We start from the raw sequence: 72,089 nt of genomic DNA on the forward strand, positions 1-72,089 counted from the left end.
GATGGCCCCCCTACCTACAAAGAACTCAAGGTATCTTAACCGGACATCACGGGCACTCAGGGAGGGCAAGCCAGGACGGCCACTTTCAAGCGCTGTCAGGGTTGGTTCATTGATCATTCCAGCCTCAGGCCCAACTGAGCCAGCATAGTTGGCAGAATGTTTGCGTAAAAAGTTATGGAGAACACAGCACGCCAGGATTAGATGATTAAGTTTATACTCCGCCATATGGGTGGGTGTCAGAAATAGGCGGAACCGGCTGGCCATGATTCCAAACGTGTTCTCCACCACTCTTCTGGCTCTGGCCAGCCGGTAATTAAAAACCCTCTGTTCCAGGGTGAGGGTCCTCATCGGGAATGGCCGCATAAGATGGTCCCCCAGCGCAAAGGCTTCATCCACAACGAAGACGAATGGGAGTCCTTCCACATTGTCTTCTGGAGGTGGCAAGTCCAAGCTGCCATTCTGGAGACGCCTGTAAAACTCCGTCTGGGCGATGACTCCACCATCGGACATCCGGCCATTCTTCCCCACGTCCACATACAGGAACTCATAAGTAGCCGACACCACCGCCAACATCACAATACTATTGAACCCCTTGTAATTGTAATAGTACGACCCCGAGTTGGGTGGTGGGACGATGTGGATGTGTTTCCCATCAATTGCCCCTCCGCAGTTAGGAAAGTCCCACCGCTGGGCAAAGTGGGAGGCCACAGTCTGCCATTCCTGTGGCGTGGAAGGAAACTGTTGAGGAAAAAAAAAAACATTATTATTTTTGCACATAACCATGGAAAGCAGATTACAGACACAAAACATTCTTGCCCAACATCCAGATCACATTTATTAAGGGGAATTTTACAACACCAAAGTATAAGGTACACCTATCATATTCCCCCTCCCACCCCCTCTCATGGGCCATTTCTAACATTATAGGGGGGGGGAATCTTGGACAGGTAACCCTCTTCACTTCATTGAGAGATGAATGCCTAAATATAGGGTATTACTTGGAACAGCCCCTCCTTAGTTACACTATTGGCAGCCCACTGGACAGGTAAAAGAAGTGTCATAATACAAAGATATAAATACACATTGTACACATTAGAGCACATTTTGACATTCTGCTATTACCTATCAAGATAATAATAGGATAGAAAAACTTCAAACAGTACCATTTGAAAGTATACAGGCAGGCCCTACTACATGCTTTGGGGAATTCAGCCATAAATCTGACCAGTAAAGAGATGGGTATAGTGTGTATGGGTTTGGCAAAGTCAGCAGATAGATGATTGAGGATAGATAGAGAATTGGGATCAGCTGACTTAGCAGTTGGGGGGAGGGAGGGTTAATAAAAATGATTTGGGGACACTAAAAAACAAAGCCTCTGCCACTCTGCCTGAATTTAAAGCACAAATCACATTTGTAAAAAAATTAGGGGGTGTTTGGGGTAAAGCACTACTATGGAGCTGATAAAATACATTGTTAAGTGACTACATGAGGTGAATATAGGGCCTGTAGACCATGCTGGGGAGGTTAGTGAAGGCAAATATGTATGAAGGACAAAAAAAAGATTACATAAAAATCCAGCATGCATGAGGAGAAAGGGGACATTCACAGCATATTCCAATCATGGTAATTATTAGGGAATGAGGAAAGAAATACAATATATTAGCAAACATTACATACAATAAAATGTGAGATTAAAGGATAAAAATCTTACCTTAATATACTCCTTCTGTAGGACCTGGATGATGGCAGAACAGGTCTCTGGGATAATGATACCCAGAGCCTGGGGGGAGATGCCTGTCAAGAACTTCAAGTCCTGCAGGCTTCTCCCTGTCGCCAAGTACCGCAGGGTAGCGACGAGCCTCTGCTCCGGAGTGATGGCTTGCCTCATGCAGGTATCCTGCCTGCTGATATAGGGGGTCAACGGTCGGATGCTCAGAACGAAGTAACAGAACGCACTGAAGAACAGCAAGGCCTGTGAAGAGCGACCTGAAAAACAGCAACGAATGAACAAGAACACAATGACTACTTAAAGTCACGCGGAACTTGCTTGCACGCACTGAAGAGCAGATACAAACCCACAAGCACAAATTGAACCGCAGAAAACGATCTGAAAGCCACGAGCCTGAAAAAGCGCGAATGGTCTCTCACCAAACTTTTACTAACACGAGATTAGCAAAAGGAGCCCAAAGGGTGCTGCGCTTGGTTCTGAACTGGCCTTTTCTAGTCTCGTCGTACGTGCTTGATGTCACCGCGTTGTTGGCGATCGGAAATTCCGACAACTTTGTGCGACCGTGTGTACACAAAACAAGTTTGAGCCAACATCCGTCGGAAAAAGTCCTAGGATTTTGTTGTCAGAATGTCCGAACAAAGTCTGACCGTGTGTACGGGGCATAAGACTTACCATACCTGCAAAGCAAATACAAAAATAATAGTAAAAAATAAAACATTTTTTAACGCAACCTGTGCCTAAAAGATATATATGCCGAAGCATGGGGGCATCCACCCACAAAAGGTAGGAGCAAATCGCTCCTCCGCCTCTGCTGCCCCCATGCTTCGGCATATATGCTCTTTTTTTTTTAACTGTGGTGGTGAAATCACCTCCGACAGTGCTGGAGTCATGACTTTATGTATCGTGGGAGCAAATGCTGTTGCTGTCAAGATAAATAAATCCACTCTGCAGCTGAATGGCGTACCTGAAAACAAAAAAATGGTTAACAATAAAACACAGTAAACAGTAAAGTATAAAAAAATTGCATACCTATAAAGCAAACATGATAAAACATAATAACAATAAAACATTGCAGAATAGAATACAGTAAAAAAGAGCAGAACAATAGAGAGAGAACAATAAAATGATAACTATTTTTGTTTTTTTTATTTTATACATTTTTTTGTGTTTTTTTTCTTACACTTTTTTTTGTAACTAACTTTTGTAACTGTAACCGGTTCCAGGTTTGGGTCTCTCAAAATGCAATGGCATCTTGGGAGATCCTGTGAAAGTGTGCCTAGTCTGTGCAGTGCTGTACCCTATGCTAATACTCAACTAGTTAATGGTAGCGTTCAAAACATTCACCAATGCAAAGACCAGGATTGTCAGGACAGGAGGGACAATAATAGCGGGTGTCACGCCTATATCCGCACTTGCTGCAGACACGACATCTTTTTTGGGGGGCTCTTTGGGTAGGGGTACTCAGGAGGACATAAATAAAATGCCTCTCATGCAGCCGGCTTACTGCATTTGGTTGGGGAAGGTGAGGTGGAGCAGTCTGGAAACAGAAGGGGTCTGACGATCTCTTCCTGGAATTTAAGGAAGGATCCAGTCTGTCCTGAAGCTCTGTATAGCACATGAGCATTCAGCAAAGCCAATTTAAATAAATAAACAGACACTTTCTTGTACCAGCGTCTGGCCTTACGGGCAATTAAGTACGGCGCCAACAACTGGTCGTTGAGGTCCACCCCTCCCATATTTTGGTTATATTCGTGGACACAGAGGGGTTTCTCCACAACACCAGTCGCCGTAGTAATTTGGACCGTCGTGTCTGCATGAAGGTAGGTAAGAACGAAAACATTCTTATTATCCCTCCACTTCATAGCGAGCAAGTTATTACACTTGAAGCAGGCTCTCTCCCCCAGCCTAAGACGGCAATCTACACGCCGCTGGGGAAAGCCCCGGCAATTAGGTCGCACGGTGCCACATGCTCCAATGTGCTGATCAAACAAGTGACTAAAAAGTGGCACGCTCGTGTAATAATTGTCCACATATAAGTGGTACCCCTTTCCGAATAAGGGTGACATCAAGTCCCACACAATCTTGCCAGCGCTTCCTATGTAGTCAGGGCAGTTTGTCGGCTCTACGTGGCTATCTTTTCCCTCGTAAACCATAAAACTACATGTATAGCCTGTGGCCCTGTTACAGAGTTTATACATCTTGACCCCGTATCTGGCACGCTTGCTGGGAAGGTACTGTCTGAATGACAAGCGGCCAGAAAACTTAATCAGAGACTCATCAAAGCAGACAACTTGAGGGGGAGTAAACAAGTCTGCAAAACGTTGGTTGAAGTGGTTTACAAGGGGCCGAATTTTGTAGAGCCGATCGTATCCAGGGTCTCGACGAGGACAACAGAGTTCATTGTCATTGAAGTGCATAAACCGCAAGATCTGCTCGTATGGTGCCCTGGTCATGGAGGCCGAGAACAAGGGAATATGGTGAATTGGGTCAGTGGACCAGTATGACCGCAACTCACTCTTTTTAGTTATGCCCATGTTGAGGCAAAGGCCCAGAAAGAGCTTAAATTCGGAAACCGTAATTGGTCTCCAATCTCTGGCAAGGGAGGACTGGGGAATAGTGGCGATGTGTTGACCAGCGTACAAATTGCTTTGGTCCACAATAGATCTATAGAGATCTTCGGTGAAAAACAGCAAATAAAAATCAAGTGACGTAAAATCAACTGTTTCCACCTGAATGCCGGGTTGGCCAGTGAATGGGAGAGGTATGGGTGCTGCAGAAGTGGTGGGTTCCCAATTAGGATTGGCGAATGCAGCAGGAAGGGCACTATGGGCACGATGGGCCTGTGTTCGTCTTCTTGGTGGCAGTGGGACACTACTTGTGCTTGCCACCTCACTAGCTTGAACTGCACTTATGGGACTCGCCACGTCACCACGTGATACTGCAGTGCTGGATTGACTACGACCAGGGTGTACTAGGTCGCTGGTGCTTGCCAGTTCACCAGAAGGAATAGCGGCGCTAGTACTGCTCTGTTCTATATGAGGGACCTGCGGTTCTTGCACATCAACAACAGAAGAAGAAGATTGGGGTCTGGTACACCCGACCTTGGCAGAGACCACAACTCCGTCGTCAGAGCTATCTGTCATGGAGCCGCTGTCCTCTACAGGATCGTATTCTGAGCCTGAATCTGACAGATGAGTGACTTCCTCTTCACTATCTGTCATGCTCAGAAACGTGTAGGCCTCTTCACTAGTGTACCTTCGATTTGCCATTTTGGGCTCTAAATTTAGTGGTACACTAGTGAGACTCAGGTAAAAAAGCTCCTGACTGTTAGCGACTGGATCAAAACGCTACCAAAAAAACTGTTAGCGATCGCAGGGATCAGGCCTGACTCTGCGAATGCTGCAGTTATGTGTGTTTAGTGTTTTGTAAGTGACAATGATCGATCGATACTGCACTTGGGTGGGCTGGGCGGAGGAGCTAAACTCAGGTGCTAGCAGGTATCTGGGCTGATCCCGCTAACACTGCGTTTTTGGGAACCCTAAACTGCTGGGGACGCTAGTATACATCTGATCGGATCAGATATTGATCCGTTCAGATACTATACCACTAAGGGAGGTGTATGCTGCGTGTGTGGGTGTTAGCGGTACTGGCACTAACCTAACGCTGCCTGGGGCGACGCAGACCCTATCTGACCCTAAAACTTAACTTATATCACCGCCGGGCGATCAGGGGGTTAAACCTTTATTAGGTAATAAACAGCGGGTGCCCTGAAACTATAAAAAAACAAACTAACTAACCAGCGTCACCCGTAACAGTTATATGGTGATCACTGTTTGAAAGGGTTAACTAGGGGGCAATCAGGGGATTAAAACCTTTACTAGGTAGTATATGGGGGTCCCTGACGCTATAAAACGCTGACGGCGAATCTACTTACCTCCCTAACTAGCGTCACCAGTGATACTAATACAGTGATCAGAAAAACGATCGCTTAGTGACACTGACGATGGGGGGTGATCAAGGGGTTAAAACTTTATAAGGGGGGTTAGGGGGGTACCCTAGACCTAAAGGGGCCTAACACTAACTGCCCTACCACTTAAGAACTGTCACAAATGACACCAATGCAATAATCAGAAAAAAAAAACCTGCTATTGGTGTCACTGTGACAGGGGGTGCAGGGGGGTGATCGGGGGGTGACTAGGGGGTGAAATGTGTGCCTAGAATGTTCTACTGTAAGTGTAATGGTTGTGCACTTACTTGGATGTCTTCTCTCCTCGGCGCCGGAACGAAAAGACCGACTCGAGGAGAGATGACATCACTTTCTCTGCTGCTGTTTACATTACAGAGGCAGAGGAAGATTGTCATTCGTTGGGAGCGATCGCGAGGGGGTGGCCACGAATGAGTGGCCTTCCCCTCAGCACGGATCGCTCCCCTAACAATGCCGACTGCCTCGGGCACTGGGGGGAGCGCGATGCGGCCCCTGCCCGCGGGAGGCAAATCACGTACCAGGTACATGATTTTGCCTGTCCGTGCCATTCTGCCACAGTATATCTGCGTTAGGCGGTCGGCAAGTGGTTAAGCTACCTAAAACATTTTTTAAAAGATTGAACAAATTTTTATCTCAATTTATCTGGAAAAACATTAAACCTCGAATTAACTGGCAGACACTCTGTCGATCTAAAGATCGCGGAGGTGCAGGCTTGCCAGATTTTGAGTGCTACCATAAAGCAGTGATATTTTCTTGTATTCTAGACTGGTTCCATCACCCTGATAATAAACAATGGGTTGAATTGGAAATAGGTTCTTCTCCATTGAATCCTAAAGCTGCTCTATGGCTTTGTTCCAAGGATATAGGATTACGTTCTTCTTGGCCTTTGCTCACCTATACGGTTTTGGAGTGCTGGCATCACTATTTAAAACTATTTCCTTTGTCTTCTATTCCAGCTCCACTTACTCCTTTAATAGATAATCCCTCTCTTCCTATCTGTATTCATTCAAATGCTATCCTAAACTGGGACAAATCATATTGGCCCCAGATTAGACATACGATTTTGGAAGGTACCTTTATGCAATTTGTAAATTTTCAAACTCTACATGATCAGAGGAAAGGTGTATGGTTTGTTTACATGCAACTGCAAAGTTTTTACTCCTCCTTGACTCCGAAATATTCTATTTATCGACCGCTTACAGATTTTGAACAGTTGTGTACTTCTTTAGACCCACCAAAACACACTATATCTAAGATATATACGTTAATATCCACTCTCAATTCACCAGGTCTACCACGATATACGACCAAATGGGAGCTAGAATTGAACCGGTTAACTCAAAAGGAAGATTGGGATCAAATTTTTATTAACACTCATAAATTCTCAATAGGTTGTGATACCCAAGAGCGCAATTTTAAATTGCTATCCAGATGGTATCGCACTCCAGTTAATTTAAACCGAATTTTCCCTTCGCAATCAGATCAATGTTGGCGTTGTAACGTCTCTATAGGTAACTTATCCCATCTATGGTGGGCTTGCCCTTCCATTTACAAACTATGGGACCAAATATTTAATATATATAATATTGCTTTGTATGAACTGATCAACAATTCTGTCGAACTGGCTCTTTTTCTCTTTCTTACCTCAATTATTACCTAAAGCCAAAAAATCTCTTCTTTGCTTTTTTTTATCAGCAATTAGACAACTGATACCTAGATACTGGAAATCCACAATGGTTCCTACAATCCCAGAATGGATTGAGACTCTTAATAGCATTATGAATATGGAGAAACTGGTAGCTGAAAATAACAATACTATACTAAAGTTCAATGGGGTGTGGCAGACCTGGATAACATTTAAAAATTCATTAACTTTTTCGGAAATTTGTTAACTTTCAAATTTACTGCTGTAGGAGCATATATACTTCATTTGTTTAAAACAATTTTAAAGGTTAAAGAGAGATTCTATGATTTCATTAATGTGAGACACCACTATTTATGTTTTTTGTCTATTTTCCCCCTCCCCCCTTTTTTTTTTCCTTGTCAAAAGAAGTTTATTGAGTATACAATATTATAAAGATACATAAAGTAAGTTTACAAGGATCTATAAAGTAAGCTCATTGTTTTACAGTAGGGTTTATATAGGTAAATATCATGAAATTTCAAATATTAAACATTGGGTTCACGTAAACCTAAATTAAAGATATATATCATTTCCTTAGTTACTTTTGTAGGTATTTAAATGATTTATGCCTACTATACATATTGTTTATAGGTAGAGTGTATATAGGTCAAATAAATTCTGATAATGAGCTTTAATCGTAAGGTGGAGAAAAGGAAAGAGAAAGAAGAAAAAGGGTAGAAAGGTAGAGGTATGGTCCACAAGGTTGTCCCGCTCGTCAGTTTATTATTCTTTTTAGTTCTCTTTGAAGCCTTAGAATGGGTGTCTCTGTAAGTCATTTAATCTGTTACCATGGCAACAGGACAGAGTCATTGAAGTTTGACAGGAACTGTTGTTTTATCCAAGGATGCCAAAGTTTTTCAAATTTTGGAATTTGATTTTGATCGATGGCTACCATCTTAGCATGGGACATTGCATTATTAATTCTGTGAATTGTTTCTGCTAGTACCAATGTAGGAGATTTCCATGCCTTGGCCACTGTTTGTTTTGCAGCCGTTATTAGTTGGATCATAAGTTTGAATTGAGAGAGTGTTAACCATTCCGGCTTTAGATTAAGTAAAGTTATATATGGATCTGGTTGTATTATTTTTTAAAATATTTTAGATGCAATCAGGAAGACTTCCTTCCAGAAGGTTTGGATTACTGGGCACGTCCACCATATGTGTAAATGTGTGCCTATTTCTGGGCATCCTCGAAAACAAAAAGCTGAGGTATTAGGTGAATATTTTGCCACTCTAGCGGGTACAAGGTACCAGCGAGTTAGAACTTTATAATTTGTCTCCAGTGCTAAGATGTTGGGTGAAGATGACTTAGATGTGAGCCATATGTTAGACCAGTCCGTGTCTTCTAAAGTTCGTCCCAGGTCCTCCTCCCACCTCTGAACGTAAGAGGGTCTATTAAGATTTGCTACTCCATATAATTGATTATAAAGTGATAAAATTGTACCTTTAGCAAATGGATCTTTTGTACAGATTGATTCAAAAATGGATAATTGGGATAATGGTGTATCCCCCTTTAGGAATGGTGTATAGAAATTTTTGATTTGGAGATATCTAAATATCTCAGAGTTTGGTAGATCATATTTTTCTCTAAGCGATGGGAATGAAAGGAATGATTTAGATGCTATGAAGTCATTTAGTGTCTGAATGCCTGATGTTGTCCAAGCTTTAAAAGAATTTGGGTAGATCCATGCCGCATAAAAGGCTGGATTTTTGATAAAAGAAAGGAGAGGATTGTGTGGAGATTGTAACTGATATTTGGTTTTTAGTTTATCCCAGAGAGATAAGAAGTGTTTAGTTATGGGATTATGAATTTTTAAGCGGTCTTTAGGATCAAGCCATAATAAGTTTGATATTAATAGAGGGTCATTTTCTGAAGCCTCTATAAATACCCATAATGGGATTTCCTGTTTTGCATGGTATTTGGACAGACTGGCCAAATGTGCTGCTCTGTAGTAGTTAGTAAAATTAGGGTATCCCAGGCCTCCTTTATTTTTGGGAAGATGTAGTGTGTGTATAGGTATACGTGGTTTAGAAGAGCCCCATATAAATGAAGTTGCTCTTTTTTGTACTATTCTCAAAAAATAGGAAGGAATTGGAATAGGGAGGACTCTGAATAGATAAAGCAATTTGGGTAGAATAGTCATTTTGATTGCATTAATCTTCCCTATCCAGGATAAAGGAAGTTGCGACCATTGTTTTATTAGATTTGTGATCTGTCTTAATACAGGAGGATAATTGGTTGAGAATAAGTCAGAATGAGATGCTGTTAAATGAATTCCAAGATATGGGATTGATTTTTCTGCCCATGTGAATGGGAGTGCAGCCCTAGCCGGGATCAATTCCATGTTTGTGAGTGAAATATTAAGCACTTGGCATTTCTTAGGATTAATCATAAGGCCGGATAGGGCTGCAAATCCATCAAGAGCTGGTATTAAGTTAGGACCAGAGACCTGTGGTGATGATAGAAAAAGTAATATATCGTCTGCAAATATACATAATTTGTGTGTAATACCTCCTACTTCAATGCCAGTTATAGTTTGGTTTGTTCTGATGTATTGGGCCATGGGTTCGAGTATAAGGGCAAATAATAAGGGAGATAATGGGCAACCCTGTTGGGTACCTCTTTCGATATTAAAGGCCCCCCTTTTTTTTTTAATTATTCTTCTTTCTTTTTTGAAGAAATGTATAATTAAGAAAGTTGAATGATTCAGTAATTACAACTTTAATGAATATCAAAGGTTAAATATGTATTCTGAGTGACTTTATTAAATTTATGTATGTATATGTGTTTTGCTGTTTGTATGAAAATTAAGAAAATTAATAAAAATATGCTGGACCACAAATTTTCAGCCCCTGTTCAACAGGGGCGTATAATTACAATTTTTGATGCAATACTTTGCAGCAGGGCTCATTCCTGCGCTCCAACTATAGCATCTGTGAGGGGTTGCAGTCTTGTGGCACCAGTGCCTAAGGCCCAATTTTTCTGCCCCTGTTCAACAGGGACATGTAATTACAATTCTTGATCTAATATTTCACAGCAGGGCCCATTCCTGCGCCCACCAAGAGTAACTGTGAGGGCTTACAGTGTTGTGGCAACACCACCACCAAAGGCCCAATTTTTCTGCCCCTGTTCAACAATGGCATGTAATTACAATTCTTGATCTAATATTTCACAGCACAGCCTGTTCCTGCGCCCACCAAGAGTAACTGTGAGGGCTTACAGTGTTGTGGCAACACCAACACCTAAGGCCCCAATTTCTGTAGAGTATATAAGGCAGGCCCCTACTTTCACACATCCAACTTACAAATGACTCCTACTTGCAAACGGAAGGAGACAACAGGAAGTGAGATGAAATCTACCCCTAGGAAGGGAAATTCTATCCTGTAAGAGTTAATATGGGAAAAATGTCTCCTTCGCTGATGCTTTATTACCAATCCTTGTTTCACTAAAAACCCCAAATTTTCAAAAAACATTTGTCATTGGGACAGAAAGTGAGGTGAAATCTTCTGAAGAGGTGCACAAACAGCAAAACAAATGTTATAGGGGTGATAACCCTTCCCTATGTTTTCCAAAAAGCTTAAAAATAATTTTTTTTGGCTGGAGCTACACTTCAAAAATGTACCAGTTCAAAATTACAAACAGATTCTACTTAACAACAAACCTACAGTCCCTGTCTTGTTTGCACCGCCTGTATACTGCTGTTCAGAGGGCCTGGGGGCCCCACGCCTTTCCTTTTAATTTGGGTGTGGGGTTCCCCTTAATATCCATACAAGACCCAAAGGGCCTGGTAATGGACTGGGGGGGTACCCATGCCGTTTGTCTCACTGATTTTCATCCATATTGCAGGACCCGACATTACATTAAAGCTGCAAGCAGTTTTAAATGACTTTTATTCCATTAAAAATGTCATTTTGTGCAGGGACTGTTCTAATCACGGGGAACATGCGCCACTTTACAAGCATACTATAGACACCCCCCAGGTACGATATTTAAAGGAATATTTCACTTTTATTTTTTCACTTTTTCACTGCTCCCGAAAAAACGTCCGGTTTTAAAACTTTTTTTGCATTGATACATGTCCCCGGGGCAGGACCCGGGTCCCCAAACCCTTTTAGGACAATAACTTGCATATTAGCCTTTAAAATTAGCACTTTTGATTTTGAACGTTCGAGTCCCATAGACTTTAATGGGGTTCTAAAGTTCGCGCAAACTTTCGGTCCATTCACAGGTTCTGGTGAGAACAGAACCGGGGGGTGTTCGGCTCATCCCTACTCTTGATTGCTGCTTGCCATTGACCTCAGATTTGTACCTTAATCATTCTACTTCTTAGCCCCTTTTGTACTCAGCTGCCAGACTGGAACCGACCCCAGCTTGGATCTCGACCATTGTTCTTCTGATTAACCCTTTTATACTTCCTTGCCAAACTGGACTTGACCTTGGCTCGGATCTCGGACTAGGCTTGCACGGTGCTCCGCACCCCTGGCACCCATGCCACTCGGTGTCCACCAAGTCTCTGCCTCCATCTCCAGAGGCTTCAAGTACCCGAGGTGCAAGGGAGGCCTCCCCACTACTTCAGTCTCACATCAGGTACGTGGCCCTCGTGACAGCCTGCTGTGTGGGCACTCAACAGAAAGGAGGAGCCAGGAGCACCGAAGAGGGACCTGAGAAGAGGAGGATCTGGGCTTCTCTGTGCAAAACCACTGCACAGAGCAGGTAAGTATCACTGAGACTTTAGTATCACTTTAATTCACTGCATGGCCTGTTGAACCATGGAAAGCCAATGCTTTAGTATGAAAGGGATTGGGGGCCACAGAGCAGATAAAGTGTCAGCATATTGGATGCTGAATAGGGGGAGATTAGGGTCAGTTAGGAAATTGTACTTTGTGGTTGCTAGCTCCTGGAACAATCATCTTGGAAAACTGAAGTCCAGGACAATTTTTAGGCCTCATGCACACTGGACATTTGGCCATCTCTCCAAGACACCTTCTGGCAGCAGAGTTGTGGCAGAAAACAATGCTTGATGCTTGTAAACGTGGGAAACATCGTTAAAGCTTTTGTTAACCCGAAAAAAAAAAGATCCTGTTCCCTTAAAGCATGTTATACTACAGCACAGTGCTTGTGCTGTGTCATTTGGACCTCTGTAACACCTAAAAAACCTGACTGATCCTGCCTGGCTATGCCCTCCCCGCTGCAAACTGCCCACGGTGTATCATGGTTGCTGAGCCCTGACACCGTTGTCAGAGTACATGCCTCCGTCATCCACAGCCCTGCTATCTATCTCCTCTGTCTCCTCTGTCCTCCTCCCCCTCCCCTCCCTGCCTGTCTGCTCGTACCAGCTCCCGCCCCCCCTGCTCCTGCTGCTTTCATAACTGCAACTAAATCGTCTGGTCCCCTCTGTACCATAATAACAAGTGTCCCTGTGTCTGTGTTATGTAAAAAAAAATCTAACTAGACATGTGCGCCGTCAATAGTTACATAGTTACTTAGTTGGTAATGTTGAATAAAGACACCAGTCCATCCAGTTCAACCTGAGTGAGTGTCTACAATTGTCCCTATCTCTGTATACATTGTGTCTCAAGATGCTCATCTATTTTTATTATTTATTTAAGGTACCTATATAGCGCCGTCAATTTACGCAGCGCTCCACACATACATCACACACTCACATCAGTCCCTACCCTCAAGGAGCCCACAATCCAAGGTCCCCATCTCACACCCATATACCGGGGCCAATTTTGGACAGAAGCCAATTAACCTACCAGCATGTCTTTGGAGTGTGGGAGGAAACCGGAGTACCCGGGAGGAAACCCACGCAGGCAGAAGGAGAACATGCAAACTCCAGGCAGGTAGTGTCGTGGTTGCGATTCGAACCAGCGACCCTTTATACTGCCAGGCGAGAGTGCTACCCACTATACCACTGTGCTGCCCCTAAATAATAAATTTGTTTTGTTTCGTTCCGTCCCGTTTCGTATTAGGATTAATTCGTATTTCGTAATTTGTGTCCGAAATTCAATTTGGATTTGTACGAAATACGAATTTTCGTTAGGTTCATTAACTTTTCATAACAATTACGAACGTTCGTTATGATGAATTTAAAAAGCAAAAAATACCAAATTCGAAAGCTGCGGAACACCCTTTAAAAGTCTATGGGAGAAATCAAAAGTCCTAACTTTTACGGGCAGGCAAAATCATGTATCTGATCCATGATTTGCCTCCCGCGGGTGGCGGGCGCATCGTGCCCCCCCCAGTGCCCGAGGGGATCGGCTTCGTTCCAGGTGCTATCCATGCTGAGGGGGAGGCCATTGATTCATGGCCACCCCCTCGCGATCGCACCCGGCGAATGAAAATCTTCCTCCCCCCTACCCCACTAACCCCCCCTAATAAAGGTTTAACCCCTTGATCACCCCCCCCCCGTCACCAGTGTCACTAAGCGATCGTTTTTCTGATCGCTGTATTATTTTTACAGGTGACGCTAGTTAGGCAGGTAAGTATTTAGGTTCGCTGTCAGCTTTTTATAGCGTCAGGTACCCCCATATACTGCCTAATAAAGGTTCTAACCCCCTGATTGCCCCCTAGTTAACCCTTTCAACCAGTGATCGCCGTATAACTGTTACGGGCGACGCTGGTTAGTTAGTTTCTTTTTTATAGTGTCAGGGCACCACCGTTTATTACCTATTAAAGGTTTAACCCCCTGATCGCCCGGTGGGTGATATAAATTAGGTTTTAGTGTCAGATAGGGTCTGCGTCACCCCAGGCAGCATCAGGTTAGTGCCAGTACTGCTAACACCCACACACGCAGCATACAACTCCCTTAGTGGTATAGTATCTGAACGGATCAATATCTGATCTGATCAGATCTGTACTAGCGTCCCCAGCAGTTTAGGGTTCCCAAAAACGCAGTGTTAGCGGGATCAGCCCAGATACCTGCTAGCACCTGCGTTTTGCCCCTCAGCCCAGCCCAGCCCAGCCCACCCAAGTGCAGTATCGACCGATCACTGTCACTTACAAAACACTAAACACACATAACTGCAGCATTCGCAGAGTCAGGCCTGATCCCTGCGATCGCTAACAGTTTTTTTGGTAGCATTTTGATACAGTCGCTAACATACTTCCCCCATTCACTGGCCACGCGGCATTCAGGTTTAAACAGTTGATTTTACATCACTTGATTTTTATTTGCTATTTTTCACCGAAGATCTCTATAGATCTATTGTGGACCAAAGCAATTTGTACGCTGGTCAACACATCACCACTATTCCCCAGTCCTCCCTTGCCAGAGATTGGAGACCAATTACGGTTTCTGAATTTAAGCTCTTTCTGGGCCTATCCCTCAATATGGGCATAACTAAAAAGAGTGAGTTGCGGTCATATTGGTCCACTGACCCAATTCACCATATACCTTGTTCTCTGCCCCCATGACCAGTGCACGATACGAGCAGATCTTGCGGTTCATGCATTTCAACAACAATGAACTCGTGGAGACCCTGGATACGATCGGCTCTACAAAATTCGGCCCCTCGTAAACCACTTCAACCAACATTTTGCAGACTTGTTTACTCCCCATCAAGTTGTCTGCATTGATGAGTCCCTGATTAAGTTTTCTGGCCGCTTGTCATTCAGACAGTACCTTCCCAGCAGAAGAAGAAGACATTAATAAAGGAATTGTCAAAAACTGTCTCTTGTCTTTTTTGACACTTTTTTGTGAAATGGTAGGGGTACATTTGTACTCCATTACCATTTTACACAGGGGGCGGGATCTGGGGGTCCCCTTGTTAAAGGGGGCTTCCAGATTCCGATAAACCCCCCGCCCGCAGACCCCCACAACCACCGGGCAAGGGTTGTAGGGATGAGGCCCTTGTCCCCATCAACATGGGGACATCCTCCCCATGTTGAGGGCATGTGGCCTGATACAGTTCATGAGGGGGGGCACTCTCTCATCCCCCCTCTTTTCCTGCGACCTGCCAGGTTGCATGCTTGGATAAGGGTCTGGTATGGATTTTAAAGGGGGACCCCCACGCCATTTTTTTTTACATTTTGTTGCGGGGTTCCCCTCAATATCCATACCAGACCTGAAGGGCCTAGTATGGAATTTGGGGGGACCCCCACGCATTTTTTATTTTGGTTTGGGGTTCCCCTGTGGTGGAATCCCATGCCGTTTTTATCAATGAACTTTTATCTGTATTGCCGGGACCGACAATTCAGTATAGCCGCGAGTAGTTTTAAATGACTTTTTTTTTAGAAATGTCATTTTGCTCTCGGACTGCTGTAAACACGGGAAACGTGCGCTACTTTACAGGCATACTATAGACACACCCCAGGTACGAAATTTAAAGGAATATTTCACTTTTATTGTTTCACTTTAGGCATTATTAAAATCACTGCTCCCGTTTTTAAAACCTTTTTTTGCATTGATACATGTCCCCTGGGGCAGGACCCAGGTCCCCAAACACTTTTTATGACAATAACTTGCATATTAACCTTTAAAATTAGCACTTTTGATTTCTCCCTTAGACTTTTAAAGGGTGTTCCGCGGGTTTCCGTTGTAACGGAATTTGGACCCGAAATTCGTCAACAAAATTTCGTATTTCGTATAAAATTCGGAAGCATAGCAATTCGTATTTCAGATGCTTCCGAATGTACGAATTTTCCGAAATTCGTATGAATTTTCGTTTTGTATGAAACTAATCGCACATGTCTAAATCTAACGATCTGTACCTATATGAGCTCCACTCCTGGCGCTCAGCTGACTGTCGGCTCTCTCTCTGTCAATGAGAGTACTCGGCCTCACCCGCTGGAGCTGTGAGAGAGAGCTGAGAAATCAGCTGAGCGCCGGGAGTGGCGCTCATATAGGTACAGATCGGAAGATTTTTTACATAACACAGGAACACTTGTTATTATGGTACAGAGGGAATACGACAATTTAGTTGCAGTGGGATAACAACCACTTTAAGCGTGCCAAGCATTTGGGCATTAATTAATTTCATTGGCCAGTATCATAATTTATTCTGGTCATTGAAATAAATTAATGCTCAAGGGCTAAACATGGTTTGCATCAATGCGCATTTAGACGCATTAGCTGTTTTTTCTGCTAAAACACTGTGGCTTCTGGAAGCGCAGGCAATCTGTTTTTTTCCTCACTCTAAACGTGTGCATGAACGCATAGGTTCTCATGCGGTGGCGTTTAGAGGCAGAAAAAAAAAAAAGCCAGACGCCCCTAACAGTGGCATTAAAAACGTCCAGTGTGCATGAGGCCTTAAATTTTTTTTTTATAGGTATCACCATCCCTGAAGGAGCCACTTGAATATGTTTGGTTCTGTACTCTACCTCTCAACCCCAAGAACAGTCCCAACCCCTCTGGCACACCTAGTAAACAGTGTTAATGCAAGCACGGTGAACCAGAAAGTTTGTTTACTGGGAGACTTTCCAACATCAACAAACAGTAATAGGGTAACTCAGTAGTCAGAAATAACAACAAGACTCTGATTTATAACAATATAGCACAGAGTTACGTGCAAATTTCAAATAGCACAGTTAAAACAACTTTAATGGCTCTAAAGTGGCCTATGTGCTCAAGCATGAAGAGAAACAGACTTGCTTGTTTACGGTCAGTCTATTTCCCTAAGATCCTGAAATCAGAGGCCCAAGTGGTAAACACTTGATGCTACAGGCAATAATATGAATTATCAACTTTAGGTGTAACGTTAGAGTTCCTCCTTATTGAGTATAACTATAACCACTGCTAAATAAAGAAGAAACAGGAAAGTCCTTGCAATGGAAATATCCGGTGTCTTCAGCTAGCTCTGTGTTGGTGCACTTGGTGTCCTGTTTGGCAGGATGAGCAAAGTTACTTAGAGACAAAGGATGGGCAAATGGTTCGGCCTGAGCATGAGTTGAACATTGGCTGCTCCAAAGTTTTCTGAACAAGCGAATGATAGGGTCATTAGAGCGTTTGTTCGGCCCACCGAACGACCACAATGCACTGCGCCGCCACACAGTGCATTGAAAGCCCTGATTGGCTTTAGCAATGAAAGCTTCGACCAATCAGGGCACAGAGCACTGTCAGAGCAATGATTGGATGCTGTCATGATATGACTGTATCCAATCATGGCTCATTGCTTTTAATCCCGCCCCACACTATAAAAGTATTCTTTCCATAGTGGCCATTTGTAGTGTGATAGCGGAATGGTGCAAGAGAGAACAGGGCTCTGTTCAGTGCTATTGGGCAGTTAGTGTGCTATAGTGTTCTATTCCGATTCTATTGTCAGTGTAGAATATCAGTTTAGTGTGCATCTAGGGATAGTTCAGTGTGAGTGTAGTGCGACTATTCATCTTTACATTAGTGTGAATGTAGGGATAGTTCAGTTAGTGTGAGTGTAGTAAATGTTTAACACAGTTTATTTTATTGCATTACTGCAAAGTTGAATGCCATATTGTTCTGTGCGTTACTGCAAGTTTAATGCCGTATTTTTCATTGCATTACTGCAAGTTTAACGCCATATAGTTCTGTGCATTTCTGCAAGTTTAACGCCATATAGTTCTGAGCACCTACTGCAAGTTTAACGCCATTAAGTTCTGTGCTTTACTGCAAGTTTAATGCCATATTGTTCCGTGCGTTACTGCAAGTTTAATGCCATATAGCTCTGTGCGTTACTGCATGTTTGACGCGGTATATTATAGTGTATCTGTAGAGTGTGTCTGTGTCGTGAATACTCAAATAAAGTGCACCAAACACCACTTTCCGTTGATAAAAGTGCATCCAAGTACACATTTACACATTTACACAGCAAGGAGAGGCAGACGTTCCAATGGCACTGTAAGGGGGCCAGCAGCATATGTGTCCACAGGCAAAGGTGGATGTTGTCAGTCCCCAGGCAGGGCATAATTTCCTCTGTTTAGTGATGTTGCCCGTGCTATCCAGCCACAGCATGCAGAGGAGGTGGTGGACTGGCTTACTAAACCATCCTCATCCTCCTCATCCTCCATCCTTCAAGCAGAGAATGCAGAGTCCCCTGCAGCTGCCAGAGTGGCAAAATTTGCCTCCTTGTCCACAGCTATTCCTGCCATAGCCCCAGCATCAGGCATTGAGTAGTCAGACGATTTATTTTAACACAGCGTCAGCCACTTGTTCCTTGATGATGCACAGCCATTACTCGATTCAGATGTTGATTCTGACTCTGAGGTTGATGAAGGCAGAAACATGAGCCTACAGAGAGGGGAGAACAGTGGTAGACAAATTGGCAGTCATGTTCCCCCAGCCGCAGCATATTGCCAAGTTGTGTCCAGTGGTAATGAGGATGGAGGAGGATGATGATGAGGTCACTGATTCGACTTGGGTGCTGGATAGAGCAGAGGAGGAAAGTGAGGGTGAGGCACAACCCCAATGAGGCAGCCATCATGGAAGAATAGAGAACAGCCACCCTATTCCATCACATTGTGGAGCTGTTATCTCCTGGCCCACTTCCCACAGCTCAGCTGTCTGGGCCTTTTTAGTACATGTGCAGCCGATTGCACTGTTGCAAACTTTGTCTCAAGTGCATCAAGCATGGCAAAAACACCAACCGTTTGGGTACCACATGCTTGACAAGGCATTTAACCTCCCACCACTCAGTCCATTGGCAAGAGCACCTAAAAGCCACACAAAATGGGCACAAATCTGTCCCTCCTCCTTACTCACCTCAGTCTGTCCCCGCTCTTGACCTCTCAGCAGCCTCCACTGACAGGGAAGATGGTATAGCGCAGGGTGTCCCAGATCCTTGCAGCACACCACCAGCTGTAGACTATAGCCAGAAAATTTCTCTGCTGCAGCGGAAAAATAATACAGTCACTGCCACCCACATGCCCAGTGTCTAAATGCAAGCTTGTCAAAGCTGCTGTCTCTACAACTTCTGCCTTTCCGCCTGGTGGATTCTGCCCCTTCCGTGAATTTGCAGCATGTGCTATACAACAATGGAAGGTTCCCAGTCGCCATTTCTTTTCACGTAAGGCCATTCCATCTCTCTACCATCACATGGAAGGCAATGTTGTGGCATCGTTGGGCAAAGCAGTCAGCTGCAAAGTCCACGTTACTGCTGACACCTGGTCCAGCAAGTATGGGCAGAGACGATATATTTAGTTCACAGCACACTGGGTAACTCTGCATGCAACTTGAAAGGATGCAGGACAGGGCTCATTGCTGTTGTTGTTGTGCCCACATGTCTCCATACAGCTTTTGATGATGCCAGATATGTCAGCTCTACCCCCTCCTCCTCCTCCATGCCCTCCTCTGCGGAATTGTCTTATAAACCTCAAGTACCCCCTAAGTTTTCAAAGGTCTGTTCAATGAGTCAGGCTAAAAAGTGCCATGCAGTGCTTCAGCTGGTGTGTCTACGGGAGAGGAAACACAACAGAGCAGAGATTCTTGCAGCTCTGCAGGGACAGGCCCAGAGGTGGTTCATGCCACACCAGCTAGAGCTAGGAATGGTGGTGTGTGATAATGGCACAAACCTCTTGTCCATCCTTAGACAGGGAAAGTTCACACATGTGCCATGCCTGCCTGCAGTGTGGTGCAGCATTTTTCTAAATAGGTACCCAGGGTTGGAAGATCTACTAAAGCAGGTCAGAAGAGTGTGTAGCCATTTTAGGCGGTCATACACAGCCAGTGCTTGATTAGCTGAAATTCAGCGGAAATTCCACCTCTAAACTGCCTGATTTGTGACATGCGCACCAGGTGGAACTCAGGGGCGGATCCAGAGTCTAGTTTCGGGAGGGGCACTGCCATAAAATACGTTTTTTTGGGGGCAATTTATCGGGTAAATGGCATGTGTTGGCGCTTCAATTATCACGGCACCATGGTTGTTATGGTGTCAGGAGGATTGAAGCGCATTATTTCTATTATTACATTAGTTACATAGTTACATAGTTACATAGTTAGTAAGGTTGAATAAAGACACCAGTCCATCCAGTTCAACCTGAGTGAGTGTGGGTCTACAACCCTGACCCTTGTCCCTAACCCTGAACATCGCACACTCACATCAATCCCTACCCTCAATCCAAGGTCCCCATTCATATACTAGGGCCAATTTTGGACAGAAGCCAATTAACCTACCAGCATGTCTTTGGAGTGTGGGAGGAAACCGGAGTACCCGGAGGAAACCCACGCAGGCACAGGGAGAACATGCAAACTCCAGGCAGGTAGTGTCGTGGTTGAGAATCGAACCAGCGACCCTTTTTTACTGCTAGGTGAGAGTGCTAACCATAATGCAGAATCAGTGGGAGCCCTGAGATTGTCACCTGCCACACGTTGCGGATTGTCACTTGCCACGTCACCTGCCACACATTGTGGTTTGTCACCTGTCACACGTTGTGGATTGTCACTTGCCACGTCACCTGCCACACGTTGCGGATTGTCACTTGGCACATCACCTGCCACACGTTGCGGATTGTCACTTGCCATGTCACCTGCCACACGTTGTGGATTGTCATTTGCCTGCTACAATTGTCACTTGCTGTGTCACTTTCCTGCTAAGGTGGTCTCTTGCTGTGTCCCAGAGTCAGGCAGCAGATTACCGGTCAGGGCTGTAAGGCAGCAGAGAGGATGTAATCTCTCTGCTGCCCGCGACTGCCTGCACAGTGAGGGCAGAACTGCAGGGATGCATGGTGGGCAACGGGCGGTGAGAGATGATGTCCTCTCTCTGCTCCCCCCACCCACCGACTGCCTGATTGGCCAGCAGCCCACTCACACACTGAGCTGCCCAGCTGCTCGTTCGTTTTCTCACCCGCCCGCTCACCGACCAAGCAGCCTGGCCCGCCCGCAGAGCTGCCTGCGCTCTCACCCGTGGAGCTGCCCACCCACTCTCTTACTCACGGAGCCACCCGCCCACTCACTCACCCGCATTCTCGGAGAGGGCAATTTCCCCATTGCCCCCTGGATCCGCCCCTGGTGGAAGTCGACTTTGGCAATGCTGCAGTGGCTGCACATGCAGCAGAGGGCCATCAACGATTACCTGTGTGAGTATGGCTCAACGACAGGCTCAGGCCAGCTCAGCTTTTTTTCCCCACACCAATGGCTGCTCATAAAGGATGCATGCGCTGTACTGTCACCATTTGAGGAGTCCACAAGGATGGTGAGCCATGACAATGCATGCATCAGTGACACAATCCCTGTTGTGTTCTTGCTGAAGCAGACTCTGCGTGGCATTATGAACAGGGCACTTGAGGCAGAGCAGCGGGACAAAGAGGAAGACTTCCTTTGCTCTCAAGGCCCACTTTATGCAGACACCATTGTTCCTATTTCACAGAACACACAAGATGAGAGAGAGGAGGAGGAGGATGCTGGCAGTTTCAGAGATATTAAAGCAGAGGAAGACATACGCCAAACAGTAAGATGGTTTTCCATCCGCAGAACCCTTGGGAGTAGTACATGGCTGAGAGGAGGCAGTTCCAGATACTATAAACCTCAGTGACCCTGAGGAGTCTGCTACTCATGCCTCCGCAAATTTGCGGTGCATGGGATCCCTCATGCTTCAAAGCCCAAAGGACCCAAGAATACGTGCCATAAAGGAAAATGATTACTATTGGTTGGTAACCCTCCTTGACCACCATTATAAGGGGAGAGTCTCAGAACTCATCCAGTCCCCACAGAGAGTGCAGAAGATGAAATCTCTTGAGGACACCTTAAAGAGAAGTTTATCGAATGCTTTTCCCGACTCGACTAGTAGGTTACAGTGTTATAGAAAACATAGTTTTGAGCCTTCTGTTGGTCAAGAGAAGAGCGGTGGAGAAGGCGGCCGCCTAAGTGATGCATTTCTGAATTTTTTTTAGTCCTTGCTGCCCAGGGCTGTCGGCTTCCCCATCCCAGCGTCTACATCACATGTTGGATGATTATACAGGGGCGAAAACAGAGATTGAGAGCTTTCCAGTCGACAATCCACTGGCTTACTGGGTCATGAGAATAGACCACTGGCCAGAACTTGCCCAGTATGCTTTTGAGCTGCTGGGCTACCCTGCATCCAGCGTGCTTTCCGAACGAGCATTCAGTGCTGCTGGAGGTTTTGTTACTGATCATAGAACGTATCTGTCCACAGACTCCGTGGACCATGTGACTTTTCTCAAAATGAATCAGTCCTGGATTACCAGCAGCTATGAAGCCCCTGATGCCGATGGTGCCGATTAAGTGTTTTTGGGATGTGGAATCTCTGCAGGACTTCTAGGCTGCCTAGTGTTGTGGGTGTTGATTTCATCTGGAAGAATGTTTTTGGTGTAGGTTTCATGGGCACAATTAACACATTCAAAGACCAATTTTTCTGTACCTGTTTGACAGGTGCATATCATTCCAATTTTTGACAGCAAGGCCAATTCTTGCTTTTATCAAGAGTCCCTTTATAGGGTTATGATGTGAAGGCGCCACCGACACCCAAAGAACAATTTTTTTACACCCGTTAAGAAAGTAGGAATCCAAAGTCTGTGGTTGAGACACCAGACCCGGACCCCCATAACCATTGTATGCCCAATTACTTGCATATAAACCTTGAAAATGGGCACTTTTGCCTCCTCATTCCTGTCCAGTCTTCTCCCCGCCTTATGGTGAGATCCCGCAGCTCCCAGGCAGCCTTCTGGGTTCTGAGTCCTCCACAAGTCCCTGGGCATGCTGGGCTGTGAAGTTTCTGCCCTCAGGGATTAGAATGGGGCCGCCTTTGCTAGGTACTACATGTCCCAGGATCCTTTGTGCAGCAGCTCTGCCCAGTGTTAGGCTCTCTCCTTCTGCCAATGAGGAAGCAGGGGAGGGAATAGAATGGGCAGCTGTGTCCATAGCATGCCAAGCACGCCGCTTGGCATGCTGTGGAGTAGGAGGGGGAAATTCCCCCGCAGCCACTGACAGGCTCCTGTGTCCTATCAGCCTGTCCGTGTGTATACCGGCAGTAGCCGGTGAGAGATGCGGGGCCACGCATGACAGTACGGCACCCGCTACACACTCCCCCCACCAAAGAACCTTTGGTCCTCCAAAGGAAATGGCAGTCCATGACCTGTTACATGCTTTTTTCATACATTAGGAGAGAAACAGGTTAGCGTACACAAGAAAAGAGACAATTTACATTTGCATAAGAACCTGGCATAGGAACCTCCCACCAATTATCATAAGAAGGAAGGTTTTCCCAGCTAGATGTGCCATGGAGTGAGTTAGGATCTTCCACCAAATCTGCGGTGGAAGGATCAGGCACTTCAAGAGTCCTAGAAGTGAGAACGACCTCCTCAGAGCTTTCACCCAAAACATCATAGGTGTCTTAGGTGGGTGAATAACCCTTCGCTCTCTCTGTTCTCTAGGCTCTGGTGTTACAGGCTCAGTGGTCTCTTCCTCATCCACAGCCATTTCTTCCTCCTACACATCACCTTTAGCTTCCAGCACATCAGCTTCAGCCTCTTGCACATCAGCTTCAGCTTCTTCTTCAACAAAGGAATGAAAGTCCTCTGGATCTGCTGCCGGCAGGGAAGATTGAGAGCCTTGACTCTGGGGCACAAATTCAGGAGCCTCTGGCCTGAGAATCCCGGTGTCTCTCAACTTAGAGGAGAAAGGGGAGGGTGGCAAGGAATTTGAGACAGCCACAGCCAATTTATTCCCATCTCTTCATCCTCGCTGTTTTTTATATTCTACATCGAGGGGTACAGGCTGAGATATAGTCACTGGTCAGGATCTCTGGGAGGTCATAGGTGTGGACTGTGAATCTGGCTGTGGTTGCATGCAAACTGCTTCTGAAAGGGGCAACAGATGATTTCAATGCCAAGTCTTCAGCGGGCCTCTGGCCAGATCTGGTACACTGGTACTGTTAGCCCTGGAAGCTGCTCACAGATGACATAGGGCTGAGACTAAGTGGCATTATTAGGGGGGTGTGGGCCGCATCCGGGTGACACCTGTGGGCAGCGGCACCGCTAACACCGCACAATCCGCACCCCTACACTGATCTGCGTCTCGCCTCAGCGGAGCGGACCGAAGCTGCCTCCCCCTCCTGTTCATGAATGGACTTTTGAGGTTTCCTGGGCCCTTCAGCTGATCTGACAGGCTTAGTCAGGTCTGGGTCATCATCTTCATCTTCACTTTTTAGCAGCTCATTGAGTGGACGAGCTATTTTAGTGAATCCATCGATGAAGGAGCAGAATCCCAAAAATTACCTAAGCTTGGTCTCATTGGTAGGCCTCGGCCAGGAGGTGATGGCTTCGAGCTTCTGAGGGTCAGTGGCTACTTCATCGGCAGACACAATGTGGCCAAGGTGACTGAGGTTTGATAGAACTGGCACTTCTCCAGAGACAGTTTCAACCCCCTCATCATGTAGTCTCCTCAGAACCTTTTCTTCATGTTCCTACAGCTTCCTTCTGAAGACAATGATGTTGCCTAGGTACACCAACACCTCAGTCAGGTTCATGACACCTACTGTCTTCTCCATCAGCCTTTGGAAGGTGGCTGGAACACCAGACAGGCCTTGAGGCATCTGGTCTGGCACAGAACCTCACCAGGGTTATTAAAGCGATCTTCTTAGGATCCTCAGGGTGCATGGGAATTTGGTAGTACCCGTGCTTCAAATCCAGCATGCTAAACCACTTTCGCCCCTGACAGGCTCTGTAAGGCATCATCTATTCTTGGGGTGGTATATTGGTCGGGAATATTCCTCCGCTTTAGCGTCCAATAGTCGATAAACAACGTCAGGGATTCTTCTTTGTTGATGAAACAAACAATAGTGCGCTACAATTAACTTCCTAATAAAGTGCACAGACCACTAATAAAGCAGTGATAATTGGTGATAATACAAATTATGATAAGTGATACCGACAATAAAATCAAAATAGTGTACAGGTCAGCAGTGAACACATACAAAATGGATATTTTATATGAAACTGATACTTAATGTGTTAAATCACCAATAATGGAGGCATGCAACATCCCTCCACATGGACAAAAGTTAGCCCAGATAGCAATAGTCCCACAATCCACATAAATAAATGGCTCCAGACCGAGGAAGGCAAACAGTTCCTTAGTGCAGGGTAGCAGGAAAAAATCACTACCCCCAGATTACATAGCATTAGTAGTACTCCGCTAATTAATCCTGCTCCTCCTCTCGGCTCCACCGATTAATTTTCTCATAAAATAAAAGAAACAAATCATTGCGCAATGATCAGCATACACAGCATAGCATCAAACGCACAAGCGGATCCACTTACATGTCCTTATGAAATACCAGCACTTTGAGGACAATCGGACGCTAACAGCGAATTCCTTTCCTCCTACCGCATCCACTGTGCTTCATGCAGACACATCGGATGTCGTCACTGGCTCCTCCCAACGCGTTGCATCACATGTCACCCTTGATAAAGTCACGTGACATGTGACGCAAAGCGTCGGGAGGAGCCAGTGATGACAACCGACGAGTTCATAACACGGCTTGACTTGTAGACTCTGTTCTTCAGGAGGGTTGACTTATAGGGAGGACACTTATAAAATAGAGAGAACAATCAGCGCAAACAATTAACAAATAGATGGATATTGCAAGCTGAACACTAAAGGATTCACCAACCCAAAAACAATATATTATGGAAGATAAGTGCAGCGCAATAAAAAAGTATGATCAGCATAAAGACAAGAGTCCTTAATAATTCATAGATGGATTAAACTTCAACCCTTGATCATAGAAGGACGTATATATTCTTCTCCAAAGCTCTTGCACACTAAATCTGTAAGAAATGCGCTTACCAAAACTGTTGGACCTCTAAGTTATAGGAGGTCATACGGGCATGATAACCAGACACCATCAACAGAATGACTTCGATCACCTGGATAGTTGTCCTCATCCACCATAGCCTTTTATAAGCTAGAGATCGTGTAAATCGTATTGCAGCGTTCCAATTATCCTCAGTCAGATCCTCAGTAAGTGTATCAAAACACCAAAGGTGAAAAGAGCCACGGAGATAAAAAGAAACAAAGTCCTCTAAGTGTAGACTGATTGCTACTTTATTTCAAAACAAAACGAAAATGTATATCCTTAAAAGCGCTGTGGAGCGCAGTATAAAAGCACATAAAGTTCAAAGATATTTTTCCAATCACACTGGCAGTAGTACCGCTGCGATGCAGGGTCAGAACGGTGACTAGGCTAAGAAGACGCTCAGCTGTTCGCGTCCGAACAGCTGAGAAGGCTGTGGGTGACGTCACAGGTAGACTCCACCCCCCGTGGGTAGACTGCACTCCACAGCGCTTTTAAGGATATACATTTTCATTTTGTTTTATAACTTAGAGGTCCAACAGTTTTGGTAGGCGCATTTCTTACAGATTTAGTGTGCAAGAGCTTTGGAGAAGAATATATACGTCCTTCTATGATCAAGGGTTAAAGTTTAATCCATCTATGAATTATTAAGGACTCTTGTCTTTATGCTGATCATACTTTTTTATTGCGCTGCACTTATCTTCCATAATTTATAGGGAGGACACGACAGGGTGAGCTGTAGTAATCTCTTGTCGGTCTGGGATCCTCTGTGTCTTGTACGTGGGCTGGGCTTCGGGGCGTCTCATTTCGGTGAGGAAGATGTGGTCATCTGCTCGGGCTCTGTTCACTCGTCCAATCAGGCAACAGGAGCACCTCATTATGACATATAGAAAGAATAGAAATAAAAACAACATGAGTATATATATATATATATATATATATATATATATATATATATATATATATCCCTACTTCCTTCAACCATGATCCGAAGGAAAATAAAAAATCCCCAAAGTTTCCTAAACCCTTAAAAGGATTCCAACCTTCACTAGCTATAGCTCTGCAGAGATCTAAACCTTATCCATATGGGCCTGAACTTTGTCACTAGTATCCCCGATCCAGGTACAACAATCCTTACCTATGAATTCACAGAAACCCCCCTTGGATGCCAACAGATAATCATGGGTCATCTTTTAATGTATGGGTCTTGTTCTGCCGTTATTCCTGTGGGAACTTCCTTGTAGCTTCAACAGTTACATTGAACATCCCATCCACAATGGTTGAGAAATTGTTCAATCATTTCACAAACTCAAGCCCCCACCGTGTACAAGCAGGAAACCATGCCCAGACCTGGTCGAGGTTGGTGAAAAATTCCTGTCATGGTTATGCAATAGAGTTTTCTCTGTCATCTTACCTGTCTCCATGTGTTCATCTCTAAAGATCAGCTGCCTCTCACCTGACTGGTTTTATAACCTATCCTCTAAGCATGGCCCCACCCCAGGCCCTATCAGGGAACCCTATATTAACCTGTGCACTGCAAGCCAGCAGTGCTGAACAACCATTGTGTGTTAGCCTCCGTGTGTACTTGCTGTGTTTCCTACGTCTGATTCCTGTTACCGACTTTGGCCTGTTCTCGACTCTCCCTGTCTGCTTGTTACCCTGACCTTTGGCGTGTTATGTTTATCCTTGTCTGCTAGTTCGCCTGACCTTCGGCTTACCCCTTACTTCCCTGTCGTTCCAGCCTGCTGCCTCCTTCCTCTTCTCCTGTAAGTCTACTGTGAGCGTGAGCTGTGAGACCCTGGGGGAAACGACCTGGAGCCAGGCTGCAGCGCAGTCCATCCTCACCACTAGAGGCTCTGGTGAACACCCGCTGGCTCTTAGACTCCGCACCCTGGGGAATCTATGCTCTAGCTCCCACTGGGATCCATGTTAGTTATCCTGTAGACCTGCTTCCTGAACCTTCCAGGGTTTAATCCGCAGCAGTCAGTCCTAGGGTCCACTACCTTAGCGGTGCACTTCCGACTCCTACAGAGTCCATCTGTCACCTGGTCTCAGGTGACCTGACAATTCCCTTCTAGCTGTCCCTGCCATTTTATCTTCTCTCGCGCCATCAGATCCTCATGATCCGCCACGACATAAGATGCTGGGATGAGTTTCACCAGGATGCATGAACCTCTTGCATTAGGAGGAATTACCTTATAAGCTGTAGACCCGCATAAATACCAAACTAAAGTTGAAGCACACTTGTGAGCTACCTAGTTGTCCCGATACCCAAATTGGCAAGAACCAAAGATATTGTTAAAACTATAACTAATTTTACCCTTTAGAAATGTATCATTAAATTCTATTGACAAGTGTCTGTTTGGAGTTTTTAATAGTTTGTCAAAACTCCTCATACCAATATGAACATCATATATAGCATGTACCGCTGTCATTGGTGGGGTACTAAAACTCGGGGGAGATTCAGAGTAGACACAGCAATTGGTCCTGTTCGCTTTCTTAGCTAGTTGGAGAATATACTTTAAACAATAATTTGGGATCATTACCCTTTCATCATTACCCTTGCCGAAATGTACTAAACTAAAAGATTTAAATAAACAAAGATACTCCTCATCCTTTGGTGTAGTTGAGCAGCTTCTTGCAGTGGCTGGCATAGATCCAGTTGTCTCGTCCATCAACTTTCTTTACAACGACCCAGTCACCTGGTTGGAAAGAATGTAAACTGGTTATTGTGTCAGGGTCCAGGAGGGACTCATGAACCCTGTGGTGGACCTTTTGAAGTTCATGTTACAGTGACTGCACCCACCCCATCAGCTGAGAATGTTGACAGCTGCTGAGGAAAGTACAACCCTGTTTTTGGTTGACCTCCAAACAAACCTAACTCAATGACTGGTCACTGCATAACCTGTGCGCGGCTTACCATCTGGGGTGTAATACCTGGAACCATTGACAAAAAGGTTCTTAGCATCTGAGATGGGAGCCTCATTCACCGTACTGCTGCTTGCTGATTCAAATTCCATCAAAGAAAGACAGTCGTGGAACATGTCATCTACTAGGTCACAAACTTGGCTAGAATTAGAGCGGTTAGTATTATTGGTTTGAAAATTGTCATTCTTACCATTATCTCCCCATTTTCTTCCTCATTACAAACTGGAGGAAGACACGCAGGGTTTAGAATGGTGCAGAAAAAAACAACGAAACAGTGAAATAGCCTATGATACTTTTACCTTCTTAGGCGTGTGTATTTATGCATGTGTATAGCTATCCACATACACCTGCTTTCTGTGTAACCTGAAAAGATACTTATAAACAAAATTTATTACTCTATCCTTCATATTTAACCTGCAAAGAATGGTAAACAATACAACATTCGTGTACATTGGTAAATTGTCACTGACATTCCTCAAAACCGACAACAACGAAACCCTCTGCAACCCTTACTTTCACGTTCCTACTAAAATACAACAGCTGTGACACATAAGAGGGCTGTCGCGTTAGTATTCCTGTTACTACATACAATGAGAAGAATAAAACATGTGACAAACATTTAGATACAAATCTGGGGGAGATATTTTTATAGTTCCCAAAACAAAAATAAAAAAAACCAACCAGACGGAATGCTGCCTTCACTCTTTTAGCAATAGAAAAAAATACAATGGGAAAAACATGAGAGCAGCTTGAAATCGTGCATTGGCCATCCACACAAAGTTCAAAAACAGGCATGAAAATTTTAACCACACAAATGTGTACTACACATCCATCAACCCACTCATCATTACAGATTTCTGAAGCCACAGCTGAACTACTTCTAAGGTATTTTTATCCTGGGGTCTGGTACCTCCAGAAGTACCTTCCAAAGGAATACACCTTACTGTACCCTCTGACCATATATGCCAATCTTTAAGGGGTCTCATGTCTGGAGCCCCAAACCCAGACCTCATGTACTATGCAGCTGTCTGACTGGTGTGGTGCCTTATTTTTTTCCTCCAACGCATGGACGGCCAACATTACCCATGACGATTTGAATCGCTTATGACGGTCCCTGCGTCCAGGGCACCCTCGCACTAACTTTCGAAGCAGTACTGCCTAGTGACTATTTTTACAGTACTGGCAGCAGCATATTCCGATTATTATACATGGCCTCCTGGTATTCTAGCGAACTACTCCTCACGTTGCTAATGCTAATACAATCGCGCACCGTAATTCCGACTATTATACACGGCCCGACCGGTCTCACGAAATACAGCCTTCTAAACGCATTCATCAGACAACTACAAAACACCATGAAATCCTCCGCTATGCAAAACAATATTATTGGTTCTATCTGTACCTAAATGTTACAATAATAATGTGGATGTCTCTCGTTTACTCTCTATCCAAAACTGTATTACAGTATAAAACTTCACAGAACAACTGGAATTACATTTAAAAACCAAAAGTGATTTCGTCCTTCCAAACACAAGTCCCTTTGTCCACATGCTTGTTTCAAAAGACCCCAAGCCTCTTCCTTCCAGTGACAGGAATGATGGGTCACTGTTCTTTCCACTGACACCATAGGTGTCAATAGGGAATACTCCTTCCACTAGCACCAATGCTGGTTCACTATTCTTTCCACTGACGCCAACATTTGGATATTACTGCAATGATGGGTCACTATTCCTTTTATTGACATCAATGTTGGCTCACTATTCTTTCCATTGACACCATTGATTAGTCAACATTCCTTTCACTTACACCAATGCTATCTTACTATTCTTTCCACTGACACAAACAATAGGATATTACTCCTCTCACTGACACCAATGGTGGGTCACTATTCCTTCCACTGACTCCAACAATGGGTCACTATTGCTCCCACTGACACAATGCTGGCTCACTATTCATTCCGATGACACCAATAATGGGTCACTATTCCTCCCACTGACACCAATCATGGTTCACTACTCTTCCCACTGACACCAATCATGGTTCACTACTCTTCCCACTGACACCAATTCTGGCTCACTATTCATTTTACTGACACCAATAATAGGGACTATTCTTTCCACTGACACCAATAATAGGGACTATTCCCTCCACTGACACCAACAATGGGGTACTACTCCTCCCTCTGACACCAATGCTGGCTCACTATTCTTTTCAATGACACCACTAATAGGGACTATTCTTTCCACTAACACCAATAATAGAGACTACTCCTTCCACTAGCATGAATGCTGGGTCACTAATCTCTCCAATGACACCAATATTAGGGACTATTTCTTCCACTGACACCAATGATTGCTAAGACATAAAAAGAGAGAGGGGCGCAACGGCCATGTGCATTATCTTTTGTAAAACATTTATTAAATAAAATAATAAAAGAAATTACTCACAAGCAGTAGTACAATCAGGTGCCATAAAACTCGAGCAGCAACAAGCAGCAAATAGTTATAGTGATGAGCGAAGCTTTCCAAAGGTCTTAGAGGAACATACAGGCATCACTACTAGCTAACGCGTTTCGAAGGGCACGTCCCTTCTTCATCATAGCTCAGCAGTGAACCCTCCTTCAGTGGTCCCTGTATATATAGTGTGTGTGCAAAAAAAGCACAGCCAATGGAGTATGGAGAGCACATGGGGCCCCTCCCCCCCTCCGTGGAACCCTCCCTCATAGGCTTCTCACTTGTGCAAGTGGATAGATGATACTGAGTTGATATAATAAAATGATATAGATGAATATATAATAAATAATAAAATAATAAGAATGATGATATCAAATATAGATATGAATAATGTTAATAAAAATATAAAATCTAAATGAGTATCACTGTGGTTGAGTACTACCAAAAAGCCACAACCAAGGCTAACCGTAGGTGTACATAACACACAGTGACAAGGGCAAGATGTGATAGATCACAGAGAGATGCAGAGTGGCACAGGCTAAGGAAAAATATGTTAGTAGGGGGAGGAGCCATATACTTAGCAGGCTAGCGTATGTGAATGGACACTGTACCTTCAGTGTCCGGTCTTGCTCTCTGTGTGAGCCGCTCTGCATATACGAGCGGCTCGCCGATTGTTTCCGCATGTTGTACCTGTGCTGGAACGCACGCCAGTGCGTTTGCGTTCCAGACAGGAGGAAGAGGCGGTGCGCGTCATTTCCTCTGCGCCTGCTGTCGCCTCCCAGTGACGTGAGCGGCATTAGAATGCTCGGCGCCATGTTACTGGAGGCAGACCATCGAAGGGACATGGCCGGCACAGGCGCAGAATCTGCCTGACGCCGGCCCGATCATGGGTCTGCCTGATTGTACTACTGCTTGTGAGTAATTTCTTTTATTATTTTATTTAATAAATGTTTTACAAAAGATAATGCACATGGCCGGTGCGCCCCTCTCTCTTTTTATGTCTTTGTTTGCTAGGATTCCCCATCCTTGAGGGCAGCAAGGCCTGTGACTTTTTTCCATATATCTGGTTGACCACTTGTGCGCAGGAGTCATTTTCTTTTTTCTATATCAGTTGACTGTGTTGGGGTCTCCAGCTGCAGAGTGGTTCTTAACCAATCCTTTAGACTCTGACTCACTGACAATGGTTAAATCAATCGACGAAAGGCAGCTAAGAAGATCTTCATTGGCTAAAGGTTTCACCACAAGTATTGACTCATTTGAAGTTGAGAACCCTAACAATGAAGGAAATGTAATATGTGCCGCTGATGAGCCGACCCCATTGAGAGAGGACAAAATGATATCTTTATTTTATGAGCTAAAAGATCTATTGGAGAAGGAGATGTTACAATGGTGGGACATTCTGCTCCTACAGAAATATGTAGAATTTAAACGAGTCCCTAGGGGCTTAAGAATCACTAAACTGTGTTCTTTTCTTGATGATGATCTCAAAGTCAAATGGATCTCTTGCTTGCGTGATTGCAATCAATTATGGTTGCAATATATTATTGTTCAGAGGGAACGTAATTTAGCTAAAATTCGTGCTGATATCAACACTTTGCAAGAGAACCTGTCTACATTTCTGGATGTGACCGCTTTTGAGAGTTGGGGTCTCAAAATTAATGAACAGATGATGGCCTATGAAACTAACCTTATCAGCAAAAAGTCAGGGAAGTTTGAGCGAGACAGGTTGGACTACCTCAACAATAGGGAGTTCAACTGGAAGAAACCCAGGCTTCCTGCTGATAAGGTCAAAGGTCTAACAAACTCCAAGAACATGCCCTTTAATAGTAACAATACTAATAATAACAAAAATAAAAATAAAAATAACAAAAAATATAACTCCACCATTTCATCTCAGGCTGTACATCAGCCTCAGCGTACTAGGTACACTGATGACCCTAGTCACACCAAGAATGGTAAATCACACAGTAAGAATATTAAACATTCGCTCCAAAAGAGCAACCTAAATGCACACAACAGACGTCGACCGTCTACTAGGGATTGCATGAATGGGAATAGAGACTCCCATTCAGCTTCATCTTCCAATATAGCTGGCCCTTCGACGGCGGAGGGTCCAGACACTAGAATCACCAGCCCCTCACTTCTTGGGAAAGAGTATCCTGCCACTTGTGCAGTTGCACCACCGTCTTCTACTATTAGGCCTGGGGTCACCCCTTTAGCTATCGATTGTGGGATAGCGTTTGATCCGTCCCTAACTACTCATAATCCCTTTACTATTCTAGAAAATCTAGAATCTGATCTCAGCAATGGTAGTATAGCAAATGTCACACCCCCATTGACTTTTTTAGAAATGGAAGTTGCAAGAATGGAGGGGCCTGCAACGGTGAACGGGACCTTGTACCCTCCGCCACATACTCTGTCAACAACAAAAAAGTCAAGGAAACGGGAGGAGGAACGAGAAGAGGTAGAAGAGGAGGAAAGGGGCACAAAAAGAGGCAGAGTGTAAATCGCACTCATGCCACTATTAAAATCTACAATTTGTCTAGTTCTGTGTTCACTGATGCTGAACTAGATCTGCTTAGAAAAGGTCTCAATTATGCCCCTCCTAGCGCTCCCAGTTTGTTTGAACTATTTGTCGATCTCAATAAGTATATACGTAAACTTACCCTCCAACGGTACTACTTATTGAAGGACAATGGCAAGACCTCTGCAATTAATAATATCATTGAGCCATCACCCTGTTCTCCTGCAAACAGGAACACAGAAGATGACTCTGCTCTAAATATTTTAGAGGAACTATATGCAGAGGCTGAGCATAATGAGCTACCATCATCATCCCTCTATGAGTATCCTAGTGATAGTGCCATAGTCCACACTTCCTTTGCACCTAAATCTTCTTTTTTTCCACATTGGGCCAAAGGCAAATATATATCGACTTTCTACGATGTGGTCTTTGAATCCTTTAAAACGAGATTCCATCACACCAATACTAAAGGTAACAAATTTAACAAACATCTCGATCCGCTGGGGCTATCCGTCAATAGTCTCAAGCAGAATCAGGATGTCATCATTCGGAAAGCCGATAAGGGAGGTAGTTTGGTCATCCAAAATAGAGAGGACTACATTGCCGAAGCAATGAGACTACTGGGGGACACAGATACCTATGTCAGACTCAACAGAGATCCCATTATAGAATACACAAAAGATTTAAAACTACTCCTAGATAAAGCCCTACTGGATGGGGTCCTCACTAAAAGCGAATACCACTTTCTCTACAATAGACATGCTTTAACCCCACATTTTTATCATATACCGAAGGTGCATAAGAGTGAGGTTAATCCTCCGGGTAGGCCTATTATTGCAGGTATTGATAGTATCACAAGCAATGTGGGCTGTTATATTGATTACTTTTTGCAGGGAATAGTGACCAGCCTTCCATCTTTTGTCAGGGACTCGAGCCACATGCTGGAAATACTGTCCCATTATGTTTGGCAGCCTAGGTACAAATGGCTTTCCCTAGATGTAGCCTCGCTCTATACATCAATTGACCATATTTATGGCCTAAGGGCGGCCAATCATTATCTGTCTAAAGGGGGCGCACTCAATTCAGTGCAGGCTAAATTTGTACTTGACTGTGTTAAATACTCCCTCACACACAATCACTTTTCTTTTCTTGGAGAACACTATCTGCAGAAGAAGGGCACGGCTATGGGGGCCAGGTTCGCCCCAAGCTATGCCAACATTTTCATGGGATACTGGGAAGAACAGTCTATTTGGAACAATAACCCGTATGGAGCGAACCTGCTCCTCTACGCCAGATATATTGACGACATTCTTATCATCTGGGATGGGACTGACCAGGAATTGCATCTCTTCCTTGACCACTGCAGAGAGAACCCCTTTGGGATTAGTTTCACTCATGTCATCAGTAGTGAGAGTCTTGTCTTTTTGGATCTTGAACTTAGGAGTGACCTTGATGGTAATATTCTTTCTAGAACACATTTTAAACCCAGCGGTGGCAACTCCTTCTTGCATGCTGATAGCAATCACCATCCTAGATGGATCAGAAATGTCCCGTTTGGACAGTTCTGCCGTCTGAAGCGTACTTGCACCCAAAAAAAGTGACTACCTGGAACAGAGCAAGGTCCTTCGTAACAAGTTTTTGGACAAGGGATATGATCCCACCCTTATTGAGACTGCCTTCATTAGATATGCCCTCTTGTATGATGAAACTCCGATATATGATCTACCGTCCGTTCCCACCATTAACCAGGACACCATACAAACAAGGTTTTCCACACAATATACTAACAAAGCCTTTGAAATACAAAGCGTTCTACGGAAAAACTGGAGTATTTTGAAGCGCGATCCAGTGTTAAGTGAGTACCTCTCTGATGGACCAAATATAGTGTATAGAAAACCACGAGACCTGAGAGGTCTTATAGCCCCCAGTATGGTGAGGGAACCCCTAAATAGGTCCATAAATGCATGGTCAACCGTCTTTGACCAAAAAGGTAGTTACAAATGTAGTGTCAGGAACTGTGGCACTTGTCAATACATGTGGCACAGAAAAAAGACAGTTACTGGCAGTGACGGTAGGGTCCACCATCTGAAGCAGTTCATCAACTGTGGGACGGACTATGTGGTCTACGGCATTCTTTGCCCATGCGGACGCCTCTATGTGGGCCGCACCTCCCGTCCCATGAGAGTACGTATTGGCGAACACAAATGCGACATCACGAATACACGGGTCAAATATCCGGTCCCTCGACATTTTCAGGAAGTCCATCACGGTGATCCATCAGGCATGAAAGTATTCGGGATCGAGTCTATTGGAGGCGGCCTCGATAGGGGCAGAAGACACCAAAGGCTCTGCAAATGCGAAGCCTATTGGATCTTCACCCTCGGAGTATGACCCCCGGAGGCTTGAATGAGGACCCTGAGGTTCACAAAATCACGTGACTCAGCAGTGCCCACCCTTAGTGCTCTCATGTGGCATTGCCACTTTTTCCACACACACACACACACCCTTTCTTGCCCCTTCTGCTTCTGTTATCAGGTCGGCTTTGTTCGTTGCAATTGGTGTTATATATTTCACATCCTCTAGTGATCTATAATCAGTGTATTTTAATTAGTGCATTCCATTAATTCCAATTATAATTATAATTTTAATAACATTATTATTGTGTTACCATCAGCGATATGTTTAGCATTCATATGATCTAGGTATTCTTTGGCTAGTGACAAGCTTGTCACTTCACACATGCTGCACACAGTAACGAGGAAGGGACCACTTGGTTCTTTTTTGTGGGGTACACGATGAATTTTATTTGCATAATATCACTAAGCAGTAATTATGCTAGTTACTGTTTGTGCTACAGGTGTCCACTCCTTCAGTATCATCCCTGTGTATTATATTTAATTAATTTTTTCCTTTTTTTTTTTTTTTTTTTTTTTCTTTGCCTAGGTTATCCGTTCATTTACACAATCTCCTCATACACCCTAGGTTGGTTCATGAGATGTCAGTGATATGGGCATTCACGTGATGTGCAGATTGGCATTGACAATGGTCTCAATGCCATATGACATATATTATTACAATATAATTGTGTATACATAATCTATTATTTATACACTTGGTCCTACTTCCCCTCAGGTGCACATTCAGCACCATACAGGAGAATGAAATATACATAATATTTCTTGCGGTGCGGTGGCCCCTTTTACTTCATGTGTTACTTTTAGAATATGTCTACAACTTGAGTGCCGTGATTCTGGCATTGTGGCTGGAGCAGCCGCGGTTAGCGGGGCAGACTCATGATCGGGCCGGCGTCAGGCAGATTCTGCGCCTGTGCCGGCCATGTCCCTTCGATGATCTGCCTCCAGTAACATGGCGCCGAGCGTTCTAATGCCGCTCACATCACTGGGAGGCGACAGCAGGCGCAGAGGAAATGACGCGCACCGCCTCTTCCTCCTGTCTGGAACGCAAACGCACTGGCGTGCGTTCCAGCACAGGTACAACATGCGGAAACGATCGGCGAGCCGCTCGTATATGCAGAGCGGCTCACACAGAGAGCAAGACCGGACACTGAAGGTACAGTGTCCATTCACATACGCTAGCCTGCTAAGTATATGGCTCCTCCCCCTACTAACATATTTTTCCTTAGCCTGTGCCACTCTGCATCTCTCTGTGATCTATCACATCTTGCCCTTGTCACTGTGTGTTATGTACACCTACGGTTAGCCTTGGCTGTGGCTTTTTGGTAGTACTCAACCACAGTGATACTCATTTAGATTTTATATTTTTATTAACATTATTCATATCTATATTTGATATCATCATTCTTATTATTTTATTATTTATTATATATTCATCTATATCATTTTATTATATCAACTCAGTATCATCTATCCACTTGCACAAGTGAGAAGCCTATGAGGGAGGGTTCCACGGAGGGGGGGAGGGGCCCCATGTGCTCTCCATACTCCATTGGCTGTGCTTTTTTTGCACACACACTATATATACAGGGACCACTGAAGGAGGGTTCACTGCTGAGCTCTGATGAAGGGACGTGCCCTTCGAAACGCGTTAGCTAGTAGTGATGCCTGTATGTTCCTTTAAGACCTTTGGAAAGCTTCGCTCATCACTATAACTATTTGCTGCTTGTTGCTGCTCGAGTTTTATGGCACCTGATTGTACTACTGCTTGTGAGTAATTTCTTTTATTATTTTATTTAATAAATGTTTTACAAAAGATAATGCACATGGCCGGTGCGCCCCTCTCTCTTTTTATGTCTTTGTTTGCTAGGATTCCCCATCCTTGAGGGCAGCAAGGCCTGTGACTTTTTTCCATATATCTGGTTGACCACTTGTGCGCAGGAGTCATTTTCTCTTTTCACCAATGATTGCTCTCTATTCCTCAAACTGACACCAATGCTGGCTCACTATTCTTTCCACTGACACCAACAATACTACTCTCACTGACACCAATGATGGGTCGCTATTCCTTCCACTGACACCAATAATGGGTCACTATTAATCCCACTGACACCAATGTTGGCTCACTATTCTTTCCACTGACACCAACAATAGGATATTACTACTCCCACTGACACCAATGATGGGTCGCTATTCCTTCCACTGACACCAATAATGGGTCACTATTAATCCCACTGACACCAATGTTGGCTCACTATTCTTTCCACTGACAGCATTGATGAGTCACCATGCCTTTCACTTACACCAATGCTGGGTCAGTATTCTTTCCACTGACACCAACAATAGGATATTACTGCAAAGATGGGTCATTATTCCTTTTATTCCTTCCACTTATTCCACTTACTCCTTCCACTAGCACCAATGCTGGGTCACTAATCTTTCCACTGACACCAATATTAGGGACTAGTCCTTCCACTGACACCAACGATTGGTCTCTATTTCTCCCACTGACACCAATGCTGGCTCACTATTCTTTCCACTGACACCAACAATAGGCTATTACTACTCCCACTGACACCAATGATAGGTCGCTATGGCTGGAATTAATACCACCGTACCGCTGAGAGGTGAGATCTGAATCCTATTTTCACTACCCTGCCGGTGACTGCAGGCTCTGAGTCTTTTTTGGTTGAATGACTCCCTTGGATTGCTGCTCTTATGTGCAGGGTTGTCCCTGGCTGGAACTGTTGCCTATGTGCACCAGCAAGTTTGTTATTACACACCTGTTGTGCCTACTCTGTTCCTCTCATGCAACACACTGAAGAATTGTGCCCCTGGTTAACTCAGGTGTTTTCTTGTCAATCTCTAAACTTTCCCTGAACTGTAGATGTTCCTGCTACATTGCCTATAGTGTATTGCCAACTGTTGCCACTGGTAACCTCCTATAGGAAGAAATAATGATATCTTCTTTTAAATGGAATGAGGGGGGGGGAGTTCTTGTTCTTATCTTTAAATCCTATGGCTGCAGCTTGATAAGCCCTGTTATACCATTTATTATGGCTGCTGGCAGACTCTAGTGGCCTTTCAATTAACTGCATGGTCCTCTGTTACAAGGTTCCAGGGAACTGTTTTTTCTCACTCACTGCTCTATTGGGACAATTGCCCTGGTTGCACAGCCATACTTCCTGTTCCTCAGAAGTGTATCGTAGTCCTGGATAATACCTTTCATACCACGGATTCTTTTTCTCTTTTGTTTTTCTTCTTATGCAGGAGAAGCCCTCCTTTATATCACTGTTAAAATCCTGCTACAGTGGAGTTTCCAATTCCTTCAAGCTGACAGACTTACTCCACTATGAGACTACACCCACTGGTCCACACCTCCTATAATTAGGTGTAACATGTTCAAGGGTACAAGCATTCCTTGGGGGGGGGGGGGTTAGGGTTTTTTTTTTTTATGGGGGTTTGTTTTTTGGTTCTAAAGGTGCTTCATTTTGTCTTTATGTTTATGATCTTGACATTAGATTATCTCTATGCTTTAGGTATGTGATGCTGCACAATGTGCTCTGTATATCTGCCCTCTTACAACTTAGGAGCTGGGTTGCTGCCCCTGCGAGCAGGTTTTTCACCTCATTTTATCTCTCCACCTTCCCGATGTCCCAATTCACAGTGATTTCCTGGAATGTTCGGGGGCCTAAACTCCTCTGTTAAACGATCCCTGGTGTTCCATTTCCTCCAAAATCATAACCTACATATTTATGTTCTGCAAGAGACACATCTCCAGGGATCTAAAACCATCTGCCTTAAAAAATTGTGGGTGGGCCTCCACTACCACGCCACTTATTCCACTTTTGCTCGTGGGGTCAGCATCCTAGTTAGAAAAACTCTACCGTTTAGGCTTATTGAAATTAAAACAGACCCCAGCTGGTAGATACGTGGCTCTGCATGCCCATATCTATGACAAAACTGTGGTGCTGGTGGGGGTTCATGTTCCACCCCTGGCCTCAGTTCAGGTTCTACATCTGATTATTCAACTTTTGGTACAGTTTGATACTGATGTGGTCTATCTTATGGCTGACTTTAACATGGTTTCCTCCTCTGCTCTGGATAGATTGCATAAAGCTTAGCTCGTGACTCTCCTGACCTCCAAAAATGGGCAGACACTTTTGCCCTTACGGATGTCTGGAGACACATGCACCCGAATTTGAGAGAGTTCACTTGCCACTCTGCCACTTATAAAACCCTGTCTAGAATAGACTTGGTTTTTGCATCTAAAATGGCTGTGCGGTATGTCCAGGGATTATCTGTGCTCCCCAGGGGTATCTCTGAACATCATAGGCTGGAGGCGGAGTATGTTTCTACCCCAGATAGTGATCACTATAGAATAGGGATGAGCTGAACTCCCCCCTGTTCGGTTTGCATTAGAACTTGCGACCAGGCAAAAAATTCGCTCAAACATGCGAACCGTTAAAGTCTATGGGACGCGAACATGAATAATAATCAAAAGTGCTCATTTTAAAGGCTTATATGCAAGTTATTGTCATAAAAAGTGTTTGGGGACCTGGGTCCTGCCCCAGGGGACATGGATCAATGCAAAAAAAGTTTTAAAAACGTCCGTTTTTTCGGGAGCAGTGATTTTAATAATGCTTAAAGTGAAACAATAAAAGTGCAATATTCCTTTAAATGTCATACCTGGGGTGGGTGTCTATAGTATGCCTGTAAAGGGGCGCATGTTTCCCATGTTTAGAACAGTCTGACAGCAAAATGACATTTTAAAGGAAAAAAAGTCATTTAAAACTACTTGCGGCTATTAATGAATTGCCGGTCCGACAATACACATAAAAGTTCATTGATAAAAACGGCATGGGAATTCCCCACAGGGGAACCCTGAACGAAAATTAAAAAAAAAAAACGACGTGGAGGGTCCCCGTAAATTCCTAACCAGGCCCTTCAGGTCTAGTATGGATATTAAGGGGACCCCCCCGGCCAAAATTTTTTTAAAAAATGGCGTGGGGTCCCCCTCAAAATATATACCAGACCCTTCAGGTCTGGTATGGATTTTAAGGGGAACCCTGCGCTAAAATTAAAAAAAATTGGTGTGGGGTTCCCCCAAAAATCCATACCAGACCCTTACCCAAGCACGCAACCTGGCAGGCCACAGGAAAAGAGGGGGGATGAGAGAGTGCCCCCCCCTCCTGAACCGTACCAGGGACATGCCCTCAACATTGGGAGGGTGCTTTGGGGTAGCCCCCCAAAACACCTTGTCCCCATGTTGATGGGGACAAGGGCCTCATCCCCACAACCCTTGCCCGGTGGTTGTTGGGGTCTGCAGGTGGGGGGCTTATCGGAATCTGGAAGCCCCCTTTAACAAGGGGACCCCCAGATCCCGGCCCTCCCCCCTGTGTGAAATGGTAAGGGGGTACAAGAGTGCCCCTACCATTTCACAAAAAAACTGTCAAAAATGTTAAAAATGACAAGAGACAGTTTTTGACAATTCCTTTATTTAAATGCTTCTTCTTTCTTCTATCTTCTATCTTCCTTCGGTTTCTAACTCCATCTTCTTCTTCTTCTGGTTCTTCTGGTTCTTCCTCCGTTGTTCTCATCCAGCATCTCCTCCGTGGCATCTTCTTCTCTTCATCTTCTTCTCCGGGCTGCTCCGCATCCATGATGGCATGGAGGGAGGCTCCCGCTGTGTGACGCTTCTCCTCTTCTGACGGTTCTTAAATAACGGAGGGCGGGGCCACCCGGTGACCCCGCCCCCCCTCTGACACATGGGGACTTGACGGGGACTTCCCTGTGGCATTCCCCGTGACGTCAGAGGGGGCGGGGTCTCCGGGTGGCCCTGCCTCTGTTATTTAAGAAACGTCAGAAGAGGAGAAGCGTCACACAGCGGGAGCCCCCCTCCATGCCATCATGGATGCGGAGCGGCCCGGAGAAGAAGATGAAGAGAAGAAGACGCCGCGGAGGAGATGCCGGGACGAGAACTCCAGAGGAAGAACCAGAAAAACCAGAAGAAGAAGATGGAGGAAGAAACCAAAGGAAGATAGAAGAAAGAAGATAGAAGAAAGAAGAAGCATTTAAATAAAGGAATTGTCAAAAACTGTCTCTTGTCATTTTTAACATTGACAGTTTTTTTGTGAAATGGTAGGGGTACCATTTCACACAGGGGGGAGGGCCGGGATCTTGGGGGCCCCTTGTTAAAGGGGGCTTCCAGATTCCGATAAGCCCCCCGCCCGCAGACCTCCACAACCACCGGGCAAGGGTTGTGGGGATGAGGCCCTTGTCCCCATCAACATGGGGACAAGGTGTTTTGGGGGGCTACCCCAAAGCACTCTCCCAATGTTGAGGGCATGTGGCCTGGTACGGTTCAGGAGGTACGGTTCTCTCGTCCCCCCCCTTTTTTCCTGCGGCCTGCCAGGTTGCGTGCTCGGATAAGGGTCTGGTATGAATTTTCGGGGGGACCCCACGTCAATTTTTTTTTAAATTTTTGGCACGGGGTTCCCCTTAAAATCCATACATATATATTTTGAGGGGGACCCCACGCCATTTTTTTTTTTATTTTGGCCGGGGTTCCCCTTAATATCCATACCAGACCTGAAGGGCCTGGTATGGAATTTAGGGGGACACCCCACGTCATTTTTTAAATTTTAATTTTGGTTCGGGGTTCCCCTGTGGGGAATTCCCATGCTGTTTTTATCAATGAACTTTTATGTGTATTGTCAAACTGGCAATCATTTTGCTGTCAGACTGTTCTAAAGACGGGAAACATGCGCCCCTTTACAGTCATACTATAGACACCCCCCAGGTACGAAATTTAAAGGAATATTACACTTTTATTGTTTCACTTTAAGCATTATTAAAATTACTGCTCCCGAAAAAACGGCAGTTTTTAAAACTTTTTTTTGCATTGATCCATGTCCCCTGGGGCAGGACCCAGGTCCCCAAACACTTTTTATGACAATACCATGCATATTAGCCTTTAAAATGAGCACTTTTGATTTCTCCCATAGACTTTTAAAGGGTGTTCTGCGGCTTTTGAATTTTCTGCGAACACCCCAAATTGTTCACTGTTCGCCAGTTCGCGAACTGGCGAACAACCGATGTTCGAGTCGAACATGAGTTCGACTTGAACTCGAAGCTCATCCCTACTATAGAACATGGCAACAGGCCTTACGTGAGTTATCCACCAATAGGGTAGCCCAGACTGACAAAGCCCTGTTATATTCGGCCCAAAAGGTCTTTAAATTTGGGGGAAAAAATGGTAAACTGCTGGCCTGTTTGGCTAAGGGTAACATCCCTACTACCCCCATCAGTTGTATTAGAGATGTAAATGGCCAAATACTAACTGCACCGCACCCGACCACATTAATCTCAGATTCCTTGAGTTCTTTCAGGACCTATACTTCTCCCGGGCTGGTTTCTCGCATTCCGATCTCTCCTCTTTTTAAAAAAATTTTTTATTCTCCTTTCCACACTTAGCTGCAACAGATAGGGAGAGGTTGGATGTGCTCTGTTACCAAAGAAAAATTAATTAATTAATTAATTAATAAAGGGACCTATCCTGTATAAACTAAATTATATACATGTGCTTTTCCACTGGTGATTAAGTGTATATAAGTGTACCCCGCAGTGATGGATATAAACGTATCCTCGGACAAATGTAATTAGACAAGTGTCAGTACATGTGAGACAAACATGAGCAGGTAATATAAGTGATCAACCAAGATATAGCTTTCACATAAAAAATATCTATATATATATCTGTATATATGTGTTCATCAGGTCAAAAATAAACGACCTAAAACATACAAGTGTTACACAAAGGTACTATCTTGCTGTCCAAAAAATAAACCATAAAACTCAAAACATTATAAATCAAAATACAAGTCCCAAAATATGAGAAAAAAGGTGCAGTTGCAGAATAGTCAATTGTATTCCTTCAAGTGACTTCAGTGCTCGGCAACAAGGTGACTGGTAGTGCTCCCCCATCAGGTCCCCACTCACCAAAAGTAGTAACCCCTGCAGGGGTAATGGGCATGTATGGGTAACCTTGGATGGAATTCCTCCTCGGCTTTCTGTGTCCCATCTGTTGGTCTATTGGGCTCCCGCAGCTGACTCCACACGATCAAGCTACCGCAGATGTCTCCACATGGTCAGGGGAAATCATATCGGCCAGTAACTGCCAAGAGGTCGCTCCACAATTCGGTCCTCATATGAAGGAAAGAAGGGCTCTCATAGTGTAGTAGTTTAAAAATAATTTTATTTAAAAAGAAGAAAATAAACCAAAACCTTCCCACCAGCAGGCGTGGGAAAGCTAAAAACTACACTGTGTATATGTAGGAAGAGCTGGTCCGTGGCGTGCGCTACACCTGCGTTCCAAGTTCCCTACTTCCGTGTCGGGTATGACGTGAAAGCGTAGCCCAACTTACGCGTTTCGTCATTGGACGTTATCAAACATTAGACAACGAATAAAGGCGAACGGACATACGAGTTCCTCCCCCTCCTGGGGTGCAGCCAATGGGCACTCCACAATATTAAAATGGCAATAATGGATCTACTTGCTCCTAAACTGACCTCCCTCCTTTCCGATTATGGGGCCCTAGAATCCTTGCCCAACTCTATGAATGAGGCCTTTATTGTGCTAGTTTCCAAGCCCGGCAAGGACCCCCAGGATTGTACGTCCTACCGACCCATCGCTCTCCTGAATCTTGACGCAAATGTTTTTGCCAAGGTCCTGGCCAACTGTCTATCTCAGGTGATTGAGGACCTGATTTTTTCCAGGCAAGGGAACTAACATAATTATTAGACGTCTCTATCTGAATTTTGATTCTGTGGCGTGGTCATATCTCTGGGAGGTCCCTCATTGCTTTGGATTTGGCCCCAAATGTATTCATGGGATTCAATTGCTTTATAGTGCCCCTAGGACGAGGGTCTGCATGAATAACTGGCTCTCTGACCCCTTTTGTCTCTTCCCTGGTACACGGCAGGGCTGCCCACTCTCCCCTAGTTTGTTTGTCCTGGCTCTGGAGCCCCTGGCCATTTTAATCAGGAATTCCCCAGGGCCTTCGGCTGGGAAAGCTGGAAGAAAGGCTGTCCCTGTATGCGGATGACGCATTGCTATATCTAAATGATGCTGGACCCTCGCTATTGGGCACTCTGCAGATTTTTGATACTTTTGGTAATTTCCCAGGCATTAAAATAAACTGGTCTAAATCAGTTTTGTTCCCTATAGATGCAGATGCTGTAAGACTGCCGCCCCCTCCCCTCCCCTCTACGCTGGGTAGATACATTTTGCTTCCTTGGGGTTATAGTGAACAAACATCCAACTAACTACTTACTAACTCCTGGACTAGTCTCCCCCTTAACCTACTGGGTCGGATCAACCTCCTTAAAATGGTGATGTTACCCAAGTTCAATTATTTCTTCAGGAATTGTCCAACATGGGTCCCTGTTTAAAGACATTGAGAAATGTGTAGGGTCTTTTCTATGGCATGGAATGACTCCTCGATTGGCACGCTCCACCCTGTGGCTTCTGGCCCACCTTGGAGAGTTAGCCCTGCCCAATTTTCAGGTCTACTACTGGGCTGCAATGCTGGTGACAGTCTTGGGTGATGTTATGCCCCAGGGTGTTTTGTTATCAATTTGAGATCTTTTTCTCAAATTTAAGTTACCCCAGTGGATGCGGTTTAGATGCCTGCAATTGCGACATGCCACTAGTGCTCAATTTCCCACATTGTGGGAGGTGTGGCATAGGGACATACCGTCACTAGATAAGGAAGATTGGGAGGACTGTCTGGATCATGGTCCTAAATTGGTTCTCTTCCAAAGATAAACTCATCCAGGTAAAATTCCTCCATAGGATTTATCACACACCTCAGAAATTACACTGCATATTCCCAGAATAGGATCCTAACTGTCCTAGATGTAAAACACAGGTGGGGACTATCATCCATATGTTCTGGGATTGCCCGGTTATATCATACTACTGGCCAGCAGTATTCGGTGAAATTAATCTTAGATTGCAGCTGTCCCTTCTGGTTGTACCAGAATTGGCACTGCTGGGGGTTCATGATGACGCACAGTGGTCACAGCATTTAAAACTATTGATTTCTTATCTCCTATTCTATGCCAAAAAGGAGATTCTCCTGAAATGGATCTCACCATCTCCCCCCATCCCTCTCCTCCTGGAAAGCACTGATCGATGCCGCCTTGCCCATGTACAGAATTACATATATAAATAGAGGTTGCCAGTGGAAAAATGACAAGGTGTGGGCCCCATGAACCTCTACTTGAGCTCCCTACAGAATGCTTGATTCATCCTTATTGTCTGTAATTAACCTTTCCTTGCCTAAGTCTTCTGTTTTTAGTTACTGTACCTTATGAGTGGTTATGTATACTACTGGAAATATTCTTGTTCCCTGTTTTATTGCCTATGGCCAAAGCATTCTATTTTGTTTTATGTCAATCTGTATGCTGATATGATATGACAATAAAGCACCTTTGATTGTTAAACTGGCCTTTATGGAAAAGTGGCAAGGAAAAAGCCGTTGTTAAAAGAAAGCCATAAAGTCCAATTTGCAGTTTGTGAGAAGCCAGAAAACATGTGGAAGAAGGTGCTCTGGTCAGATGAGACCCAAATTGAACTTTTTGGACTAACTCGCTATGTGTGTCGGAAAACTCACAATGCACATCATCCTTAACACACCATGCTTTACTTCAGCAGGGACAGGGAAGCTGGTCAGAGTTGATGGAAAGATGGATGGAGCCAAATAAATATCTTCGAAGAAAACCTGTTGCAAAAGACTTAAGACTGGGGCAACTGGGTCAAACAGGACAACTACCCTACCATATAGCCAGAGCTACAATGGAATGGTTTAGATCAAAGCATATGTGTTAGAATGGCCCAGTCAATGTCCAGACCTAAATCCAATTGTGAATCTTTGGCAAGACTCAAGACGCTCTTCATCCAATCTGACAGAGCTTAAGCTATTTTGCAAAGAATGGGCAAAAATGTCCCTCTAGATGTGCAAAGTAAAAGGCGCAAAGCACTAGTACCTCTGAAGTAACCCTATTGAGTCCATAATAGTCCAAATAATATGGGGTGGGGAGTGGATCCGTGTACTTAAGGCTGCCACTGGATTCCACGATCAGCAGTGCCTAGAGCGAAGACTTTGACAGCGCGCCCCTACCCTCCTGGGATACCTGATGTGCCTGCCATATCTCCCAGTGATAAAGTGGAGAAACCTTCATCTGGTCATCCATCTTGCTCCTGTACGTTCCCCAGCCTACAGATGTGCTCTTCTTTGCCTTTTCCCATGTGAGTTGCTTATTGCTTTTACTATTAAAAGGTTTTAATTTCTAAACTTAGAGGCGCCCCTCTCCTTTTTCTCAGATGTGCAAAACTGGTAGAGACATACCCAAAAAGACTTGCAGCTGTAACTGCAGTGAAAGGTGATGTTTATTATTATTATTATTACTCAGGGGGCTGAATACAAATGCACACCACACTTTTCACATATTTGTAAAAAAAATTTAAAAACCATTTATCATTTTCCTTTCACTTCACAATTATGTGCCACTTTGTGTTGGTCTGTGCCATAAAATCCCAATTAAATACATTTAAATTTTTGGTTGTAACATGACAAAATGTGGAAAATTTCAAGGGGTATGAATACTTTTTCAAGGCACTGTAAGTTATGCAGCGTTCACACGAGCGGACTTTTCGACTGGACTGGTCCAGCTGACTTTTCCAGTCGAAAATCTGACGGACTTTAGATTTGGAACATGCTTCAAATCTTTACGTCGTAACTCCGCCGGACCCAGAAATCCGCTTGTCTGTATGCTAGTCCGACGGACAAAAAAAACAACGCATGCTTAGAAGCAAATACGAAACGGAAGCACTAGGTCTGGTAAAACTAGTGTTCGTATTGTAGGTAGCACATTCCTCACGCTGCAAATTCTGTGATCGTTGAATGCAGCACATTAATTGTCTTCTTTATAATGTTAGAAGAACAAAGTTGTTTTGCTGTTCCTATTCACACTGATTTCTGGATTATTTCTCTTGATCTCATGAATGATATTGTATTTGTTAAAAGCCATATCTCCATACTAATGTTTAGACAATTGTTTTTTGGAGTCATCTTTTATTATTTTTTATTTCATCAAGATCTTTTTTTAGGATTGTTTCAAAATAATTTTCTCATTATCCTCATATATCTTTTTTTTGTTTGTAAAGTTACCACAAAGAACCATTTCTTTTTATTTGTTTCTATTTTTATTTTTTGTTGTAAATTTACCACAAAGAACCACTGCTTTTTATTTATTTATTTATTTTTTTTTTTTGTAAATTTACCACAAAGAACCATTTTTATTTATTTTTTTGTAAAGTTAACACAAAGAACCATTTCTTTTGTACATTTTTAATTTTGGTTTTGGTATAAAGTTACCACAAAGAACCTTTTTTTGGTATTTTTTTTTTTTTTTGTAAAGTTACCACTTTACAACATTTTCTTCTCATGACTTGCAAATTCAATGTTAATACATATAGAAGAGTATAAATCTGACACCAGCGTTTTTTAAAGCTGGTGACAAACATTTTTGGCCACTACTGTCAATTGATATGTATACATCATTTTTTGGATAAAATCCTTAATAGTTAATCAATTATAACATCTAGTTAACATCATTAATATTAGGACATGAAATATGTCTAAATATAATTTACCTGACTCCAGATGGTCACATCCGGTTCTTCCAGGATGGAAGACCCAGCTTGGTCTTCATCAGCCTCTGCTGGGATGGAGGGAAGGGTGCATGGAAGGGTGGAGGGAAGGGTTGAAAGTGATGCCCTGGCTTCAGTCTGGTCATCAAGAAAACATTGTTTATCGTAGTACCACAGCTTCTGTACATATACATCATCTGCTGATGCTCCTGATCTCAGGGAATTCTGGATCTTGTTATGCTCCCTCCTATACATATTTTGCAAGATCCCAATTTTATTTTCAACAAACTTAAAGGTTGCTTCTGGGATGAAAGTCTGCACAAATGCGAGAAGTTTCTCCAGGGTTGCCTTCCTTGTTGCTTTAAGATAATATGCAGGGTGTTTGACCTCCCTTAAATTCCTCATCTCCCTGTATTTCTCAATAAATGGTATCAGAAATTCTGGGTCCTTAAATTTGGCATTCATGTTTTCTGTAAAAAATAATACACAAGATAAAAACACTAATGTTTCAGCTAAACTCTCATCATCTCATCCCAACATAGGGCTCATCAATCTTTAAGTAGTATAGGCTGCTACAAAGTTACAAAAAAATTACCTTCGTTTTGGATGCTCGCAACTTCAGTTCCTCTATCCTCCATGCACAGAACGTACATACGACACATGCGTAGTAGCTTTATATACACTGCGCATGCGTGAAACTCCGCCTGCGTCGCGCGCCCCGACGTTCTTTTTTAACAAATATTCTCCGCCCCCCTTGTCTCTACACACAGAACGTACGTACGGCACATGCATAGTAGCTTTATATACACTGCGCATGCGTGAAACTCCGCCTGCGTTGCCCGCCCCTGACGTTCGAATATTCTCCGCCCCTTCTCTCTATGGTGCACAGTAGGAGCAACAATGGTGGAGACACAGCAGGTGTGTACTACCTCAGGTAGTGAGGAAAGGCCAGAGACCAGAACGTCCCGATCTGGGAAGCGGAGATTTAAGGCCTCCAATATGGCCTTTGAAGAGATGGTGGCAATTTTGAGAAAAAAAGATTATGATGGGAAGCATGGACCGTACGCCCGGCCTAGTTTAAGAAAGGCAAAAATAATGGCGAAAGTGGTGAAGACCTTGCATCTTCGTTTTGGGGTACGGCGCTCTAAAGATCAGCTGAGGAAACGATGGTCCGACCTCAAACTCCGGGAGCCGGATCAGTACAGATGAAGCCAGAAAGTGCTTAAAAAAAGTAAGTACTTGTCGTGTGTTCATATTCTGTTTATTACCTTGCATACTGCTCCATGTGCTTTTCTTTAACGTATGAGTTTAGAATGTTAAACGATCGTAGTAAACATTATATGTGTATAATGTGTATTAATATGAATATGTATACACATATATACATATACATTAATATGCATTTACATGTAATTATGAATACTTTAAACATGCAGCTTTTATTAAAAAAAAAAAATTATTTGGTGATCCTACCATGAAGATCCTTTTTCAGGTAGATCCTTTTTCAATTATATGTACATATACATATACATATATATATATATATATATATATATATATATATATATATATATACACACACACACACATATACATATACACAGGGGCGTTGCTAGGTCTACAAAAGATCTGGGGCTAGAGCCCATAGCACCGAAGTAAAGAAAGTCATACGCCTTGGTGGGCATACACATGTATATAACATACGTGTGTGTAATATATATATATATATATATATATATATATATATATATATATATATATATAAAATCATTACATCAGGGTCCCCAGAGGGCCCCCCTTACATCAGGGTCCCCAGAGAGCCTCCCCCTTACATCAGAGTCCCCAGAGAGCCCCTTTTTACATCAGGGTCCCCATAGAGCCTCCCCCTTACATCAGAGTCCCCAGAGAGACTCCCCCTTGCATCAAGGTCCCCAGAGAGCCCCCACTTACATCAGGGTCCCCAGAGAGCCCCCCCATTAAATAAGGGTCACCAGAGAGGCCCCCTTACATCAGGGTCCCCAGAGAGGCCCCCCTTACATCAGGGTCCCGAGAGAGCCCCCCCACTTACATCATGGTCCCCAGAGAGCCCCTCCTTACCTCAGTACCTCAGAGTCCCCAGAGAATCACTCCTTGCATCAGCGTCACCAGAGAGGGCAGGCAGTGAGAGATGATGTCATCTCTCTGCTGCCTGCGCAGTGAGAGCAGAACAGCAGTGATTCAGGGCGGGCGGTGAGAGATGATTTCATCTCTCTGCTCTCTCCCCCGCCCGGCTCTCCAGTGCTGGCTGCCTGTTCTTCGGTGCTGTCCGCCGCACTCACAGCCCGGCTGCAGAGAGGCCACGGCCATCTCTGAGAGACTCGGGGCTTTAGTCCCCAGATTTGGGGCTATAGCCCCAAAAGCCACCCCCTAGCGACACCACTGCATATATATATATATATATATATATATATATATATATATATATATATATATATATATATATATACACACACACACATATATATACACACATACATATATATATATACTTGTTGGGGAGTCTCTATCTGTGAAACGTGGCCAAAAAAGGTAAAGTATTCCAGCTTGTTTCAAAGGGAATTTTAATTATGTCTTCAACTAGGAACTCTGCCCAAACAGACAATTTGTATACCACTTCACTACAATGTTTCATATTACTATTCCTCGACTCAAATATCTGTGTGCTAAGTATAGATTTTGTTTCATTCACATAGGGGAGAAAAGACAGACAAGCTGAACCCAGTGACCCCCGACCTCAATACCCGGATTGGGAAATCAGCCCAAGCCCCACAGAGGATGTTGAGGAAGGAGAGGTGGGCGACATGGGCACCCCACCAGGTGAGTGTCTGACACCCCAGCTTACATAATCTATGTATGGCTGCATATTTTGAGATATATTTTTTATCATCTATTTTAGGTGACCTGGTTGTGGAAGGGGAAGAAGCAAGCACCAGCGCCACCCCCAAGGATGTGTATGAAGGAGAGGTGGAGGAAGTAGGCGACATGGGCACCCCACCAGGTGAGTGTCTGACACCCCAGCTATGTATGCCTGCATATTTCTAAATACATTTTTTTTTCTTTACTTCTAGGTGATGTGGAAGGGGAACCATTCAGCACAGACTGTGCACAACGCTTAATTGGACAGATCATGGCCTGGAATGGGGATATTGATGCCATGCGCACTACCTTAGACCTAATGCATAATCGGCTGGACAATATGCAGCAGGAAATGAAGAACATGATCAATGTTTTGGGGAGAATCTAAATCCCTTTTTCACAAAAAAAAACATCGATCATGTTCTTAATTTCCTTGTTTGCTGACCCCATTCTGGGCCTTTGATTTTTTATTTAAAATTTTATGCCTGTTTGTAAAAAATATTTAAAAAAAAAATAATTTTTAAAAAAAGAAAAAAATTATATTGTTTAAAACTTAAATATATATATTTTAAAATCTAAAATTTTACCGAACGCACATGTGAATGCGCACAAATTAAAAATTCTGTTACTAATTAACAAGATGTGTGGCTTCTTCTTTCAATGCTCAATACCAGTTTTGGAAGTTATTTGTTGTTTACAGTGACAATGGTGCCTATTTACTAAAGGAAAATACACTTGGCACTACAAGTGCTCTAGGATAAAGCCAAAAAGAAAGGCAAACAATAAATATAATTTGAGATTTTATCTGATCAGGATTTTTTAATAAAAAAAAATATAGATTGTGTGGCATTGCAATAGTCCCCCTACCCGTACAAAATTCAACATATTGATCCTGAACTCGACGGGCACTTTGGGGGGCCAAGCCAGTACGGCCAGTATCCAGGCCCGTCAGAGGATTCTCTATAGGTCCGGCCTCAGGCCCAAGTGATACCATATAATTGGTCGAATGTTTGTGTAAATAATTATGCAGGATGCAGCACACTAGGACAATGTGATTTAGTTTGTATTCCGCCATGTGGATAGCTGTCTGAAACAGGCGGAACCGGCTGGCCATAATACCAAAAGCATTCTCCACAACTCTTCTCGCTCTGGCCATCCAGAAGTTAAAAACCCTCCTCTCCGCGGTGAGGGTCCTTTGGGGTAATGGCCTCATGAGGTGCTCGCTCAGACCGAAGGCTTCATCTGCTATGAAGACAAAGGGGAGTCCTTCCACGTTATCCGCATCAGGTGGCAATCCCAGGCCACCACTCTGGAGATGCTGGTAGAACTCCGTCTGGGCGAAGACTCCTCCATCCGACATCCGGCCATTCTTCCCCACGTCCACATACAGAAATTCATATTTTGCCAACACCACCGCCATTAAGACGATACTATGGAACCCCTTATAATTAAAATATTATGACCCCGAATGGGGTGGCGGCACGATGTGGACATGTTTCCCATCTATAGCCCGTCCACAGTTGGGAAAGTCCCAATGGGTGGCAAAATGGGATGCCACAGTCTGCCATTCCTGTGGCATTGAAGGAAACTGGGGAGTCAAACAAGAAAAAAAAATCAGTATTTTTGAACATAACATTGCAAGCACATTACAAAAAAACATGCATCAGTATAACATTAATTATAATATTATTTAAAGACTAAAATATAAAGGCCCACTTATCAGATTCCTCACCCCCTCTGATGGCACATTGATAAATTTTAGGGGGGGGGATTCTAAATCAAGTTAAGGACACACAGGGGTTGATTTACTAAAGGCAAAAAGACTGTGCACTTTGAAAAGTGCAGTTGTTGCACTCTGCAAGTGCAGTTGCTCCAGAGCTTAGTAAATGAGGTAAGGCTTCATGTTGCAAAGAGTACCCAATCACATGCAAGGGTAATTTTAAAAACATAATTTTTGCTTGCACGTGATTGTATGATGGAAATCAGCAGAGCTTCTGCTCATTTAGTAAGCCCTAGAGCAAATGCACTTGCAGAGTGCAACTGCATTTTGCAAAGTGCAACATCTATTTGCTTTTAGTAAATCAACTCCACAGACCATTTTGACAAATTTTAGGGGGGGGAGGGGATCCTAAATCAAGTTAAGGACACACAGACGATTTTGACAAATTTTAGGGGGGGGGGATTCTAAATTAAGTTAAGGACACACAGACCATTTTGGTTAATTTTAGGGGGGGGGGATTATAAATCAAGTTAAGGACACACAGACCATTTTGACACATTTTAGGGGGGGGGGATTCTAAATCAAGTTAAGGACACACAGACCATTTTGATTAATTTTAGGGGGGTTTCTAAATCAAGTTAAGGACACACAGACCATTTTGACAAATTTTAGGGGGGGGGGGGGATTCTAAATCAAGTTAAGGAGACACTGACCATTTTGACACATTTTGGGGGGTGGATTCTAAATCAAGTTAAGGACACACAAACCATTTTGATTAATTTTAGGGGGGGATTCTAAATCAAGTTAAGGACACACAGACCATTTTGACACATTTTAGGGGGGAGGGGATTCTAAATCAAGTTAAGGACACACAGCCTATTTTGATATATTTTAGGGGGGAGGGGATTCTAAATCAAGTTAAGGACACACAGACCATTTTTTTTTTTTTTAATAAGTTTTTATTGAAAAAACAGGATGTTTACAGAAAGAAGAAAATACATCTAGACAACATAGTGTACACATATACTTCCAACGTTAATATCATACTATCTCGGAAAAGGGCCATCCACTTCACCAAAGATTCTACTCCAAAATATATTTCTCCTTTTTATCAACAAATTTACACGGCTTCAGCCTGTACCATGCAAAGGGGAACTCTAATTGCCTTTCACCGATCCACACCATTCACCTTATCATCAGAAATTAAAGACCCAGAAGGTAGATACCTGATACTCATGGGTTATATAATGGATACAGCAATCACGGTGATTTCCTACTACGCTCCTAACAAACAACCTACACCATTCCTCTCACATATATTACAAGTGATTAATACACACAAAATAGGAACAGTGATAATGTGTGGGGATTCGAACCAGGTCCTCCTCCCATTTCTAGATAAATCACCTTTTACACCATCCAAAATAACCTCTAGATTACCTTTTTCTCAACTTCTTTCCAAATACAATCTGGTAGATTCATGGAGAGAAAGTAACCCAATGAAAAAGAAATTCACTTATTTCTCACACCCTCATCAAACCTTCACCAGAATAGATCATATTTTTCTAACAATAGGAATGATACCAGAAATTATTGCATCAGATATAATTCCGATTCCGTGTTCTGACCATAATGCAGTATACACTACTATAGCCTCAGCCATACCAAAAGCGCATGACCCAACGTGGTACTTACCGGACATAATGCTCAAACACCCACTACATCAGATGGTCATTGAACAAGCTTTAAAGGAATACATATCAATTAATAATACAACAGACATCTCCCCAATAACACTGTGGGAAGCTCATAAGCCTGTCTTGCGTGGTACAATACAAAGACAAATGGCACTATTTAAACGGGAACGCAAAAATCTAGCAAAAAAACTAGAACTCAATTTTAATGCAGCCTACATATCATTTCAAGATAATCCATCCCAGAGTACAAAATCTCATCTGGAAAAATCTAGATTGGAATACGATCTATTTCTCACTGAGTCAGTTGATAAATCCCTCAAACGCTCCAAACACAATTTCTACATGAATACAAACAAACCAGGTACATATTTGGCTCGGGCATTAAATTCAACTAACAAATCTTTCAAACCAATACGTTTGAAATTATCAAAAAATGTTTACACTTGTAATCCAGTTAAAATAGTCCATAAATTTCACTCACATCTCGCAACTTTATACAAGACAAACAATGAATTTAATCCTACAGAGGCTGAATCCTTCTTCTAAAAAATAACCTTACCGGAGTTATCTCAGAATCAAAAAAGCAGTTTGGATGAGCCTATAACTATAGATGAAGTTGCTAACGCCATAAAAGACCTAAAACTTAACAAAAGACCAGGCCCAGACGGCTACTCGGCTTTATACTATAAAACATTCTCAGAAATACTCTCTCCCATTCTCACTGAAACTTTTAACAAACTTCTAGATGGACATTCTTTTCGGCAAGAAACACTAATGGCAATTGTTTGTATGATCCCAAAACCCCTTTCTGATGATACTTCCTGTGTGAATTATCGGCCTATCTCTCTGTTAAACCTCGATATTAAATTATTAGCAAAAACAATAGCAAAACGCCTCAATAGCATTATAGGAAAATTAATACATAGAGATCAAGTAGGCTTCATGCCAAATAGACAGGCAGGCGATAATATACGCATGGCAGTGTTATTGGCACATATTGCTAAAAAACGGAAAATCCCTTTATGTTTTCTATCTCTCGATATTAAGAGGGCATTTGACACAGTATCCTGGCAATATATGCAATATTCATTACAAAAATGGGGTTTTGGACCCCACTTTTTAACATGGATCAAAGCATTATATAATAAACCCAAAGCCTATATAAAATATGCTGGATACAAATCTGAAGCCTTTAATATCGAAAGAGGTACCCAACAGGGTTGCCCATTATCTCCCTTATTATTTGCCCTTATACTCGAACCCATGGCCCAATACATCAGAACAAACCAAACTATAACTGGCATTGAAGTAGGAGGTATTACACACAAATGATGTATATTTGCAGACGATATATTACTTTTTCTATCATCACCACAGGTCTCTGGTCCTAACTTAATACCAGCTCTTGATGGATTTGCAGCCCTATCCGGCCTTATGATTAATCCTAAGAAATGCCTAGTGCTTAATATTTCACTCACAAACATGGAATTGATCCCGGCTAGGGCTGCACTCCCATTCACATGGGCAGAAAAATCAATCCCATATCTTGGAATTCATTTAACAGCATCTCATTCTGACTTATTCTCAACCAATTATCCTCCTGTATTAAGACAGATCACAAATCTAATAAAACAATGGTCGCAACTTCCTTTATCCTGGATAGGGAAGATTAATGCAATCAAAATGACTATTCTACCCAAATTGCTTTATCTATTCAGAGTCCTCCCTATTCCAATTCCTTCCTATTTTTTGAGAATAGTACAAAAAAGAGCAACTTCGTTTATATGGGGCTCTTCTAAACCACGTATACCTATACACACACTACATCTTCCCAAAAATAAAGGAGGCCTGGGATACCCTAATTTTACTAACTACTACAGAGCAGCACATTTGGCCAGTCTGTCCAAATACCATGCAAAACAGGAAATCCCATTATGGGTATTTATAGAGGCTTCAGAAAATGACCCTCTATTAATATCAAATTTATTATGGCTTGATCCTAAAGACCGCTTTAAAATTCATAATCCCATAACTAAACACTTCTTATCTCTCTGGGATAAACTAAAAACCAAATATCAGTTACAATCTACACACAATCCTCTCCTTTCTTTTATCAGAAATCCGGCCTTTTATCCGGCATGGATCTACCCAAATTCTTTTAAAGCTTGGACAACATCAGGCATTCAGACACTAAATGACTTCATAGCATCTAAATCATTCCTGTCATTCCCATCGCTTAGAGAAAAATATGATCTACCAAACTCTGAGATATTTAGATATCTCCAAATCAAAATTTTCTATACACCATTCCTAAAGGGGGATACACCATTATCCCAATTATCAATTTTTGAATCAATCTGTACAAAAGATCCATTTGCTAAAGGTACAATTTCATCACTTTATAATCAATTATATGGAGTAGCAAATCTTAATAGACCCTCTTACGTTCAGAGATGGGAGGAGGACCTGGGACGAACTTTAGAAGACACGGACTGGTCTAACATATGGCTCACATCTAAGTCATCTTCACCCAACATCTTAGCACTGGAAACAAATTATAAAGTCCTAACTCGCTGGTACCTTGTACCCGCTAGAGTGGCAAAATATTCACCTAATACCTCAGCTCTTTGTTTTCGAGGATGCCCAGAAATAGGCACATATTTACACATATGGTGGACGTGCCCAGTAATCCAAACCTTCTGGAAGGAAGTCTTCGTGATTGCATCTAAAATATTTAAAAAAATAATACAACCAAATCCATATTTAACTTTACTTAATCTAAAACCGGAATGGTTAACACTCTCTCAATTCAAACTTATGATCCAACTAATAACGGCTGCAAAACAAACAGTGGCCAAGGCATGGAAATCTCCTACATTGGTACTAGCAGAAACAATTCACAGAATGAATAATACAATGTCCCATGCTAAGATGGTAGCCATCGATCAAAATCAAATTCCAAAATTTGAAAAACTTTGGCATCCTTGGATAAAACAACAGTTCCTGTCAAACTTCAATGACTCTGTCCTGTTGCCATGGTAACAGATTAAATTACTTACAGAGACACCCATTCTAAGGCTTCAAAGAGAACTAAAAAGAATAATAAACTGACGAGCGGGACAACCTTGTGGACCATACCTCTACCTTTCAACCCTTTTTCTTCTTTCTCTTTCCTTTTCTCCACCTTACGATTAAAGCTCATTATCGGAATTTATTTGACCTATATACACTCTACTTGTAAACAATATGTATAGTAGGTATAAATCATTTAAATACCTACAAAAGTAACTAAGGAAATGATATATATCTTTAATTTAGGTTTACGTGAACCCAATGTTTAATATTTGAAATTTCATGATATTTACCTATATAAACCCTACTGTAAAACAATGAGCTTACTTTATAGATCCTTGTAAACTTACTTTATGTATCTTTATAACATTGTATACTCAATAAACTTCTTTTGACAAGGAAATAGACCACTGTGGGGATACTCCAAAGGGCACCGCTGAGCAGACACATCAACCTCCTTCATGGACGGCAAGCCGGCAACAACTGAAGGTGTCTCACACGATCCTATCCTCCTATCCGATCTCTTCTCATAGGGCGGTTCGTAGTAACTCCCACGGATCCAGCACAGAAAAATAATCAGGTGCCAAAAAAAGGAGAAACAGAGGAAGAGACTCCGCTGGTGCAGATAACTTTTGGCTGGTTTATTTAAAGTAATCAAAATAAAAGCAAGTAGAGTACAAATCCAAATGAGAAGAGATCCTGGGATAGGATCGTGTGAGACACCTCCAGCTGTTGCCGGCTTGCCGTCCATGAAGGAGGTTGATGTGTCTGCTCAGCGGTGCCCTTTGGAGTATCCCCACAGTGCTCTATTTCCATCTACTAACCTGTTTGGACCCCCCTGAGTAAGGGCGGTCACAGGCTTTTTGGTAAGCCTCCATTTCTATTATGAGGTGGTGGGCAACACTGAATGGTGAAGATTCATCCCTGAACCTGTATAGAACATCTACACAATATAATTTTTGGACTTTTATAACACAAACTTATTCATACTTATTTTTGCTTATTTGTTTTCAAACTCATCATCTATGAGCACTCAATGCACTGTTTTGTCACTAATGATTGATATCTTTTCACTGGGTTTTGTTATATTGATTAATGGAGTTTAACCATTACTTGTTTAAATCAGTTAGTCTAGCGCTGCACTTCTTAATTTTACATATGTTTCTGGTGCCCTTATATCGGTCTTATAGTGTATAGCGGCAGGACCATTTTTTATTCACATTTTATTCACATTTACATTTGTTCACGCACCTAGCGCAATTCTTTCTTTTTTTCTTTTATGTGTAATGTGTGCTGCGTTTTACCCCCCCGGGTTCGGTTCGCACCAGAACATGCGAACAGGCAAAAAGTTTGAGCGAACATGCAAACCCTATTAAAGTCTATGGGACATGAACATGAAAAATCAAAACTGCTAATTCTAAAGGCTTATATGCAAGTTATTGCCATAAAAAGTGTATGGGGACCCGGGTACTGCCCCAGGGGACATGTATCAATGCAAAAAAAAAAAGTTTTAACACAACCGTCTTTTCAGGAGCAGTGATTTTAATATTGCTTAAAGTGAAACAATAAAAATTAAATATTCCTTTAAATATCGTGCCTGGGGGGTCCCCTTAGTCTGCCTGTAAAGTGGCTCATCTGTGCAATGTGTTGCCCAGGCCCAAGGTCATACCCCCCAGACTGGAGAGCTCCCTCCAAGGCCCCGCAAGCCTCAGTACTCCATCTCTAACTCTTCCACCCAACAACTTCTCTCGAACTGGGCTGACCCTGGGTATTTGAGAAGGCCCGTCCCCTGCCAATTCCACGTTAGGGATTTGTCAGGGCTCCTCAGAATACCCCAGGCAGCTCCACATCCCCTCTCCTCCTCTCTTTCCAGAACCTTCTAGAGAGAGCTGGAAAGAAGAGGGAGGTCTTGGTGATGCTGCCTGTGAGTCACCCAGCTTCTACCCTGAGCCACTCCCAGCCCAGATCAAACAAAAACAAACATGCCTAAATTTACCTACACTTACAACTCTCACTCTAGCACCTACACTACTAGAGGGTGCTACAATTTGCGTAAAATATTGGGTGTTGACTTAAAGGGGTGTGGTTTAATACAATCTGAGATGACTTACATAGCGCAGAATGTGGTAATGTTAAATAGGGAATGTACAGTGCATAGTGGACAGTGGTGGGTAGTATATGCAGGAGAGGGGTGTGAAGCGTATGGAGGTGGGTAGTATGTGCAGAACTAGTGTATAGTAATGAGTATTATGTGTGGGAGAGGAGTGCATGGTTTTTCATCAGCCGCTTCTCCTTCTCTCCCTCCAGCGGCTTTCAGCTGAAAAACCATGCAGGGTAATCGGTGCTCACAGCTGTCCCTCCACCGCACCGATCATCCCCGACTATCACTGGACCATCCATGTGTGTAGGACTGACAGGGGGCCGTGAGCGCTCTCTGCTTTTTCCCAGAACGCGCTCTGTGTCTCCTGTGCATGCTCTGGCCAAGGGGAGTGTAGAGGTGAGCGGGTAGTCTGCTGGCGTCACGACTCCACCCACCGAGCGCTGGACAACAGACCCGCCCACTGAATCCGGAGTTTTGTGGGGCTCCAAATAGAGAAAGGGGACATATTTGACAGGTAGTTCATGCCCTATGGCAGTACTTTATAATTGATGAGAGTGGGTTTACATCCACTTTAAGCTGGCACATTACACAACTTTTGTTCAATTTCCTCCAGATTTACCTTCAACTATGTAGTGCAAGGGCCTGCCTGATCGCATACAATTTGAAAGTGTTTAGGTTTGACTTCATATTATATGGTTTTGGTAAATCTAAATGAAAATTGAACAAGAACATTGTATGATATGTAGCCAGCTTTAAAGTTTCAACAAACCCACATCATAAAAAACTCAATAAATTCTGTATTACATGCTGTTCATACTCAGTCACTATGAGATTTTGTCCATTCTGTTCATGTCCCCAATTCAGCTAGAGATTTTGCAGCTGTGGTGGCAACTCTGCACATGCACAGTTTCCAATGGGTTTCCATGCTGAGCAATTCCTCCCTATCACATTTGAGCAGCCCATGTGACTATAGAGTCACACATGGGTGTATACATAGTGGTAAGAAAAAACAGCCCACTCCCACCCTCCTCCTCTATGCCCATTAACCAGCTAAACAGAATGGGGGTGGGATATTACATGTGGATTAATGGAGGCTCCACCTCCCTCTTATTCTAATGCCCCGTACACACGGTCGGACTTTGTTCGGACATTCCGACAACAAAATACTAGGATTTTTTCCGACGGATGTTGACTCAAACCTGTTTTGCGTACACACGGTCGCACAAAGTTGTTGGAATTTCTGATCGCCAACCACGCGGTCACGTACACCACGTACGACGAGACTAGAAAAGGCCAGTTCAGAACCAAGCGCGGCACCCTTTGGGCTCCTTTTGCTTTTCTCGTGTTAGTAAAAGTTTGGTGACAGACGATTCGCGCTTTTTCAGACTCGTGGCTTTCAGATCGTTTTCTGCCGTTCAGTTTTGTGCTTGTGGGTTTGTATCTGCTCTTCAGTGCGTGCAAGCAAGTACCATTGACTTGTCAGTGTGTTCTTGTGCGTTCGTTACTGTTTTTCAGGTCGCTCTTCACAGGCCTTGCTGTTCTTCAGTGCATTCTGTTACTTCGTTCTGAGCAGCCGACCATTTTCTAGCCATGTTGCGTGCGTACTCCTCGTGGAGTTCGTGCTGTGCGGGGGCTTGGTGTTGGGGTCCTGACCTTAACACAAGTCCAGTCCATGAACAGGGTGGGGAGGAGTTCATGGACCAAGAATTGGTTGCTTCAGCGTGACCAGTTCTCTCATATGCCTTTGCTCCGTGAGATCCGTGAGAATAATCCTGATGATTTCAGGAACTTTCTCAGGATGACGGACCCCGTATTTCACCGTCTGCTGGCTTTGCTGACCCCTTATATTAGCAGGCAGGATACCTGCATGAGGCAAGCCATCACTCCGGAGCAGAGGCTGGTCGCTACCCTGCGGTACTTGGCGACAGGGAGAAGCCTGCAGGACTTGAAGTTCCCGACAGGCATCTCCCCCCAGGCTCTGGGGATCATTATCCCAGAGACCTGTTCTGCCATCATCCAGGTCCTGCAGAAGGAGTTTATGAAGGTAAGATTTTTATCCTTTAATATCACATTTTATTGTATTTAATGTTTGATAATATCTTGTATTTCTTTCCTCATTCCCTAATTACAATGATTGTAATATGCTGTGAATGTCCCCTTTGTTCTCATGCATGCTGGATTTTTATGTAATTAATTTTTTAGGTCCTTCATACAGATTGTCCTTCACTAACCTCCCCAGCACGGTCTACGGGCCCTATATTCACCTCATGTAGTCACTTAACAATGTATTTTATCAGCTCCATAGTAGTGCTTTAGCCCAAACACCCCCTAAAATGTTTTGAAATGTGATTTGTGCTTTAAATTCAGGCAGAGTGCCAGAGGCTTTTTTTTTGTGCTGTCCCCAAATCATTTTTAGTAACCCTCCCTCCCCCAACTGCTCAATCATCTATCTGCTGACTTTGCCAAACCCATACACACTATACCCATCTCTTTACTGGTCAGATTTATGGATGAATTCCCCAAAGCATGTAGTGCAAGGGCCTGCCTGTATACTTTCAAATGGTACTGTTTAAACTTTTTAGATCCTATTATTATCTTGATAGGCAATAAATAGCAGAATGTCCAAATGTGCTCAAATGTGTACGGTGTGTATTTATATCTTTGTATTATGACACTTCTTACCTGTCCAGTGGGCTGCCAATAGTGTAACTAAGGAGGGGCTGTTCCAAGTAATACCCTGTATTTAGGCATTCATCTCTCAATGAAGTGGAGAGGGTTACCTGTCCAAGATTTCCCCACCCCCCATAATGTTAGAAATGGCCCATGAGAGGGGGGGAGGGGGAATATGATAGGTGTACCTTATACTTTGGTGTTGTTAAATTCCCCTTAATAAATGCTATCTGGAGGTTGGCCAAGAATGTTTGTGTCTAATCTGCTTGCCATGTTTATGTGCAAAAATATTAATTTATTTTTGTTTTCCTCAACAGTTTCCTTCCACGCCACAGGAATGGCAGACTGTGGCCTCCCACTTTGCCGAGCGGTGGGACTTTCCTAACTGCGGAGGGGCAATTGATGGGAAACACGTCCACATCGTCCCACCACCCAACTCGGGGTCGTACTATTTCAACTATAAGGGGTTCAATAGTATTGTGATGTTGGCAGTGGTGTCGGCTAATTACGACTTCTTGTATGTGGACGTGGGGAAGAATGGCCGGATGTCCGATGGTGGAGTCATCACCCAGATGGAGTTCTACAGGCGTCTCCAGAATGGCAGCTTGGACTTGCCACCTCCAGAGGACAATGTTTAAAGACTCCCATTCTTGTTCGTTGCTGATGAAGCGTTTGCAGCCATTCCCTATGAGGACCCTCACCCCGGAACAGAGGGTTTTTAATTACCGGCTGGCCAGAGCCCGAAGAGTGGTGGAGAACACATTTGGAATCCTGGCCAGCCAGTTCCGCCTATTTCTGACACCCATCCATATGGCTGAGTATAAACTTAATCATATAATCCTGGCGTGCTGTATTCTCTATAACTTTTTACGCAAACATTCCGCCAACTATGCTGGCCAAGTTGGGCCTGAGGCCGGAATGATCCATGAAACAACACTGACGGCGCTTGAAAGTGGCCGTCCTTGCTTGCCCTCCCTGAGTGCCCGTGATGTACGGTTACGATACCTGGAGTTCTTTGCGGGTAGGGGGGCCATCAATATGCCAGCAAATTTGTGAAGCCTTTATCAAATAAAAAAGTAAAAAAAAGAAAATCTTTGTGGACATTTACTGCTTGTGTTTGTTTTAGCTGACCCTGACAGAAATGTGTTGAGTCCCGAAAATGGCGTGATTGTGTAACCTTATACAAAGCACTGTTGGGTGTTATTAACTAAAGGCAAAGACAATTTGCACTACAAGTGCACTGAAACTGCACTGAAACTGCACTTGTAGTGCAAAGAGGATTTGCCCTTAGGAAATAACCCCCATTTTCACAGAAAACTATAATTAGAGCCCCACAAAAGTGTTGTAGCGTTGAGACAATAATCCACACATTCTTGATGAACAATCTTTTTAATACCTGCACAATCACATGTGCATTTAGAAAAGGTTTTTAAAACAAACCAACGTGTTTGTTGCATAACAATTTTTGGGGTAGCATTATAAAAAAGATAAATGTCCATTTAAGATAAAACAGGCATGTGTAAAACCAACAAGAAAGACACAAATCTTGAACTTACAAAGTTCACATTTGTTTGAACTTGAAGGCACTATCAGACATGAGTATTTAGGAACTGTGCTTGATATTGCGTTCAGATGGGGTGAAGTCACCCCAGGAAAAGCCAAATTTGGAAGATGCACACAAATTTCACAATGTCAACATGTGCTAGCTGCCATCACGGGGGATCAAGGGACGTGTTTTGGGGGAGAAACCCCTTCCTCTCAGCTACTTTATTATTGAGGAAGGGGTTGCACACTCAAACACGTCCATTCATCTCCCGTGATGGCAGATAGCACATGTTAGCACACTGTGTGCATCCTCCAAATTAGGCTTTTCGAAAAATCTTTCAAACATTGTGAACATTGGAGCACACAAAAAAACAAAGGGATTGTGAGGGGTTTTAAGTTCACCCCAAAACATCAATGATGTTTTTATTTTTTTGAATAACATCATTGATGTTTTTATTGAGGTTTTCCAATTCTAAATTACACCCCATGATCTCCCCGATCAGGATCTGGACACTTTCTGATGTGAAAGGATCTGGAGCCACAACATCACGATCACCTAAAAAGAGAGAAACCCAAAAAAAAAGGTATCAAAAATATGCCGTCATACATCTCTTACCTGAGCCTGTGGTCGCAGACACTCACCTGTTGTGGTAACAATTTCCACCACGTCTTCTTCCTCCTCCTGCACTTCTTGGGATGGTGGGATTTCCCCTTCTTCCAGAGGTGGGGGGTCTGTGTTCTCCTCGGATGAGGGTCCTCCGAGTCTTTTCTCCCCTATGTAAAAAAAAAATGCTATACTTAGCACACAGTGATTTGATGGCAGAACTATAAATAGGAAACATTGCTTGGAAGTGGGGTACAATTGTCTATTTTGTCAGAGTTCCAAAATGTGGCATTTTCAGTGTCCTTTGTCAAGCTTCAATACTTGACCTGTTTGGTACAAGCTTCACAGATGTAGCCCCCCCTATAGTATACACTGGAGCACCTGTGTGGCCCCCCTAATAAAAATGGTGTTCTTGTGTCCCACACTAGTGCTCCAGTGTCCAGATGTGAAAACAGCTGCTGAGTGTCCTCTCCTTACACAGAATCTATTTTGCATTTCATTCTAGTAACAAAGCCATCTACACAACCAAAATAGTTTATGACAAGTAGGGCGTAAAAATTGTGGCTAAATGCATATGGCCTAAACAATGGTGTTTTATAGGCTGAAAGAAAAATGTTTGATACGAACGAATAATGTACCCATGAACATGAAATTTGCCATGTAAAAATGTAGACTTGTAAGAAAAGCACATGGAGCAGCACGAACGTAATAAACATAAAGAATAGGAACACAGGACAACTACTTACTTTTTTGCAGCGCTCTCCGGATCTTTCTGTACTTCTCATGTTCTCGTAATTTCAGGTCCGATCACCGTTTCCTGAGCTGATCTTTCGATCGTCGTACCCAGAAATGCCGGTGCAGACTCCTGACCACTTTCGCCATGATCTTGGCCTTTCGACCATTGGGGTTGGGGTAAGGCCCATACTTCCCCTCATAGTCGTCCCTCTTCAGGATGTCGACCATCTCCAACATCTCCCCAAAGGACATATTTGAGGCCTTAAATCTCCTTCTGGATCGGGACGTTTCCGCCTCCGGGCTTTCCTCCTCCTCCTAGTTGCTATAATTAGCACGCACCTGCTGTGTATCCGCCATGTGCTCTTCCCCCACTTCGCCGAACGAAAAGGGGCAGAGAATAGACTAGAAAGAACGTCGGGGGAGGGCAGAGTTACACGCATGCGCAGTGTGTATAAAGCGTAACACGCGTGCGTATTACATACGATCTGTGAGCGGAGGAAGGAGCATCGAAAGCGCCGATCGTGATAACGAAGGTAAGATCTAAACTTGGGCCTATACTGCTTCGAAATAGAAGCCTATATTGTAACAAGATTAGGAGAGTTTGGCCTGACCTTAGGGTTTGTCTTGTGTTGTGTCTTGCAGAGAAAATGGATGGCTTCAATGACCACAACTTCCTCCTCCTGTTCATAGACAAGTACAGGGAGCTGCCCTGTCTGTGGCAGGTGAGACACCCCCATTACAATAATAAACAAAAGAGGCAGGCAGCTCTGGAGAAACTACTGGAGTTGGTGATGCCGGTGGTCCCCACAGCAACCATCCCCTATTTTAAAAGCCAAAATTGGTGGCCTGAGGAGCACTTATCTAAGGGAGCGCAAGAAGGTCACAGATTTCCAGAGATCCAGGCTGTGGTACTATGAGAGACTGCAATTTCTGTCAGACCACACTGAAGTCAGGGAATCCCTCTCAACCCTTCCTTCCACTCTTCCTTCCACCCCAGCTGAGGCTTCCGATGTCCAACCTGGGCCTTCCAGCCAGGAAGAAGTGGAGGAGCCCAGCTGGAGTCAGGTATAGCATTCTTCTACAGATTTCTGGTCAATAAAGAAATGATCTTTACTAGGTGTTATTATTGATCACTAATTGCTGATTGAAAAAAGTGTTTTACATATCAATAGACAGTAGTGGGCACCCAAATTTGGGACAAGAAAGAAAACTGCTGGGCTCAGAAGGATAATCTGTTATATTTGTTAACATTCAATTTGCAACAGTCATGAGGTGAAAATTGTGTGTGATTGATGAATAACAAACTAAAACTATGTCCCTTTTTCATACACAGGAAGACCTCAGCCAGGAGGAGGCTGTGGAATGTGGCAGTCAGGAGGAGGCGGGGATTAGTGGCAGCCAGGAGGAGGTGGGGCTAAGTGTCAGCCAAGAGAAGCCTGGGACAAGTCGCAGCCTGACCGAATCGCAGGTTCCTCCCCTCCGCCTTCCATATAAAAGAGCGAAGAAGACGACTCCCATGCAGGATTCAGCGCTCAGGCTCATTCAGGAGGCTTCTGCGTCCCTCCGAGCCTTACCCACTCCTGAAGAGGCCTTTGCCTGCATGGCTGCCACCAAACTGCAGGGCATGCAGGAGGGTCAACGCAAGCTGTGTGAGGACCTTCTTTATAAAGTCCTAAGTAAGGGGGTGAGTGGGGAACTAACACCCAAGACCGACGTGATTGAGTTGGACCATCCTCCTCCTCCTCCTGCTGCCACAACTCCACCACCAGAGCCACCGCGTGGAAGGAAGCGTGCAAGGAAGACCAGAGAGTGATGGCCCTGGGTTCAGTCTGGTCTGACAAAAGCTGCAGTCTCTTGTATGACCACAGCCTGGGGACACAGATGTCATCTGCTGCTTTCTGGATTTCATGGACTTCTGGACCAGACTGCCCTCCCTTAGATAAGGACTCCTCAGGCCACCAATTTTCCTTGAAAATAAAGACAAATAACAAGGGCACTAAATGAGTGTAGACGTTTTAGTGCCCTTGTTATTTGTCTTGATTTTCCTTTTGGTGGTTAAACACCTTCCCCCGTTTTTAGGCACTCGAGTCTAGACATGAACTGGCTGTTTAACTGGTATTTACGATCCTGATATATGGTTCTTCTTTTTTCTTTTTCTTTATCTTGTGTATTTCACATGTATATTATTGTAATACCTATTGTAGCCACCTACAGATTGCACTTTGAGATTCAAAATGAGCAAGTTTATAGGGACTGACTGGGCTAATTTAATGTCCCAGTATGAGAACTCTTTCGAACAGGGTGATCAAAAAACCCTGTCGATCATGACACTATTTCAAAAACTGACCAAGGTACTCGAGAGGAAATCTGCCCTCTTTTGGCATGTCAAGAGTTTTGGCAGATACCTCGAGGAACAAATTAACCCTTATGGACTACGTGTTCAAATTTTCCCAAATATTGACCTAATAAGTGAGGAATGTAAGATCGAGTGGGAGGCCAACCTCAAGTCATGCTCCAGGGAGATGATGTCGATTTTATCTAGGGAGTATGGCAAACAGCTTGCCCTCCTAGACGGCATCATCAGCAAACTGGAACAAACACTGAATCAATATGCCCAACACCCCCTCTTTGCTGAATCTCAAACTCGTCTGGAGGAAAATCTCTCGACGTTTAACAAAAACATTTTGCGCAATAAAGAAATGCAATTCTGGAGGGACAAACATGCTTTTTCGGAGGGATATGCTTACAGATGGAGAAACTATGGGTCACCGTCTAATAACCAATCACGTCAGGAACCTAAAAATAAGAAGAATACTCCAACTTCTAAATTTCGGGGACTTCCTGACCCCGAACCTGAACGCAAAAATTCTTCTCAACGTAATCAGGCGCGTAGTAAAACACAACAGAAAAGGGATCGCAGCTTCAGGAATTCTCCAGAACACGACCCCAAAAAACGCGCGACGGATACTGTTTCTACACAAGCAGGCCCTTATGATACCCAACCTGGCTGCAGTGCGATAAATGACGGCACTGCAGAGGTGAGCGGGGCAACATCTTTTGAATCAAATAGCAATAGTGTACCCACGCAGCAATTCTCTAAACTCCTTATCCCCCCTGTGGGCCCAAACAAGGTAGCTCCACAAAAAGCTTTAAACTCTTCTCGGGGACCAGCGTCCCCACAGACCCACAAAACAGGCAAGGGTTTGGACCCCTTTGTGGTGCGGATACAACAAGCCACCTAAGTGTAGTCAATTTATCCTCCACCAATTTGTCACCTAGTGAGATACAACTTCTGTCCAGTGGATTAACGTTCTGTCCGGAACAACATTTTGACGTTTTCGAAACTATTATTGATTTACAACTCTTTGCACGCAGGTTATTACTTAAATACCTGCATGCAAGGGACGACTTGGAAGGTGACGCTGTGGATGGGTCTCCTCTCAGTATGAAGGAATGTAGAGCCTTACGAGACTTAACTCTCCTTTATCAAGAAAACAACGCAGTGGATCTAATAGATCAAATCGATCTAGACGCCTTACTGCAGGAGGTAGACAGATCGACTCCGAATCCCCTTACGATGTTCAAAAAGGCTTCTACTACATTTCCTTCGTCAAGCACTAATTCCAATGTTGCAGTATTTTTAAGGCAGACCATCCGTGACATATCCAAATTACCACAAACTCATTCTAGACTGACTAATCTTTCTTATGATGAAAACGTAGCTCTCCAAAGCCTCATAAAAAATCCCACAATCGTGATAAAACCCTCAGATAAGGGAGGCAACGTAGTCGTCATGAATAATGACGACTATGTTTCAATGTGCCTGGATATATTAAAAAACAAAGAATGGTACAAAGTAATCTCAGCCCTCAGCATCAATCAATATAATTCCAGCTTCTATAATATGGTTGACCGGGCATTCCGTAGAGGGGAAATCACCAAGAATATCTATGAATTTATCAGAACTCCACACCCTAGGGTGGCCACCTTTTATAGTTTACCCAAGATACATAAAAATCTGATCAAACCCACAGGTCGCCCCATTGTCTCAGGCAATGGGGCTATATCCGAAAACCTAAGTCGTGTCATAGATGCATATTTGCAACCCCTTGTTCTGGCCTTACCCTCCTTTGTAAAGGATACAATACAATTTTTGCAACTCATCAGCGATCTGAGGTTACCTAAGAATGCGATTCTGGTGACTATAGATGTTGAGGCGCTGTACAGCAGCATTCCCCATCCCAAGGGACTGGCTGCTGTGCAAAGAGCCTTGCAACAAAATTCTTTATATGATTCGGCTTTGGTTAGGTTTATTGTGAATGGTCTGCACTTTATACTGCATCACAATTACTTTTGTTTCCACAACTCCCACTACCTCCAGGTGCAGGGTGTGGCTATGGGGACCTGTTGTGCTCCCTCATACGCCAACCTGTACCTGGGGGAGTGGGAGAGGTCCCTCCTCGGCGACGAGGACCTCGTTGAATACACCAGCCATATAACCAAATGGCTGAGGTATATCGACGACGTCTTCGTCGTCTGGGAGGGACCTGAAACCAAGTTATTGGAATTCTTCAATAGAATTAATGTAAACGATCGGAATCTGAAGTTCACTATGACACATGATTCCCACAGCGTCACCTTCCTGGATGTCTCTGTTTCGATTACGACAGAGGGACATCTCTCCAGCACTTTGTTTCGTAAGACAACTGCTGGGAATACGGTCCTTCATTTTGACAGTTTCCATCCCACTCCATTGAAAAACTCGATCCCGTACGGACAGTATCTGCGCCTCCGGCGCAACTGTTCCAGTGACACCTTATTTATTAAGGAAGCAGAGGGGCTCCAAAATCGACTGTTAGCAAGGGGCTATAGTAGATCCTGTCTTAAAAAAGCTTACAATCAGGCTATTGGACACTCAAGATCTCAGCTACTCTTTAAATCCAAACCCTCCCCAAGCCTGGGATGTAGCCCTACCCGGATCACCATGCGCTATTCCCGTCAACATCAGGCTATTAGAAAGATTATAGAACGTCATTGGAGTATCCTCACCGATGACCCTAAGCTACGTGAATTTGTTCAGGATAGACCTATTATAACGTACAAAAGAGCCATGTCACTGCGGGACCAGCTTGTCCGCAGTGAATATACCAACGATAACAATAGATTTAAACACTGTTCCACAGTGGGCTCTTTCCCCTGTGGACATTGTTCGTATTGCCCACTCATCAAACAGGATAAAATCTTTGTCTTGCCGAACGGCAATATATTTACACCTAAACAATTTGTAAATTGCCGCACTCGCGGTATTGTATATTTGATGGAATGTGAATGTGGTGCATACTATGTGGGGAAAACCAGGCAGGAATTCTGGAAACGCATCTCTCAACATGTTTACAGTATGGAGGTGGGGAACCCATACCTCCCCATTGGGAGGCATATAATTTTTACACACAATTATAAAGTTCCCAAAGTTACCTTCGTGGCTTTGTACAGAATAAACATTCCTAACAGAGGTGGCGACTGGAATAAGTCTCTGCTGCAAAAAGAGCAGAGATGGATATTCCAGCTACAAGCCACCTCTCCACCAGGTTTAAATGAATCAATCTCATTTGCCCCTTTTTTGCAGGGATTTATATCGGGGAAGACACAGTGACTTTCCCCTAACCTCCCCCTTTTTCCCCCTTTTTTTTTTTTTTTTTTATTTCTCATTATTATCATTCATCATTTTTCAACATCGCGTCTCCAGACCTGTAGATATCACTGCCTGGTTTTCCCCACATATAATCATCAAAGTTATCACGATTACTCTTATTTTCCTGTATGCTCAGATGTACGAGATGCATATTAATGTGCATACCTGCGATTTATATAATGGATCATATGCTTTGTATCG

Source organism: Aquarana catesbeiana, linkage group LG10 (assembly GCF_042186555.1).
Source record: "Aquarana catesbeiana isolate 2022-GZ linkage group LG10, ASM4218655v1, whole genome shotgun sequence".
NCBI classification, from domain to species: domain Eukaryota; kingdom Metazoa; phylum Chordata; class Amphibia; order Anura; family Ranidae; genus Aquarana; species Aquarana catesbeiana.